Here is a 72,089-nt window from a genome sequence, read left to right on the forward strand (position 1 = left end):
CTAAGCTCCCCCTGCTCTGTAACAAGATACACGCAGTATGGACAGTATTTGTCAACATGTTTTATTTAAAATAAAGTCAATAGGAGTTACACAACTTCATCTCTTTTTGGCTTTCTGATCACCTGCTGTGGGTGCAAACAGGCTCACTTCTACAGGTGAGAACTGCATTTATTAGACTTATCCTGTCCATATGCCAAACATGTCCAGATGGGAATAACCCTTTAACTGATAAAATGTCATTGCCATGAATGTTGCAAGATAATAATTTTTAATTACTGTAAAGAATTTACAAAATACTTCTTATGGATGTGTTGTTGTTAGATCTTCAGGCATCTACAGAGAGGGAAGCGCTTGGTGCACACAAATGGGACATCTGACAAAAGGCATCACCTAACCAGTACACAACTGTGTCCTCCACACCTCTCATGTTCCTGGTTAGTACTATTGTTAATAAGGAAAGCTGGGTAACCTGAGGCTGGCACTGGTATCATGAAAAATATAGATGAAGGACTGGCATGTGAAGCATGCAAGGAAACTAGAGATGCAAAGAGGGCTCTACTTGAACCTCATACTCATCAGTGGGTAATGAAGCATAACCCGAGAATTGTGGGGTATTAACACCCTCTCTAGTGGGCTTTTTTATACTATCGTGGTTCATCATGTGCAGTTTGACCATATCTGTCCCATCCTTTGCATCATGCTTTGCATCAATTGCAGCAAGTTCTCCTTTCGAAAGATGGTAGATGATTCCAGCTCCAAATGAGTCACCAACAACATTGATCGAGGTTCTCATGCGGTCTCTGCAAGGAATAAAAAAACATGAGAATTTCAAGAGATCTAGCATTAGGCATCCGGGGCACATTTCAAAATATGCCCCTTATCCAATATCTGCTGCAAGAGAGATGGTGCACTACATAGTGTAGTAAAACCAATAAAACAAAAAGCAGAGCTCACCTTGTGAATGCTTATTAAAAAAAAGCAAAAAAAAAAAAGGAGCTGCAGATACCCCTTCAATATTGCCTGCATTCCACAGCATAACCAAAAAGGTAGAAAGGCATATTCTCTGTGCTCCAAAGAGATTGAAAGTATTTTATTGGTCTAAAAAGGCTGTATATTAATAACCCATTTTAAGTTTTCCCTTTATTAGACTAGACAGGCATAATGTGAGATGTATACAAACACAAGCAAGATACAGTCACGGTCGTAAATGTTGGCACCCCGGAAATTTTTCAAGAAAATGAAGTATTTCTCACAGAAAAGGATTGCAGTAACACATGTTTTCCTATACACATGTTTATTCCCTTTGTGTGCATTGGAACTAAACAAAAAAAGGGAAGAAAAGAAGCAAATTGGACATAACGTCACACCAAACTCCAGAAAATGGGCTGGACAAAATTATTGGCACCCGTAACTTAATATTTGGTTGCACACCCTTTGGAAAAAATAACTGAAATCAGTCACTTCCTATAACCATCAATAAGCTTCTTACACCTCTCAGCCAGAATGTTGGACCACTCTTCCTTTGCAAACTGCTCCAGGTCTCTCTTATTGGAAGGCACCTTTTCTCAAAAGCAATGTTAAGATCTCTCCACAGGTATTCAATGGGATTTAGATCTGGAATCATTGCTGGCCACTTCAGAACTCTCCAGCGCTTTGTTGCCATCCATTTCTGGGCACTTTTTGACGTATGTTTGGGGTCATTGTCCCGCTGGAAGACCCAAGATCTTGGACCAAACCCAGCTTTCTGACACTGGGCTGTACAGTGCGACTCAAAATCCGTTGGTAATCCTCAGATTTCATGATGCCTTGCACACATTCAAAGCACCCAGTGGCAGACAGGGCCGGCCCAAGGCATTGTGCTTCCTGGGTCCAAGAGTGAAATGTTGCCCCCCCCCCCCCCCAAAGTAAAAAAAAAACATTAGGTAGGCAGCAGTTCCCCACATTAGGTAGGTAGCAGTTTCCCGACATTAAGTAACATAGATTCTCCACATTAGGTAGCATAGATTCCCCACATTAGGTAGCAGTTTTCCCAACATAGGTAGCATAGTTTCCCCACATTAGGTAGCATAGATTCCCCACATTAGGTAGCACATATTACCCACATTAGGTAGCATAGATTCCGCACATTAGGTAGTATAGATTCCCCACATTAGATAGCACAGATTCCCCACATTAGATCGCATAGTTTCCCCACATTAGGTAGCAGTTTCCCCACATTAAGTAGCAGTTTCCCCACATTAGGTAGCAGTCTCCCAACATTAGGTAGCATAGCTTTCCCACATTAGATAGCGGTTTCCCCACATTAGGTAGCATATTTACCCCACATTAGGTAGCATAGTTACCCCACATTAGGTAGCAGTTTCCCCACATTAAGTAGCAGTTTCCCCACATTAAGTAGCAGTTTCCCCACATTAGAAAGCATAGTTACCCCACATTAGGTAGCAGTTTCCCCACATTAGGTAGCAGTTTTCCTACATTAGAGCGCAGTTTCCCCACATTAGGTAGAATAGTCACCCTCACCCTCTCCAGACACACAGACAATCTCAGACCCAGACAGACACACACATAGACACACACAGACAGACACACACACACACACAGAAAGACACACATACACACACAAATAGACATACTTACCTGGCCTGCGCAGCGCTTCTCCTCTCTGGCAGCAGCCTGACGAGTGACGTCCTACTGTGCGACGTCCCTCGTCAGACGGAGGCAGGCTGGCCACTGCTCACTGGGTTTAAGTGGCCTCTGTGCTATGCGCCGCTTTAGAACCACTTTAGAACCGTGAGCAGCGGCAGCGCAGCAGCAGGGCCGGCCCGACCATGGACCCAGGTGGCACAAAAAAAAGGGGGGGGGGGGCAGCAAAGTGCCGCCCCTGAAAAAGTGCTGCCTGGGACCATATTCCCACCGTGTCCTATGGTAGGGCCGGCCCTGGTGCCAGAGGCAGCAAAACAACCCCAAAACTTCATTGAACCTCCACCATATTTCACTGTAGGTACTGTGTTCTTTTCTTTGTAGGCCGCATTTCGTTTCAGTAAACAGTAGAATGATGTGCGTTACCAAAAAGCTCTATCTTGGTCTCATCTGTCCACAAGACATTTTCCCAGAAGGATTTTGGCAGCAGTGGGGTCCTCCTGGGTCTCCTGCCATAGCGTTTCATTTAAATATCGACGGATAGTTCGCGCTGAAACTGATGCTCCCTGAGCCTGCAGGACAGCTTGAATATCTTTGGAACTTGTATGGGGCTGATTACCCACCATCCGGACTATCCTGCGCTTACACCTTTCATCAATTTTTCTCTTCCATCCACGCCCAGGGAGATTAGTTACAGTGCCATGGGTTGCAAACTTCTTGATAATGTTGTGCACTGTGGACAAAGGCAAATCGAGATCTCTGGAGATGGGCTTGTAACCTTGAGATTGTTGATATTTTTCCACCCTTTTTGTTCTCAAGTCCTCAGACAGTTCTCTCCTCATGCTTAGTGTGGCACACACAGACACACAATGCAAAGTGAACTTTTCTCCTTTTTATCTGCTTCCATTTGTGATTTTTGTATTGCCCACACCTGTTACTTGCCCCAGGTGAGTTTAAAGGAGCATCACATGCTTAAAACAATATTGAAAGGGTGCCAATAATTTTGTCCACCCCTTTCTGGGTCTGGTGTGACACTATGTCCAATTTGCTTTTTTTTCCTCCCTTTTTTGGTTTAGTTCCAATACAAACAAAGAGAATAAACATGTGTAGAGCAAAGCATGTGTTACTGCAATCCTTTTCTGTGAGAAATACTTAATTTTCTAAAAAAATTTCAGGGGTGGCAACATTTACAGCCATGACTGTATAAAGAGAAGGGTATAAGATATAGCTGCATGTCACAACTATCTATATTGGGTAACTACCCAAGTGGAGCAGCAGCCAGAGCTAAGTAAATAGCATAGCTGACATAGGGGCATAGGGGGTGCTCAACTTCATAAAAAAGTATACATGTAATACTGTAGAGAAGAACAGAAGAGCACTCACCACTACTAGGTCTTGCTTATCTACATCCCAGTATTTGGAGTCATGGGGAGTCAATCATGGACACTGTGAGTGCACTCAGAGGCAACAGCCATTTTGTGCATGATGACGCACATCCTCCGGTCTCATGTAAGTTGTGAGATGTCCTTACTAGTTTTAATTGGAGATGTTTTGTGCACTTGAGACATGGAGTCAGAGTCTGGTAGATGAATCGATCTAGAGAATCTCAGTGCGTTTCCAGCAGCCTTGGCTACAGAGGATGCTAGTCTACACCTGTGATAACCCAATGATACTTACTGAGGTCTGTTGGGACACATTCCATTACCATATGGGAGAAACACAGAGATAGCCTGCACAACAACCAAACACATGCTGCGGTGGCAGATACAAAAAGACTTTGCAGCAGTATTATAGTTAAAAAAATGTAAGGCATTTAGCGCACTTTTTGATTAAAATGTGTCCTCCATTCACCACATGGAGGTGGCCTCACTTTAGATGGGACCCTAATACGCTTACTCTACTCACCTCTGCTGGGCATATAGCCTCAGACATACAGGATCCACTATCAGTTAACCTCATGTGCAAAGGGAGGGGTGCATGGCTAAGAGAGGTTTCAACTCCCGCTTGCACACAATGGCCCTGATTTACTATTATAAACCCAACATGTTCTGTCAGGTTGTATGCCAGATTCTGGTGCATTGAATGTGAAAAAAAAAAAAAAAAGACATGTGCATTTGTAAAAAAAAAAAAAAAAGCAAAATTTTGGGAAAAGTGCACAATGTAGGGAAACCTTAGTAAATACCATGGGAAAAAAGTATAGGGGATTAAAACCCACAAAGAAAACTACCGTATTTATCGGCATATAAGACGCACTTTTAAAACTTAAATTCAAGGCAAAAAGTCTGCCTGCGTGTTATACGCCGATAAATCTTTTTGTCACTGATTTAAAGTGGCCGCAGCAGCGGCTGCTTGTTAAGAGGATTAGCAGCCTGGCCGCGGCCACTTTAAATCAGTGACCAGCGCGCGGCTCCCGCTTTGCTTTTTATTTGATTTTCCTCCCTTTCCCCCCTGCTTTCTATTGTATTGTTTTTTTTATCTTCCTTACCTAGCCGCAGGCAGGCCAGGTCCGGTGTCGGGTCTTGCGTGCTGCGGACAGTGAAGCAGGATGAGTGACGTCCTCTGCTAGTTCCGCTGTACAGAATCAGGGACGTCACTCATCATTCAATGCTGCTGCTGCTATGACTATTCTAAGGTGGCTGTGGTTGGGCTGCTGAAGTTAAACAAGCAGCCGGTGCTGCGGCCACACTGACAAGCGGCGGCTGCAGGGAATGATGAGTGACATCCCTGATGCTGTGCAGCCGGCAGAGGATGTCACTCATCCTGCTTCACTGACCGCAGCCCGCAAGACCCGACACCGGACCTGGCCTGCCGAGCGCGGCTAGGTAAGGAAGATGGGAAAAAAATATATATAAAAAACAGGGGGGGCGGGAAGGAGATGCTGAGAGGGGGGTATGATGAAAAGGGGGCATGATGAGAAGGGGGCATGATGAAAAGGGGGCATGATGAGAACGGGGTATGATGAGAGGGGGGCATGAAGAGAAGGGGGGCATGATGAGAAGGGGGCATGATGAGAGGGGGGCATGATGAGACAGGGGTGGGGGAATGATAAGACAGTGGGGGAATGATGAGATGGTAAGGGGGGATGGGTGAAAATGTGGCACAGGGGCTGATAAAAGGGGAGGAATGATGTGGCACTGGAAGGGGGGGACCAAACTGAAGTTCAGGTGAAATCAAAGTTAGAGGGATGATATGGCATTTAGTCTGTCATTTATCTTATATGTATATATTTTTTTTTACTTAAATTTCCCAATCAAAATGGGGGTGCGTGTTCTATGCCGATAAATACGGTACATTCCACTCTTAGTAAATCAGGGCCAATGAATGTAGCAAAAACCGAGATAGCTATCAGAGACTATTTGTCCAGCAGACTAGAATGAGCGTGTTAGGATCCCATGCTAAGTGAGGTCATCTCCACGTGGTGGATGGGGGACAAGTTTAAAAACATCTCAATTTTTTTATATCGAGGATTAATGACATGCACACACTTCCATGCCTTGGCATGCTATCAAAGAGGTTATTAATGGTTTTCTGAAGAATGTTCTTTCTCACTGAATGCATTTGAGCACACAAATCATCAAGATCTGCTGCTGGCAGCTCCTTTCCCAATTAACCATCCAGTTCCAGATGTGCTCGATAGCAAATAAGTCCAGAGATACTACAGGCCACGGTTTTAGATTTTTTAGAATTTTTGTAGACCGTGTGTCTTGTTTAAATATGGAGCCTGAGCCCTGCCTGGACTGTGGACTGTTCTATGCTTTACTTCTATACCTTACCTTATGTGTGAGATGAAACCTGTGTGTTTTTTACTTAAAGGGATACTCCTGTGGAAAACTTTTTTTTTTTTTTTTAAATCAACTGGTGCCAGAAAGTTAAACAAATTTGTAAATTACTTCTATTATAATTCTTAATCATTCCAGTACTTATTAGTGGCTGTATACTACAGAGGAAATTCTTTTCTTTTTGGATTTCTTTTCTGTCTAACCACAGTGCTCTCTGCTGACACCTCTGTCCATTTTAGGAACTGTCCAGAGCAGCATATGTTTGCTATGGGGATTTTCTCCTGCTCTGGACAGTTCCTGACATGGACAGATGTGTCAGCAGAGAGCACTGTGGTTGTGACAGAAAAGAAATCCAAAAAGAAAAGAATTTCCTCTGTAGTATACATCAGGGGATAAGTACTGGAAGGATTAAGATTTTTTAATAGAAGTAATTTACAAATCTGTTAAACTTTCTGGCATCAGTTGATTTAAAAAAAAAAGTTTTCCACCAGAGTATGCCTTTAAGTGCTCAGAATTGCTTTTGACTTGAGGTGAGAGTACCAAAAGCTTGTTGTTCCAAAATACTGTTAGTCCTCAATATTCAATGATTTTTCATCTGCATCACTGGATTATTACGGCACCTCCAAACTACTTTAAGATATAACATGTAACATGAATATATAATACAATAAATGGGTACATTTATGGCAATACTAAAAAATTTTTTTTATATTTTACTATTTTGCACATTAAAAACAAAAACAAAATTAAGTCATAACATTTATCATTGCCCTGGTGATGCACTCATTTGTAAACCTATTATTTTTTTTTTTTTTGCAAGATGCAGTTTTATATTGTCACCATTTAGGCATAGATGAGGGCAATTGATTAACTTTCTGTTTGGCTGGGGATGGAAAGAAAACAATCCCACTGTTGTTTTTCACATAATTCTTTTCAGTCTTCACCATGCGGTTGGAATAATGTATGTTGAAGCATTGTTGCTCTCATGGCCTAGTAGGCATAAAGCACTAGTAGGCCTGGTGGTCTTTTTTGAGAGCCCCTTTATAGAACAGAGGCATACAGGTAAGCTTTAAAGGGTACTCCGCCCCTAGACATCTTATCCCCTATCCAAAGGATAGGGGATAAGATGTCAGATCGCCGGGGTTCCGCCGCTGGGGACCCCCGCAATATGACAAGCAGCACCCACCTGTAACTGCTTTTGGAAGCGCTGGAGATTCTCTGGCTAATTCCTCCCAACCACGGGGACGGAAGATCGTGACGTGACGACTCCACCCCCGTGTGATGTCACGCCCCGCCCCCTCAATGCAAGTCTATGGGAGGGGCGTGACGGTCGTCACGCCCCCTCCCATAGACTTGTATTGAGGGGGCAGGGCGTGACATCACACGGGGGTGGAGTCGTCACGTCACAATCTTCCGTCCCCGTGGTTGGGAGGAATTAGCCAGAGAACCTCCAGCGCTTCCGGAAGCAGCTACAGGTGGGTGCTTCTTGCTATATTGCGGGGATCCCCAGCGGCGGGACCCTGGCGATCTGACAACTTATCCCCTATCCTTTGGATAGGGGATAAGATGTCTAGGGGTGGAGTACCCCTTTAAGCAGATGTAGCATTCAAAAGAACTGACCAAAAGCTTAATTTTTATTATTTTGCAGGGAGTTTTAATTTAAATTTCCTTCAGGTAACCAGCAACAGAACTTATTACAATGCTCTATAGTTTACAAGGAAACATTTACTTACAATAACCAGTCCACTGCTATCAGCAAACTGATGTCCTGAGTCGGTAGTCCGACGGCTGTAAGGATGAGGAGCATGGTCACAAGGCCAGCACTGGGGATGCTGGCGGCCCCCACACTGGCTAAAGTTGCTGTGAGACTATAAGAAACACAAAATATTACTCACGTTAACATAAAGCATTGTGTCCTTCCACCACATAGAATCAGATGAGAACAAGTTACCTGACCGTCGCTATTTGTCCAGCATCCAAGGACACGTCATTCATCTGAGCTATAAAGATGGCAGCTACTGCTTCATACAATGCTGTGCCATCCATGTTAATTGTGGCTCCAATGGGCAGAACAAACCGTGTTACCCGCTTATCAATCTTCAGGTTCTCTTCCAAGCAACGGAAAGTGACAGGAAGTGTGCCAGCACTAGAACATCAAAGACTGTATTAAAAAAAAGTATTACAGTAGCACCTACATTGCATAAAGTATGGGATAATTGCTTCATAACATAACAATATATTGTGATAAAAGTCAGTAGCCCTGGCATGTATATGCCTTTAGAGTAACTGATCAGGCTTCCAATTCTTGGCAAGAAAATTTTAAGAAAAAAAACCTAGACAGAAAAGAACTCAACTTCAGCAGCTGATAATTATTGGAAGGATTAAAGGGGTATTCCGGGCAAAAACATCTTATCCCTAATCGAAAGGATAGGGGATAACATGTCTGATCGCGAGAGGCACGCCACTGGGACCCCCCGTTATCTTCCTGCAGCAGCCCGCATTCTATGAGAAACTGCGTCTGCAGTTTCGTAAACCGCCGGGCTTCCGAGATGGGGACGTGATGTCACGCCACGCCCCCTCCATTCATTTCTATGGGAGGGGGTGTAACGGCCCCCCACGATTAGACATCTTGTCCTCCATCCTTTTGATAGGGGATAAGATGTTTTTGCCCGGAATACCCCTTTAAAAAATTTATAGAAGTAATTTACAAATCTGTTTTTTTTTTCCTGGAATACCCCTTTAACTCTTTAGGGTAAATTTACAATAACTGTCTAGAGGGTATTGGGAGATTTATTGCAGTAGCCCAAGCTGTTTGCTAAATCTGGTGCCTCTGAAGACATACATTTAGATCAATCATAAGTTGGCCTAATTTACAACAGAATCATGTGCCAAATATTGTTGCATGAAGGCAATTTAAAGGGGTACTCCACTCTGCTCTCTGCTATACGGGTTCTGCTGTACACGCTATTCAATGTCGGCTCTGCTATACAGTGCTGTGCAGCATCGGCTCTGCTATGCGGCAGGAAGTTGCATCTGAGGGAGAATCGTCTGAGGCATGACAGCGTTTTGGATGAGGGTCTTTCGGATGAGGGAGTTGTGGCTGAAGGATGACAGTGATTGGTGTGAGGGAGGAGGCGGGACGCCATTTCGCCTGACGGAGGACGGAGTTGTGGCTGATGACTGACGATGTCCTAAAATGGACACCGTAAATATGGTAAGTGTGAGGTAAAGGGTCAGGGTAGATGACAATCATTACCATAACAACCGGTGTACACAGGGCGGGTGGAATGGATTGATGGAGATGCTCTGGTTTCCAGTGAGTGGCAGCCTCCACTGAGCACAACAAGTAAAGTGATATCAGTCTAGGTGTCCGCAGGGGTGACCAGGACCTGCCTTCTACTAGCTGCTGGAGGTGTAGGACCTGTGATGATGTCACCATCCAGTGAGCAGTAACATGTTGGGGGCGGAGCTCAGTGGTACTGATTAGGAGAGATCATGGCAAAAGGACCTGTTGTGAAGGAGGTTTGTTGTCTTACCTTCCCCCCCAGCAGTAAGGTCATTACAAGAGGAGGAGGTTTGTTACTATGTGTTATGTCCCCCCAGCAGTAAGGTCATGACATGAGGAGGAGGTTTGTTACTGTGTGTTATGTCCCTCCAGCAGTAAGGTCATTACATGAGGAGGAGGTTTGTTACTATGTGTTATGTCCCCCCCCAGCAGTAAGGTCATGACATGAGGAGGAGGTTTGTAGGTACTTATAGGTATACTTTTATAGGTACTTATACTGTTGTTTTTTTGTCATGATGCCATTTGTAGGGACAGTGGGGGGGGGGGGGGGGGGGTGTGACGGGGACAGTGGTCCCTGCATGTTGTGCTACAGCAGTGTTTCCCAACCAGGGTACCTCCAGCTGTTGCAAAACTAAATATCCCAGCATGCCCGGACATGGGCATGCTGGGAGTTGTAGTTTTGCCACAGCTGGAGGCATCCTGGTTGGGAAACTCTGTGCTACAGAATAGTGATCTACAATCTGTGACTCTGTAGCTGGTGTAGAAGTATAGTTCCCAGCATGTCCTGACAGCCTTCGGCTTTCAGCGCATTCTGGAAGTTATAGTCCTGCACCAGCTGCAAAGCCACATGTTGTAGATACAGTAACTGCTCTTTAGCACAACATGTGGGAGTATAGATCAGTGTTTTCTAAACAGTGTACATCCAGCTGTTATAAAACTACAACTCCCAGCATGCCTTGACAGCCTTTGACTATCTGGGCCTGCTGGAAGTTGTAGTTTTGAAACTGCTGAAGGCACCCTGGTTGGGAAACACTGCATTAGAGCACTGTATCCCAACCTGAGCCTCTCCATGGCTTCTAAATGAGAAGTGGCAGTATATTCCCTGCACATACCACAATGCACTCACCTGATCCTGAGTACAACTGAAGGTGGCATCCAGCAGCATGAGCTTCCAGGGCTCAGTCAGGATATTGGGCAATAGGGTCAGGGTTGGCATTAGGGCATGGCAAACTAGGCAATTGCCCAGGACCCCCATCCTCCAGAGGGCCCCTGTGGCTGCTATAGTGTTTGTAGCTGGGGGAAGCAGTGTAGCCCTGCAGCCAGCAGCATCCAGGATTGAGCCCCGCTGCAGAGTTCATTTACATAGTGCTGGCAGTGAGAGGCTCCTTTAACACCTCCCCTCCTTCCCCCGTATCCTCCTCCACCTGCTTCTGTTAGATGTCACACAGTTTAGCTATCTGTCAGCCGACGATGAGGAAGAGATTCTGTAGGCACAATGAGGCATGAATATCTAGCAGCCCCTGTAGTATTTAATACCCAGCCAGCCTTCAATAAAAGTAAGTAGATGTAAGGTGTACAGGGCCGGTTTTAGACTTAATGTGGCCCTAGGCAAAATTAAAAGTGGGCCCCAAGTGGGCGCTCACTCCCCTACTATGACGCGGGCTATCATCCACCAGAACCCATGTCTAATGCCATACATCACAGATCACGGTGATGCCCAGCACTAACTCCATAGACGTGGCGATTAAAGTTGATGGCCGCGTCTAACGTGAAAGTAAAACCATTCCCGGCTGCTCAGTTGAACTTTTCGGGAACACCGCGGTAAAATCGGCTGGATTAGCAGAGCACCGATAACACTGATCTATGCTATGACATAACATTGAACAGTGTATATAATCAGAAGATTGCATGTAATAGTCTACTATGGGGACTAACAAATTGTGTAAAATAAGTTTAAAAAAAAAAAGTTAACAAATGGAATTTAACCCCTTCCCTAATGAAAGTTTAAATCACCCCCCTTTTTCCATAGAAAAAAAATATATAAACAAAAATAAACATAAACCTATGTGGTATTGCCACATGCGTAAATGTCAGAACTATAAAAATATAATATATGGCGTATGCGTAAAAAAATTCCAAAGTCCAAAATTGCGTATTTTTGGGCATTTTGCATACCCTAAAATATGTATAAAAAGCGTTCAAAAAGTCCCATAAAAACAAAAATAGTACCAATAAAAACTACAGACCACGGCACAAAAAATGTATACATGATGGACATATGTCTTTTTTCGACCGTACTAACTATGTAACTATCCCCGTATACGGAAAAATAAAAAAAATGAGGCCCCTTTCACACAAAATTACTCAGTTTTAAAGATCTGTATGAAGTTCTGTCTGAAAATCAGCTGTAAAACAGCAGTTACAAAATCCTATACGGCCGTTAGAAAATCCCATTATAGTTTATGGGATTTTTGCAATAGCCTTTTAACCCGTTATAGCCCATTATTAATAACGGCCGTTATTTTGTGACGGAAGATAGTAACGGGAGAAATAGTGCATGCACTATTTCTCCTGTTACTATCTTCCATCACAAAATAAAGCATTCCCGAACAGCCTATATACAGCTGGAGGCACCCTGGTTGGGAAACACTGATAATGATATTTTATTGAAGGCTGGCTGGGTGCATTAAATACTTCAGGAGCTGCCAGATATTCATGCCTCCTGGTGCCTACAGACTATCTTCCAAATCGTCGGCCAACAGGCAGCTAAACTGTGCGACATCTAACAGCATCAGGAGGAGGAGACGGGGGAAGCAGGGGAGGTGTAAAGGGGTCTCTCTCTGCCAGCACTATGTAAATGAACTCTGCAGCGAGGCTCAATCCTGGATGCTGCTAGCTGCACGGCTACACTGCTTCCCCAGTAACAAACACAATAGCAGCCGCAGGGGGCCCTCTGGAGGACGGGAGCCCTGGGCAATTGCCTATTTTGCCATGCCCTAATGCCAACTCTGGGACTGATGCCCTCCTCAGGCTAGTTCTTGTCATTAGATATTAGAGGTTTTCCTTTCTTGGACTGGTTTGACCTTTTAGATTTGATTAATTTTGTTACTCACCTAGAGGCTGTCCCCAGAGCAGTGATCCAGGCCTGAAATATACCACCATAGAACTTATAAGGGTTTTTTCGTGTAATGGAAAAAAATATGAGTGGTAGGATCATGCCTCCATGGATTACTAGGCCCACAATTACTGTAACCATGTACATTCCAAGCTGCCGAGCCACAGTTTCTAAGTCTTTGATGGCTGCAATTTTGCCACAGATAAGAGATGCAATTCCAAATGGGGAGTACCTGCACAGCACACAAAAAAATATTATCATAAAATCACTAGCATTTAAGCATTATACAGCCTTTATTCTTTAAACAGTAGCATGTCGTTGATCCTTGCACACTGTATGGGTCTGCCAGAGATAAGCAAGTATTGTGCATGGCTATCTCTGGCAGTCCCATATAGTTTGAACGGAATTCAAGCTTGGTTGACTGCTGATCCATTTAACTGGGGACAGTGGGAGAACCTTCATTCTCATAATCCTTGAGGCACAGGTATAAGACAGTTCTCCAGTGGGCCAACATTCTAACATGACAGGTCTATGAAGCCTTAAGCCTATGAAGTTTTGGTTAAATCCACAATCTTCCTGCTTCACGAAATTATTCAGAAATTATTCAGAAATTATTTAGGTGGAAATCAGCAGAACTAATTGATAGGCTGCTTTGTGTGCAGTGGGAGACTTTAATCCTGTGTTGCCAATGGTCAGATAACAGACCCTACCATCGGATGGGGTTGATTAATATGGGCCTCCAGACAGTTCGAGACTACATCTACAATCACCCCTACACGGTAAACCACTACGGAGGCTGCCTGACATCCCAGCAGAATTGTTCAGATACATGCTAAGAGCTGCACTCAGTATGCACTACCACTACCACCGTGCACTAAGCAGCCTCGGGAGCCAAGTGCTCAAAGGTTGAAGGTTTCTTTTTGTGACACTTTCCTGCAACAGCTAAACTTTGACATCATGGCTGTGTCGCAATCTGAGGTTATTGACCAAGTAGGAGTTCCTCATTAGATTAGTTGTTATGTAGTTTTGTTACCAGCTGGTCAATCATCCTTTTACAGGCACCTCCATAGGTCACAGTGGTGGTCAACCACTACCCACATCTTATTTAAAAAGATAGCAGCATGGAACCCATTATTCCTCTGAGATCACAAATACTTTTCACAGACATTAGTATATACCTCAGCATGTGTACAAGTACAAGTACAAAGGTACTCTACGGATGGATGCATATTAGAAAATACAGTTTCTTGAGATACCAAGTGCTGTGTCTGGGTATCTTTTAAAAGGCCCAGACATCTAATGAAATGTACTAAAAGATTAAAACACTAAGATGTTGGTTTCCCTGGCTGTGAACAGAACTTTTACAAAACATCTGCATGGGAGAGTGATACTTACAATTGTATAATGAGAGACAGACAGCAACAGGCAAATATTTCTCTGGTGACATATTTTACCTCTTTGTTCCAAGGCTAAGGGTGTAGTGACTTTTCCCTAAGGATCTGCTACTTACAAAGCTTTAAACAGTGGAAGGGAGAGGCAGGCTGTATAATAGGGACTCTGCTGTATTTTGTACCTTTAAAGCCCACTTATGCTTTCTCACATGAAAAGTGCCCTGCACCTTAATATATTTACCCTCTTTTTCCCTCCTCCTGGCTGCATGCACTGGTAGCTTGTTGGAGCAACTTCAGTTTTCTTGGAAGAAACAGATACACTACTGATGCAGAGAGGAACCTTCAATGCGTGTGGCCACCAGCCTTCCTGCCTTGACACACTGCCACCAATAACAGCAAATTTCCCGGGAAAAATAGACAGATATGCATAGCAGCTTTCCAATGCCACCTTTTGGAGAAACCTTTCCTTCAAGTCAGTGTCTGATTTCAGTAAGAAGAGCCATGGAACATGACTGAAGATCCAGAAGAAGAGCTTATCACCTGTTGACAGCTGTTTGAGGGTTATTGTCCCTCTTCAGTGCAAAGTAGGGTGCTGGCTGGCTGCAGAGAGGCCTATCATTATGGAACCAAAGGTATAATATTTCTATTTGAGGAGAGCATAATAAAGAAGTATGAAAAATTATCAGCCTGTCTTGCTCCACGGGGAATTCTGAGAAGAAGGAAATGTAAAGCAGCTCTCTTTTGGAGGTAGATTTATCGTCAGTGACTGACTGACTCTGATAAGAAGCCATAGAACATGACTCTGGATTTTAGCTAAACCAAACAACTTTCCAGAATGATAGGGGAGACACAGACAGATAGAGGAGTATACAGAAAACTTGGAAAACACACAGGACAACAAGGGGATGCAAAAAATATTGATTTGAGGTGATCACCTAAACCTCCCCCCTACAAGCTCTTAAGTGTATTGTCTGACAGTGTTAATTTTTATTGTTCAAATCTCAATTTTACATCGAAAAACAACATATTTCTGTGTAACTTCCCTTAACCAAAGCATAAAGTAAAGGTCACATTCCATAAATGACTTAAATCTCTCCATTTTTATTGTTTATAATTTAGTTACTCAAAAAACCACATGGAAAGAAATTCAGGCAACCACATATATGTCTTACCACATAATCATGGAGACCAGCCTCATTATGATCTCGTTGAGTATATTAAAAAAATCAGCCATTAACTTAGCCTGCTCTCCCATCTTCCCCATGGATATTCCAAATGCTATAAAGAAGCCAATGAGGCCTAAGTGGAATGGAACAAAAATCAGAGGTCATTACTAACACAGGATATTATCAATCAGAAAATCTAATTCTTGTGCATTTAATAGCTTTAGAGCTTATTTCAAGAGTTTCCTTGTTATTCAGCAGTAATTTTTTAGATTCAAGTGTTAAATAGATCCAAGATATAACATTCAAACAGAAGAATTGAGTCCCGCAAAAATAAAGTATACGTTCAGGAAACAGACTTACCACATTGTCACTAGTAGACTATGTTTGATCTATTTAAAGGGGTACTCCCATGGAAAACTTCTTTAAATCAACTGGTGCCAGAAAGTTAAACAGATTTGTAAATCACTTCTATTAACATTTTTTAATCCTTCCAGTACTTTTTAGGGGCTGTTTACTAAAGAGAAATCCAAAAAAGAAATGCATGTCCTCTGATGTCATGACCACAATGCTCTCTGCTGACCTCTGCTGTCCATTTTAGGAATTGTCCAGAGCAGGAGAAAATCCCCATAGCAAACATATGCTGCTCTGGACAGTTCCTAAAATGGACAGCAGAGGTCAGCAGAGAGCATTGTGGTCATGACATCAGAGGACATGCATTTCTTTTTTGGATTTCTCTTTAGTAATCAGTCATAAAAAAAGTACTGGAAGGATAAAGATTTTTTAATAGAAGTGATTTACAAATCTGTTTAACTTTCTGGCACCAGTTGATTTAAAAAAAAAAAGTTTTCCACGGGAGCACCCCTTTAAGTCAGTTGCCCTGCAACGATTATTCCACTGTATATGTCACAATATCTTTTTGCCATAATTCTGGCAAATACAAATAACCTTTCTTCGAAAATAAGATGTGCACAGGGCTTTAATAATGTTGTAAAATATAGCTGTATTTAAAACAAGTTCTTACCAAGAACATTCATCCCTCCCTTAAACTCCAGTTTCTTTTGGGTCACCATTGTAGGCACAGAAGTTTCAGATGAAGAATTAGACTGAGATCCATTGATAGAGAGTCCAGTAACATTAAGAGGTCTGATTAAATCCAGTGGTGAAGGAGGTGCTGGAACTTTTTTGGAAACCGTCTGTATCTGGAAAGCAAAAAAACAAAACAAAACTGTGTTTATTTGTAGAAGGAAACAAAGTGCACCACCTGCATTTTAGGACACCCCAATGTGGACATGGTGGCTCATATACAGATGTAGCAGTGGTTATCTTGACTGTTGTGTTAGGATATCCTAACGCACCAGAGGTCAAGATAAGGCCAGTAATTGATGTTAAATTAGGTTTGTGTAATAGGTAGGATAACTTAAAGGGGTACTCCACCCCTAGACATCTTATCCCCTAGCCAAAGGATAGGGGATAAGATGTCTGATCGCGGGGGTCCCGCCGCTGGGGACTCCCGCATTCTACCATGTGGCACCCACCTGTAACGGCTTCCGGAAGCGCTGGAGGCCTTAGGCTAATACCATCCCGACCACGGGGACGTAAGATCGTGACGTCACGACTCCGCCCCCGTGTGATGTCACACCCGCCCCCTCAATGCAAGTTTATGGGAGGGGGCATGAAAGCTGTTACGATCTTATGTCCCCGTGGTCGGGATGGTATTAGCCTGAGGGCCTCCAGCGGTTCCGGAAGCCGTTACAGGTGGGTGCCGCATGGTAGAATGCGGGGGTCCCCAGCGGCAGGACCCCCGGGATCAGACATCTTATCCCCTATCCTTTGGATAGGGGATAAGATGTCTATGGGTGGAGTACCCCTTTAAGAAGTTAGTACAATATCTTAACACACCAGGCATTGAGATGAAGCTGGCTATATATTTACATCATCTGTAAGTACCTTTGTATCAGTGAAAAATACTTTAAGTGTAAAGTTACATTTGGGCTAGAAAAACACCTTGAAAGGCTAGAGTAAGGAACATGGCAACCCTATTCTTGAAATCTGCACATCCCCAAGGGTACCTTTTTGTTCCAGTTAGTGAAAGTGATTTAGTGTGTTGCTGACGTAAAACAATATTATAACATGAAAGAAGAAAGCGTTTACCAGGGTTCACAAAATATTAAACTTTATTGAAGAAAGATAAAATCTACTTAAAAATACAACATAATTCCTGAGAACAGGAATAGAGAGAGATTAAACCAGCATGACACTGGACCATTAGTAAAGGCTCGTACGATAACAAAATAAAAAGATTTTACATAATACAAGTGCAAGTGCACATACTAGTTACACATACAGTGGAAAAACAATGTAATAATACATATAAATACCCTGTGGTTTACAAAGGTAGTGAGGAGTGAGCCCTTACAGCCCGACGTTTCGCCAGGGGGACTGGCCCCGGAAGAAGCCAGTCTCCCTGGCGAAACGTCGGGCTGTAAGGGCTCACTCCTCACTACCTTTGTAAACCACAGGGTATTTATATGTATTATTACATTGTTTTTCCACTGTATGTGTAACTAGTATGTGCACTTGCACTTGTATTATGTAAAATCTTTTTATTTTGTTATCGTATGAGCCTTTACTAATGGTCCAGTGTCATGCTGGTTTAATCTCTCTCTATTCCTGTTCTCAGGAATTATGTTGTATTTTTAAGTAGATTTTATCTTTCTTCAATAAAGTTTAATATTTTGTGAACCCTGGTAAACGCTTTCTTCTTTCATGTTATAGTATTCCCTTTTCAGCGTGGGGTTGTTATTAATGTGAGGGGAATCCCTTGTTTGCTAATCGTAAAAAAATATGATTCAATTAAAAGTTGTTGCATTGTTATCCAAGTGTGTCTGACATGATTCCTATACTATGCCATAAGGCTCCCCACTTGACATCCTGCCTGACACTATATCAGAATATGCCCTGGAGTAACATTACCACCTATTGTGCAGCAACACTGATACACTCAGTGTGGGATCAAACTGCAAAGGCCCTCAAGCCCACTCGACTTAACCCAAGATCAACTGTAGCACCACAAGGGCCTGTCCTCTACCTGGCACTTTCCTTTGTGCACTTATAATAAAAACTATTTAGAAATTGCCTTCATTTTTTACTTTAGCGGCATACAATTTACAACAAAATACATTCCTGGTGAAAAAAAAGGATTATGTAATATTAACAGACATTGTAGAGTCTTTGTTTTCATAGGAAATTAAAATTGTCAGTTTTTGCTGCCAATAGATTTTGGCATAATCATTTGAAAAAATATTGCAAAAATTAATTATATTGAGCAGCACACATATGAGACTTTGTTTAAAAAGACATTCCCTTTAGTATCTCATTGTTTCCACATGAAGTTTCCAAAACTTTAAACAAAATGATAAAGCTTATTTTCTTTCTTTCTCCCAAAAAGATGTTTAGAGACAGCACACTTCCTTCCACTCTCGTGCTAAAGTCCGGCCCTTTTCCTCCTCTTTTCTGAAATGTAATCTAACAATTGTATCTAACCTGCCAGGACATATGGGAGGCCTGGCTTTACTCAATTTTAAAATATACTACTGGCCATCACAATAATCAAATATTTCTGGGGAGAATGGGCTAAGACTTTGACAATTTTTAAGGGAACGCAAAGGGTGTACATTTAGTAATATTTTTTTAATTCTTGAGTCAGGGATGTTGCTGAAGGATATTGATAAGAATTGGTTTCTTTTTAAACAAATAAATGTAATTTGGAGGAATTAAAAAACAAAACGGCTGGGTATAATGGGTAGTTTTCTCCACTTTGGAGAAATTGGAATCTGGAGGAATTGTATAAAATTATAGACTATGATTGTGGGACAAAAAATGGAATTGTGTATGTGACCGTTATTCGAGTTGGGTGGTTTAATGAAGTTTGGAGTACTACATCAATATCATAAGATTAACAATTTACAATTATTTATATTTTTGACAAATTAAACACACAGTTGATAGTACTGAAAATAAACAAATGTTTAAGATTAATAAAATGAGTTTTCTAGATATGTCTGTGATACAAAATAAAAGAGGAGTTGTAAGAACCCAAAGGGTTAATCTGCACTGAGGGCTTTTGTTATTTTGGTTACTGTGGAAACACCCTGTTCTCTGGATGGTCAGCTGACCATGTTGGCTTTTCACCTACTTAGCTTCCTATTTAAACCCTCAGTATTCATCCAGGCCTTGCCTGTGAAAGAGCTCATACTCCTGACTAGCGTTTGTAACTGTATCTTGTATTTCTAGGCATATTTAACCCATTGGCTCAGCTCTCCGACTCCTCTGCTTTTTCTGCAATTTGGCTTTTCTGTTATCTCTTGGTACTGACTCGACTTGTGGACTGTGGCATATTGTGTGTGTATGTTTAGTTATTATTTTTGTTAGTGTGTGTGATTCCATTCAGTGTCCCAAACTCCTTCTGTATTGTAGGTTTATTTTGTTGACGTTTTACTCCCTGCACTTATTCTGGCAGGGACTGTCCCCATGGTTGTGGACCCGTCTCCTAGGGCGGGTACGTAAGTAGGCAGGGCAAGTGGAAGCGGGTGAGTTCAGGGCTTCACTCTTCCCTGTGCATACATGACTGGAGTTTCTTTTTTTTTACAAAAATGTATTGAATGAAATGGCACTCAACACAAACTTTATTAGTAGGAGGAAATGGGAGAAAGAATTGGGCGGCATGGAGGATGCACAATGGGATATAGATATTAAAAGTCCCCATGGGGTTTTGTAAGAGAAAGTTAGCTGCAATTTTTTTAGGTACACTGCAAATAATGAGAAATTGGATTGAACAGGACCTTCTACATTATGAGTTTGAGAAGCAGAAATAGAAAAACTTAGAAGATAGCAGGAAGTCTTTAGATAAGTGGGAAAAACAGAGAGAGCGGCATTTGCATTTGAGGACTAAATTAGTGATTGCAAAGGGGTGGACATAGGGGTAGGCTATGCCAGTGATTCCCAAACAGGGTGCCTCCAGCTGTTGCTAAACTCCCAGCATGCCTGGACAGTCAGTGGCTGCATGGAAATGCTGGGAGTTGTTGTTTTGCAACAGCTGGAGGCTCCGTTTTGGAAACACTGCCATACGATACGTTTTTTATTTTTATTGGTGGGGGGGACAGTGTAAGGGGGTGTATATGTAGGGTTTTACCCTTTATTTTGTGTTAGTGCAGTGTATTGTTTTTAGGGTACATTCACATGGGCGGGGGTTTACAGTGAATTTCCCACTAGGAGTTTGCGCCACGGCAGAAAATTTGCTGCAGCTCAAACTTGAAGCAGGAAGCTCACTGTTAACCCGCCCGTGTGTATGTACCCTGTACATTCACATTGGGGGGGGGGGGGGGGGCAAACCTCCAGCTGTTGCAAAACTACAACTCTTAGCATGCATAGACAGACCGTGCATTCTGGGAGTTGTACTTTTGCAACAGCTGGAGGCACACTGGTTGGAAAACCTTCAGTTAATTTCTGTTACCTGACTCAGTATGTTCCAACCAGTGTACCTCCAGCTGTTGCAAAACTACAACTCCCAGCATGTACTGATCGCCGAAGGGCACACTGTGTGATGTAGTTATACAACAGCTGGAGGTCCGCAACTACAACTCCCAGTATGGTGAGACAGCCTTTTGCTGTTTGTGCATGCTGGGAGTTGTAGCATGCCCAGACAGCAAACTGCATGGTGTATAGTGGTCTCCAAACTGTAGCCCTCCAGATATTGCTAGGCAACTGCTCAATAGCAGGGATAGGAGGGGTGTCACCCCTGCCACCTTACTCCTACCCCTTCAGGGGGACCGGGGGTGTCCATGACACCGCCGATCCCCCTTATTTTCTGGGCCACTGGAGGCCCGTATGACATGGAATCGCCAAAAATCGCCGGTCTGAATTGACCAGCGATTTCCGGCGATTGCCGACATGGGGGGTCTCAGGACCCCCCTCGGTGATGTGCAGGGATGCCTGCTGAATGATTTCAGCAGGCATCAAGGTCTGGTCCGTACCCATACGCCCTATGTCCTTAAGGACTCAGGATGCAGGGCATATGCATACGCCCTGTGTCCTGAAGAGGTTAAGCAGATGCATTCAAAACTTAATCCTAAATACCAAAATGATAAATTTTATTTAATTGAACATGAATGAAATGGTGTATTACACAAACATATATTTTATATTCACACTCTGTATATAATCAGCTGTACATTGTATCACCCATCACACATGTGATTCTAACATTTAATAGAGTTTTAGAGTTGCACATAGTTTATTCTATCGTTCCTCATGGATATTCCACATCTTCACAACAACAAAATGTTCTCAAACACCATATCAGCTTTATTTGGGTTAACTCTTAAGGTCCTAGCTATAATGCCCTTCATAGTCAGACGTTAGCTATCAACAATACTGTGTTGTTGATTGTTACGAGGTCAAATTATCCTCTTATTTTTCCGTATATTCTGTTAAAACAAAATTTAACCACTTGATGTCCATGGACTCAATGTCCATGTTGGTCGGAAGTCTTCATGCCCAGGGGCATAGGTCACATTCATCTTCTCTTACCCATTACTTAAAGTTAGAGGCCTCACATATATCTGGAAATGTAATAATTCTTAATTGATTGTGATCATTTTTACAATATGGATGAAAATTATATCAATTAGTACGTATGGTGAAAGATTCTTTCTAAGCACCTAATAGAAGTAATGGGTATAGAAATAATAAATCAATGTGCATACCACCCCCAGTCAGCAAGGTTTGCATATTACACCCACATCGGTGAAGTTGGACGGAAAATCAACACTCCTCGCACTGCAAGAGGGTTCCTACACCATGTTCCATATATATATATATATATATATATATATATATATATATATATATATATATATATCCTTTTTAAAATAAATAATGGTTTAATAAGTGACAAAATAGATAAATTCATGGGATAAAAGGTAATCAATGTTTTCAGTAATACATTTAGTAAATGTAAAATATTGCCAGATTAATGGAAATTCTGGAGTATGTAAACCTGCTTATGTTATTTTTAAGGAGATGTAATTGGGGGGGGGGGGGGAAATAGCAGCCCATGTACCCCACTGCAACACTGAACTCCTGTTCATAAGGGAACAATTAAAAGAGATACACTCCAGTCTCTTTGGGGGTGTTTAACCCTTGTTTTCTTTTTCTCTCTCTCTTTCTCTCTGTTTTTCTCTGTTAAGAGCACCATTTCCTAGTTTTTTCCTTTATTGTTTCTTCTGTTTGGTTCGTTTTTTTCTCTCCTCGGAATAGCTTATCTCTTTGGCTCACAGATACTGTTAAGTCACTTTTCTGTTTTTGCATAATTTTGCCTTAACTACTTGTCAGGCCCCGTAGAACATACTGTACTGTTTTTGTCAGTTTAGAAGTCCTGCTTTGAAACCATTGTTGTCCCATTGGGTTAAATGTAGATTGCATTCACTGACATATAGTAGCCTGCTCTGAGTGATCCACAGGGGTAAGATCAAGGTTCCATGATATCAGTGCGCAGTGCATCAATAAGTTTTGATACATTGTGCAAATTGGGTCTTGGACACCTCTGGCTTGATCTAAAACACAGGTGACTGCAGGTTTGGCTGATAGACAAAGTGGGTAGTTTCTCATTTTTATTAGCTCTTTCAGCAATTAGCAGCTTTACATGCCAGGAGATGTGCTTCAAGTTCAGAGCCACTAAATCATACATCTCCTGTGCAGCCTGCTTCCACTCAGAACAGTACTTGTCTGGCTTGTATAAGTCTGATGTCTGCAATCACCCCCGCAGTGTTCCCTTCAACTGCAGGCTGGACTAGTTTACCAGTATCTCTCTAGAAGTGCTCTGCCTACTTGACAGTGCCTCCATTGTTTGTACCTCTGAGGAGGTAGTTATCTTTTCTTGGCTCTTAAAGTTTCCTTAAATTCTTTGATTGTTTCCTCTAGGGACACCATACAGGCCTCCTGCAACTCATACTTGTTGCAACATGGTAGTTGTGGCAGTTGTGGGGTGTTTTCCTTTGTCCAATGCAATGCCCTCTATTAAAGGAAAACGATCACCCTGTTCACCCATACTAAACCCAATACAGTGATCCCTCAACATACGATGGTAATTCATTCCAAATGAAGCATCGTTAGTTGAAACAATCGTATGTTGAGGTATCCGTGCAATGATAAGTATAGGAAGTTATAATCACCTGTCCCCGCCGCTCCGGACCGTCACCGCTGCCCTGGATGTCTCCCTCTATTGCTGTCGCCACATCCCCGGGGTGTCCCCACCGCTCCGGACCGTCACTGCTGCCCGGGATCATCGCTCTTCATCGCCATCATCACGTCGCTGCGCACCCCGCTCCTATTGGATGTCAGGACGGCGTGCGCGGTGACGTGATGACGACGAAGGAGAGCGACGGCCATGCAGGGGATCCGGAGTCCCAGGACGGTCCGGAGTGCCGGGGACAGGTGAGTGATCATCACCGCAGCACACGGGCCCCTTAAACGGCTATCTGACGGCAGCTGAAGCAGTCTGCGCTGTCGGCAGATAGCCGTTTATGCGATGGCCCCGACATACAAAAGCATTGTATGTTGATGCTGCCTTCAACATGAGATGGCCTCTGAGAGGCCATCGTATGTTGAAATTATCGTATGTCGGGGCCATCGTAGGTCGGGGGGGTCACTGTATACTGAGTTATAGTGTGGGTGAACAGGAGACCGATGAGGGGACACTGACTCCTATATGTGCCTGCACTCCGGAGATCTGTCCCTCTGGAGATCTGCGAGTCAAGTAAGTGCTCAGTCGATGCAGCGCTCACGTGACCCACGGCAATTATATTGAAATTGAGGCAGCAAGCCCGCCTCCAGTGCACAATTCGTGGATGATGGAAGCTGATCTTCGGAGGGACAGATTTCCGGAGTGCAGGTACATATTGGAGTCAGTGACCCCTCATTGGTTTCCTGTTCACCCACACTATAACCCAGTGTATTGGGTTTAGTGTGAGTGAACCGGATGACTGTTTTCCTTTAACACCAGCTTTTAGACAAGGGTGTTCTCCTTTAGTTCTTCCCCCAGTGTATGCATCATTTTACATCACTTTACTTTAAAGCCTAGAAAGAACTGGTTATGCAATATAATCTCTGGACCACTGATTGTCATGGCACCATTCTTCTGGTTTCCTCATCTAGGATGTTCAGGGCTAGTTACGCCTTCAAATGCAAGACGATGTTAAAGACTCTTGCTGCTCCTTTTCATCTTTTCACCCAGTCATCTAACAGTAGATTTGAGTCAATAAAATTTGGTGCACTGTACCTGATGCTGATGATGAAATAGTTATGGCATCTATCTTGCCAATTACATGAAGTTTTAAAGAGTGAAGGAGGATATGGAACAATAATCAGTCATTGCTTGTTATGTCTATTTTTACTGTTGCTGTGAGCAGGAACAGTGCAGTAGTTCATAAAGCAATATTGGAACTGAAATTAAACAGTTGATGAACACTACTAGTCTCTGGGTAAAGGAAAGTTCAGTAGTTGGGGAGAGCAGAAGGTCACTAATCCTTAGATGAAATTAAATAGGTTATTTAACCCCTTAAGGACCGAGGGTTTTTCCGTTTTTGCATTTTCGTTTTTTGCTCCTTGCCTTTAAAAAATCATAACTCTTTCAATTTTGCACCTAAAAATCCATATGATGGCTTATTTTTTGTGCCACCAATTCTACTTTGTAATGACATCAGTCATTTTGCCCAAAAATCTACGGTGAAACGGAAAAAAAAATCATTGTGCGACAAAATTGAAAAAAAAAAACCCTGTTTTGTAACTTTTGGGGGCTTACGTTTCTACGTAGTAAATTTTTCGGTGAAAATGACACCTTATCTTTATTCTGTAGGTCCATACGATTAAAATGATACCCTACTTATATAGGTTTGATTTTGTCGGACTTCTGGAAAAAATCATAACTACATGCAGGAAAATTAATACATTTAAAATTGTCATCTTCTGACCCCTATAACTTTTTTATTTTTCCGTGTATGGGGCGACATGAGGGCTCATTTTTTTGCGACGTGATCTTAAGTTTTTAGCGGTACCATTTTTGCATTGATAGGACTTATTGATCGCTTTTTATTCATTTTTAAATTATATAAAAAGTGACCAAAAATGCACTATTTTGGACTTTGGAATTTTTTTGCGCGCACGCCATTGACCGAGCAGTTTAATTAATGATATATTTTTATAATTCGGACATTTCCGCACGCGGTGATACCATATATGTTTATTTTTATTTACACTGCGTTTTTTTTTTATTGGAAAAGGGGGGTGATTCAAACTTTTAATAGGGGAAGAGTTAAATGATCTTTATTCACTTTTTTTTCACTTTTTTTTGCAGTGTTGTAGGTCCCATAGGGACCTATAACACTGCACACACTGATCTTCATCATTGATCACTGGTTTCTCATAAGAAACCAGTGATCAACGATTCTGCCGCATGACTGCTCATGGCTGGATCTCAGGCACTGAGCAGTCATTCGGCGATTGGACAGCGAGGAGGCAGGTAGGGGCCCTCCCGCTGTCCTGTCAGCTGTTCGAGATGCCGCGATTAGCCGTGGCTATCTCGAACAGCCTGACTGAGCTAGCCGGCCACTTTCGGTTTCGCTTTTTAGCCGCCACGATCGGCGCTGCACGCTATTAGAGGCGGGTCCCAGCTTCACTATGACGCCGGTCCCGCCGTGATATGACGCGGGGTTACTGTGTAACCCCGCGTTATATCAGGAGAGCAGGACCAAGGGCGTACCTGTACGCCCTTTGTCATTAAGGGGTTAAGGAATGTTTCAGAGGTTCTTCTCTCTCCCTGGACTTGTTTAATTTCCCATGGCTCAGTGTGACCAGTCAGACAAGACTCTCTTGATGGGATCACACATTGAATGAGACATAACTTATGTGGCTCTGCTGTGGTCTCCTTCCTATGGCCAACTTTACTCTGTGCAGGTGTCTCTTGTGAGTAAGGTAGACATGTAGTTACATCTTCTGAAGCTCTCCCTGACTCTGGCTCAGTACTTGCAGCTTATGTTGGCACCGGCTGGAAACCTGTAGACAGTGGTGGTGCTGTTCCAGATCTTGAGATACACTCTGGTGCAGAGGACAACTTATCTGGCTTGGCTTCACCAGAGCTCTGGCTCTCACTCTTGAGCACTGCTCCTCCTTACTGCCCATCAACAATGATTTCCTCTTACTTAGCACAAATTCTAGACCTTGCCTCACAGCGCATGGTTAAAGCTCCTCACCTCGTAATCTCTTGAAGAGGCCAAAACCCCATCTGAATGGGGATGAGCATGGCATCTTTCTTCAAGTGCTGACCAGCTGGCACAACCTTACCCCCATCTCTCCTGCTGAGGCAGCCACCATCTAAATCTATTCCCATCTATGGGAGTAACAGCCAAGCACACTTGCCTGGCAGTAATCTTTACCACAATACCAGTTAGAGTTGCCCAAGCATGTGGAGAGAGCTGTGCACATGCTTGGGCAACCCCTCTACTCATCTTCTGCCCGGATGCAGTGGCCAGCAGCCATCTCAACCGACAAAACAGGAACTCCTGATCTAGAAACAGGTGTCCCACAAATGCACTGCCTCTTAGAGATAGGATTGTTTGTTGCTCTACTATACACAGTGGGGATCAAAAGATTGGGCACCCCAGGTAAACATTTGTATTAATGTGCATAAAGAAGCCAAGGAAAGATGGAAAAATTTCCAAAAGGTATCAAATGACAGATTAGACATTCTTTTAATATGTCAACAAAAGTTTGATTTTATTTCCATCATTTACAGAAAACAAAAAAATGGCATCTGCAAAAGTTTGGGCACCCTGCAGAATTTATAGCATGCACTGCCCCCTTTGCAAAGCTGAGACCTGCCAGTGTCATGGATTGCTCTCAATCATCATCTGGGAAGACCAGGTGATGTCAATCTCAAAGGTTTTAAATGCCCAGACTCATCTGATCTTGCCCCAACAATCAGCACCATGGGTTCTTCTAAGCAGTTGTCTAGAAATCTGAAACTGAAAATAGTTGATGATCACAAAGCTGGAGAAGACTATAAGAAGATAGTACAAAAAAAATCAGCGTTTGAACTTTGCAAATGAACATATAGACAAGCCTGATGCATTTTGGAAACAAGTTCTGTGGACAGATGAGGTTAAAATTGAACTTTTTGGCCGGAATGAGCAAAGGTACGTTTGGAGAAGAAGGGGAACAGAATTTAATTAAAAGAACCTCTGTCCAACTGTTAAGCATGGGGGTGGATCAATCATGCTTTGGGGTTGTATTGCAGCCAGTGGCACAGGGAATATCTCAAGAGTAGAAGGAAAAATGGATTCAATAAAATTTCAGCAAATTTTGGATTCTAACTTGATGCCATCTGTGAAAAAGCTGAAGTTAAAGAGAGGATGGCTTCTACAAATGGATAATGATCCTAAACACATCTCGAAATCCACAGGGGATTACATCAAGAGGCATAAACTGAAGGTTTTGCTATAGCCTCCACAATCTCCTGACCTCAACATAATTGAAAATCTATGGATAGACCTTAAAAGAGCAGTGCGTGACAGACAACCCAGAAATCTCAAAGAACTGGAAGACTTTTGTAAGGAAGAATGGGCAAAGATACCTCAAAAAAGAATTGAAAGACTCTTGGCTGGCTACAAAAAGCGTTTACAAGCTGTGATACTTGCCAAAGGGGGCAGTACAAGTGTCACGATTCGGCTGGCTGGAGGTGGATCCTCTGTGCCAGAGAGGGTTTGGCGTGGACCGTGTCGGTGGACCGGTTATAAGTTGCTACTGGTATTCACCAGAGCCCGCCGCAAAGCGGGATGGTCTTGCAGCGGCGGTAGCAACCAGGTCGTGTCCACCGGCAACGGCTCAACCTCTCTGACTGCTGAGATAAGCGCGGTACAAGGGATTAGACAAGAGCAAGGTCGGACGTAGCAGAAGGTCAGGGCAGGCAGCAAGGATCGTAGTCAGGGGCAACGGCAGGAGGTCTGGAACACAGGCTAGGAACACACAAGGAAACGTTTTCACTGGCACAATGGCAACAAGATCCGGCGAGGGAGTGCAGGTGAAGTGAGGTATATAGCCAGGGAGCAGGTGGAAGCTAATTAGGCTGATTGGGCCAGGCACCAATCATTGGTGCACTGGCCCTTTAAATCTTAGAGAGCTGTCGCGCACATGACAGCCGGGGACCGGGACGGGTAAGTGACTTGGGATGCGATTCGCGAGTGGGCGCGTCCCGCTATGCGAATCGCATCCCCGCCGGCAATGTCAGTGCAGCGCTCCTGGTCAGTGGGTCTGACCGGGGCGCTGCAGAGAGAGAGACGCCGTGAGCGCTCCGGGGAGGAGCAGGGACCCGGAGCGCTTGGCGTAACAACAAGATATTAACTCTGCAGGGTGCCCAAACTTTTGCAGACGCCAATTTTTTGTTTTCTGTTATTTTGAAAGTGTAAATGTTGGAAATAAAATCTAACTTTTGTTGACATATTATAAGAATGTCTAATCTGTAAATTGATGCCTTTTGGAGATTTTTCCATCTTTCCTTGGCTTCTTTATGCACATTAATACAAATTTTTACCTGGGGTGCCCAAACTTTTGATCCCCATGGTAGGAAGTGTTAATAACACAGAGATTTAGAAGTCATACAAGATAACCATGTCTATCAAATGTACAGAAACAGTATGAATAATTAAATTTTGATCCTAGGTCCTACCTGTTGAAAACATGCTTGAACTAAGTTCTCTGGAAATAGGTTTCGGATGAGGTCTAGAAATGCATCAATACTGGACACTTCTTCATTTTTAATTGATACGCTAACTTGCTTCTTCAGTTTGGGGTTGCCAGGGTGAATGGAAAGAACAAGAATGACTCCCAGTAAAGCTGCAAGAACTGTAGTCGACATATAATACACCATTGCGCGTGTGCCCATTCTCCCACTGGACTTTGCATCAAGCCCAGCCAAACCTGGAATGTAAAGATTAAAAAATTAATTATAATCAAAAACATCTTACAACGATCCTTCAAATAAAAAGGCAATAAGATTAATTCCAGAATACAAAAAGCTCAATTTTAGAAATGTAAACCAATTAACCATAGTTATGCCTGAAGGAAATATTGCCTATAATCTTCAAAGAGTAAAGTAAGGGCTAAAGATATTAAAGCGTACCTGTCAGATCCCACAAAAAAAACTAAACTGTTAAATGTTACTCAGTACCTCATCCTGATCATGTAATTTTTATGTATCTATCACCAATATTTCACAAAAAATTGCATAATACAGCTACTCAATGTCTTTTTCATCCTTGCAAAGGGAGGGGGCGTGTCCTTCTCTTGCCTGCACTGTGATGACTCTTCCCACTCCCTCACTCTGTTGACTTGCTGCTCTCAGGAGCAAGCCTGGCAGCCCTGCTCTGTAACCCTTTCCAATGCTGTACATACACACAATGATCATTGGAGATTGCCTGTACTCTACCACCAAAGACAATATGGTGAGTGTATAAATTACATTTTCATAAATTAGTGCAAAGGTTTAGTAATAAAAGTACAATAGTTTTTTTTATGCATACATTTTCTATATGTTCCTAAGTCATTTATGTGTATCATCCTTTGGCAGTCCTGTAATGCTGGGACTTTTTGGAATAGTTGGAGGTACAGTGTTTGAATAACTCTTTTTTGCAGCAGTGTTGCCTTCAGCTGGGTGCCTACAACTTTTGCAAAACTACAACTTCCAGCATGCCCAGACATCCTTTGACTGTCCAAGCATGCTTGGAGTTGTAGTTTTGCTACAGCTAAAGGAACATGTTTGTGTTACTGCAGTGTTGATGCAGGCTAGTGTTAGGATTTTCAAAGGCAGTTTTCTTTAATAAAAAGTCAACATTTTTTAAACAGGTGAATTAGAAAAAAATTATTGCTTTGCCAAGATGTACAACATATATAAAGTTTTCATATCTGACAGTGCCCATTTAAGTTGCCCATATGTTTTTACATTAAGACAAGACATAAAATATAATTGAAGAAGCTTTAGAATTTTAATTGCCTATGTGTTCCTCTCAGTCTTTGGTTTATGCCTTGATGTCAATATACTGTATTTAAAAAATAATGTAAAACACTGTGGCCCAAATTTACAGGAATAGGAAAATGCACCTTGCTTGACAAGGGGGCCTGTTGGGAAAGTGGGTTTGGCCTACAATGTAATGCCATTCAACAGAATAATGTGCCAACATTCTCGCATATTGCCTTTGCCTGAAATAAGCCAACTAATAGTTGCTATAAGCTAAAACTCAACAGTGCAAACTTAACTAGACAGTCTACAGATGCATCTGATTTACCAGCCTTATGCACTGTGAGAAATCTGGCCCATTTGAAGTCTGTCTGTCTAAGTTTGCACTGTCTTTGACTTAGATAGTTTTGGTAAATTCCCCACTGTGTTTCCATATGTGGGCTAGTAATGCCATACTAACCATCCAATACCTTTGTATAAGATTCTGTTCACACTCTATTTGGATCTTTCATATGTAACCTCTCCAGGATCAAGGACTGCACGTCCATTTTAGCGGTGTGTTCCCACTCATAGACGTACAGTTACATCCAAGGATGAAGTCGGCACAGCAGTTGTGCAGTGTTATGCTGTCAGGATTCGGCAGGCTGGAGGTGGATCCTCTGTGTCAGAGAGGGATTGGCGTGGACCGTGCCGGTGGACCGGTTCTAAGTTGCTACTAGTTTTCACCAGAGCCCGCCGCAAAGCGGGATGGTCTTGCAGCGGCGGTAGCAACCAGGTCGTATCCACCGGCAACGGCTCAACCTCTCTGACTGCTGAGATAGGTGCGGTACAAGGGATTAGACAAGAGCAAGGTCGGATGTAGCAGAAGGTCAGGGCAGGCAGCAAGGATCGTTGTCAGGGGCAACGGCAAGAGGTCTGGAACACTGGCTTGGGATACACAAGGAACGCTTTCACTGGCACAATAGCAACAAGATCCGGCAAGGAAGTGAAGGGGAAGTGAGGTAATATAGGGAAGTGCACAGGTGAACACACTAATTAAAACCATGCGCCAATCAGTGGCGCACTGGCCCTTTAAATTGCAAAGAGCCGGCGCGCGCGCCCTAGGGAGCGGGGCCGCGCACGCCGGGACAGCACAGACGGGGAACGAGTCTGGTAAGCGGGTCGGGATGCGCACCGCGAGCGGGCGCGTCCCGCATCGCGAATCGCATCCCGGCTGGGGACATTATCGCAGCGCACCCGGTCAGCGGGTCTGACCGGGGCGCTGCGAACAGGAGAACGCTGTGAGCGCTCCGGGGAGGAGCGGGGACCCGGAGCGCTCGGTGTAACAGTACCCCTTGGGTCTCCCTCTCTTTTTTGAACCTGAAAATTTGTAGATAAGGTCCTTGTCAAGGATGTTATCCTCGGGTTCCCATGACCTCTCCTCCGGACCGCAATTCTCCCAATCTACAAGAATTTTTTTTTTCACCTCTGACCGTCTTGGATGCAAGAATTTCTTTAACCGAGAAGATGTCTGAGGACCCGGAGACCGTTGCTGGGGGCAACCGACGTGGGCCACAACCGGTGGTCGCCAGGATGAAGCCGAGGTCCCGTGAGTTGTTGGTGGGCGGAATCCCACTGTGGGTGGACTTGGATTGTTGCCAGACTGTATCTCGGATTATGCCAGAAATAATTCCATTTGTGAAGTCCTGCCCGAAGCCCGGTAAGACTGTTCAAATTACCTTTGATACATGTTTTGGGACAGTAAGCCATATGATGGAGATATGTGCAGAACTTACAGTTGAAATTGTAATGGGCAGAGACTTTCCGTATTTCTGGCAGCTGTGGGATGCTGAGAGTGCACCTGAGAGTATATTGTGAACCCATGCAGGCTGATAATGTTTTTCTTGAAAGACTTATGTTAATATGTTCTGATGTAAAGAGTACTGTTGCCACCTCTCGCAGGACAAAAGAAAACCTGTGTGAGCTGGAAATAGAAGGTAAAAAGATGATGGTTTTGTTAGATCCAAAATGTGTAATAAGTCTGGTAAAGACCATCAGCAGAAAGCCAGACCCTGCTGTAGTGTCTATACAAGCCGGTATCTGGGGTTATAAAACAGTTAATGTGTGTATTTCTACTCCCTATGGTACCATAAGTCATAAGGTTGCAATTGAGCCTACCTTAGAGTATGAAGTAGTGCTGGGGAAGGATTTTCCATTTTTTCAGCAGTTGTGGGAAGATAGTCAGGTGACTAGAGCAGGAACACCTCATAGGCTCACAACACTTGATTTACACCACATAGCAGGGGACAGTAACTCTGCAGAGGCTGAGGACGGGGAGTGTCAGCAGACCCTAGGTATATCTCAGGTGGGAGTGTGCCAGACCACTAGGGAAGCTGAAGAACAGTCCACGAGTCAAGTTAAAGAGGTGACTGGAAAAGAAGCTACAGAGATGGCTGTGGAAAAACCAAAACTCCGGAAAAGAGTATCGGTGGAGCTGGGGGCTGCGCTTATGGTCACAGACAGAGTCCTAAGTGAAGAAGATGTGGTGTCTGAACGAGAGAGGTCGTAACCAGGAAGGTCAAACTGCTAGACCACATATTGTTGCAGACCCAGGAGCCCTGGTAGTTTTTTCCAGGCCATGGAGAGACTGTGACAAGACAAAAGAAAATTCTGCCAAGGAGCCGAGAGACAGTTCAGAGCAACTGTTTGGGAATCACCCGGATTTGCTGGTGCCCAGAGCCATTGAAGCTGATGCTAGAGGCAACAAACTTGCCGCCAAGGGATTGCCGGTCCGACGGGAGTGTTTAGCAAGAGTCTCCAGAGTTGCCAACGTGGTGGGAGAGGAAGAGTGCCAGGTGTCAGTGGCACCTGTTGTTGATGATGATAATAATGAGGCACAAGTGGCCGCAACCCCGAAAAAGGGGGAGACTTCATCTAGAGATGGAGAAGAGCTGGGTCGAGTGTCTGACAGAGGACCAGAGGATGTCTCAAGGTCTAACAGCGAGAGTGAGGAGACCGCTGTCAGTAAAAGGTCTCGGAAAAGACAAGCTGGCCTTGGGAAAAAAAACTGGAGTAGATCCAGAATCTGGAAGAAACCCTGCAGATGGTTTCTGTGAAGTTGATGGAGAAAGAAAAAGAAGTACATCGCTTGACAGAGGAGAAGGACAAATCACTTGCTGACTTTAAGAAGGAGCAAGAAGCGAGGCTTCAGCTGGGAAAAGTCATGGAGCATCACAAAAGGGAGTTTGTGGCTCTGCAGGATGAACTGTACTGCTCCCAGGGTCTTGTGACCAGCAAGGAGAGTCTGGCCAAGCGGATGTCATTCCAGGATGAAGTGAGTCTTCTACATGGTGCATATCAGGCGCTGCGGAGTGATCACAAGGCTAGGCTGGTAGCCATGGAAAAAATAGAAGAAGAGAAGAATGAAATGAAGATGGAAGTTGAGGCTCTTGCCAGCAATCTGGAGAGTGTCTCTAAAGCTAAGAGACAACTTGAGGAGGAAGTCAAGGCGAAGAATGCCCTTGCACATGCTCTTCAATCTGCTCATTAGGACAATGACTTGCTCCGTGAGCAGTATGAGGAGGCCCTGGAACAAGTTGAGACTCTGAAACATGAAAACAAGAACTTGCAACAGGAGATCTCAGATCTATCTGAACAGATTGGTGAGAGCGGAAAATTTATCAATGAGTCAGAGAAGACCAAGAAATAGTTGCTGGACAGTGAGAAGATGATCTCTGCACAACTCAAGAGTTAGCAGCTGAAATATATAAAGCTGTAAGATGACATGAAGATCTTAAAAGAGAGCCTGGAAGCGCGGAACGAAACGCGCAGAAGGTTCCACGTAGCTGCCTTGGTTTTGCTGGGAGCGCAACTCTATGAGCAGGTGGCTGTGCTGGCGGACAATGAACAGTTGAGGAAACAATTGCTGTCTTCGGAAGATACTGTCAGGGACTTGACAGAGTTACTTGACAGTGAGAGGATGAAGTCCGCTAAGCTCCAGTGTAAGCAGCGAAAATGTGAGAAAAAGGAAGAGGACCAGGAAGTTCTAAAAGAGGGCAGAGACCAAGCTATGGTGGAATTGGCTCAAGAAAGGCTTCTGGGGCAGAAGTTACAGGATATAGAGATGCTTCTCTGAAGCCCGGTAAAAAGTCCTTCTGAAGCTAGGACTGAGCTGAAACCTGGTGTTAAATCCTCTGAAGTGTAGACTGAGGAGGAGTCAGGCGGGAAATCCTCTGAACCTGAGCAGACCAAAAATTCTGAAGGTAAAGCTGAGGCAGAGAAATCCTCTGAAGGAGAAGCTAAACCAGAGTCAACCTCAAAAGCTGTGAGTAAAGAGAATGGCACAACTGAAGCTACAGGTGAAGAGAAGAGTAAGCCTGAAGAAGCTGCAGAGAAGAGCGAAACAGTAGTAGAAGCTGATTCTACACAAAAATCTGAAGGAGCCAAAGACTCTGAAGCCAAACCTGAGGAAGCTGGTGCCCCTGAAGAGAAAGCTGGAAGGGATGAGGTGAAACCATGTGAGAAATCCACTGAAGCCAAAACTGTGGTGAAAGTCCTCTAAAGTTGAAACTGAGATGGACCCGTGTCGGAGGTCCTCTGAAGCTACAGAGAACAAGACAGTGGTTGGTGAAGCCACTGAGGCCGAAAGATTCTCTGAAGCAGAGGCAGAGGTCCGGCAAGCCAGAAGAAGACAAAGGTTAGAAGCATCGGTCCTCTCTCTCCTTAACTTCAAGAACCCTGCCCACATCAGGGTGAAGAACCTGGTACTGGAGAGGTGTGACCGAGAGACTTTTAATTGGTGGCTGGTAAAAGTCCGGAAGAAAAAAGTCAAGGACTTCAGAGACTGTGGAACAAAAGTTGTCCAAGGAAAAGGAAAGGCAGTTGGACTCTGCCTTTTGAATAAATGCTCCTTCCTGGTGGTCTGAGCAGGGGGGGGGGGATATGTGTGGCAAGGAAAGGGTGTATTTCCCTTGCTAACTCTGGAGAATCCACCTGTGGCCTGATTAATGAGGTATCAGGAAGGGGAAGTGTGTTTAAAGGGAAAGGAAACAGAATAGTTGGGGCTCTCCCTTGGAAACAGTATGCTGGCTGTTAGAGGGGGAGACACACGGGCCCTGTTTAGGTAACACGCAGAAGGCGCTGCGAGTGGTCCAAGAAGTGGTGTGAACTGTGAGTAACAGGTTGCAGGAGACACATGTTTAACTGGCTGAGGGTAGCTCACCAGTTCGTAGTCAGGGCATGCTGATACGTGTAGTCAGTAACCAGACGGTCTAGGACTTTATTTTGTTCCTGTTTATGTTTTGTTTTACCTGCAACCTGTGGAAATAAAGCTGGAGAGGAGCCAGACTTGTATGCGGAACTCTGGTCTGTGGTGTTATTGTGAGGAACGTGTCCCGTGGCAAGAGACCAGGACGATCCCAGAGCTAATCCCCAAGACGGTTCGTCACAATACATATATATATATATATATATATATATATATATATATATATATATATCCAGAAGCAAATTTACAGCACTACTTATAAGTTCCCAATGCACATGGTGCCAGCTCTCTCAGTCCCGGTCAAAGTCCATCAATAGCATAGAAACCAGTAAATGGCGTAGCACTCTCAAAAAAAGGTGATTTGTTTTCTCATGTGAAGCAATACAACGTTTCAGCTCCTCCTGGAGCCATTTTCAAACAGAAGCTGAAACGCTGTATTGCTTTGCATGAGAAAACAAATCACCTTTTTTTGAGCTGCACCATTCATTGGTTTGCTGCACCATTCATTGGTTCATATGTGTGTGTGTGTGTGTGTATGTATGTATATATATATATATATATATATATATATATTTCATATTTGGTATCGCCACATCTGTAACAACCTGAGTGATAAAACTGGCAATGCCTCATCATGTTTTTATCCACATTTCCATACATTCATACATCAGGATTGGAGCACCACTTTCTGGGACCTTGGACCAGCAGCTGTTTCTGCACTTCTGATACCCCAATATAGTGGGGTGATATGCCTGCATGTCACTTGCTCTAAGTGTGTGGTCATTTATTATACTAGAGGTGTGTGGTCATTTATTATATTAGAACCTGTTTATTTGACCCTTATATTTAGGAATCTCGAGTTACTGGGGTAATACTCAAGGCACCACCAGCTCTTTGAAAATGTGTTTTTTAACAAAACTTTTTTTTATGGAATAAATGTAACAAACTATAAAAAAAAGTATATAAGCTAGGTATCACCAAAATCCTACTAATCTGCAGAATAAAGATAACATGTCATGAATACTACATGGAGAACAATGTAAAAAAAAACTAAATAAGAACAACAACAGTATTGATTTTTGTTATTTGGACCACCTAAAAAGAAAAATGTTATATGTACCCCAAAATGGTAATAATGGAAACATCAAGTTGTTGTGCAAAACAATTTTGGCAACCCAAGGCCTCTACATCTTGATACGATGCCTAGAAAATATCATAAACGTGTCAATTGGAAAAACCCAAATTTTTCCAATTGACATAGAATTGTGGATTTTTATTTTTTTTTTACAAACAAAAGCAGATTATCACAACATGAAGTGGACAGGTTAGATTTGAATAATGAGCCTTGGTCCATACAGCCAAGATTGGCTTACTTTACCATATACTTCCAATAAAATATTACAACTTATGCCACTGTGTGGTGGCTTATATTGCTCTTGAGGCCCCAAGACAAATATAGTGCAATAAGTTAACAAAATGAGAACAGAGCCTCAAAGCATCAGATTAAATGAAGCGAAACTGTAACAAAACCTAAACAGGCACAGTCATTTTAACAAACTTCTCTTGTCAGAAAAAAATTACTTTTTCTCTTCTTATCAGGCTCCTTCCCTGCTTAGCCCCTTATTCACTACACTCATTGAGGGATCAGTTACATGCTGCCCATAAAAGTCTATATAAGGGAGGGGGGGGAGGAGTGGGTGTGGCTGGGAAGAGCAATAAGTAAACAAAAAGACTGCAGAGTACAGCAGTGCTAGTCCCTAGTCCAACATCCTCTCCTAAAGGGCTGGACCAAAAAACTGTTTAGTCTGAGTCTGGCTAAGGCCAGAGAAACATCTCTTCCAGCTCTGCTCCTACTAGGCATAAATACACCTAGTATAGTGTGCACCTCCTAGGTTTAGTCGGTTCAATTCAGTCCCATCCTTCTCTGCAACCTGTTAAATTCAAAGCCTGCTTCAAGCAAGTCACATATCCTATTCCAGTTGAAAGTTACAGAGACAGATCTGGGTTCTGTGTGCAGTAATCATGGCACTGTACAGAGTATGGAGCATTTCATCTAAAAGGTTGTCTCTGGTCCATGCTGTGAGGCCATGGTGCTTCATGTGCCAGCTCCAGGAAGGAGTATCTACTAGCGTACATTAATTTCTTCAGTGGCCTACAGTTAGAGTTAGGCTGTGTGGCTCAACACATCACATACAACTTTAGTCTATGCCCTGCACAAAGGGTATCTGCACCACTACAAAACCACCTATGTTAGCCCCTCACAGTGAGAGCTCACATAGAAAGCATCTAATTGGATTGCTCCAGTATCTTATCTGCAACTGCATTTTTACTAGTAACATTGCCTACAAGTGCGAAAAGCACACCAGAGATTTTCCAGTCAGTTTATCTGCTATTAAAGCAACTTTCAAAGAAACTGTGACTAATTCTTTACTTATCTGTATAGATGAGCAAGCTTTTGAAAAATTTGATTCGTCCGATTCGCCAAATTTTTCAAAAAAATGTAGTTCGATCCTATATTAAAAATGGCTATTTCTGGACTACAGAGAGCCTCAATAGGAGTTTAGAACACTTTGCTCTGTTCTAACACGCATATGGAGTGTGCTGGGGTAGTGAAATAATACTGTTATTCAGAATAACATGCAGATTACCGGCATCGCTTTTAGAATCACTGCCGCAGAGTGGAACAATGACAGAGCCTGGAGGTGGCATCAGTATGAGGAGACCATATAGTGGCTGAATGACACAGCGTAGAGGTGTTAGCAGCATGAGGAGACCATATAGTGGCTGAATGACACAGCGTGGAGAAATTGGCAGAATGAGGAGACCATATAGTGGCTGAATAACACAGCTTGGATGTGGCTAAAGCATGAGGAGACCATATAGTGGCTGAATGACACAGTGCGGAGGTGTTGGCAGCATGAGGAGACCATATAGTGGCTGAATGACAGAGCTTGGATGTGGCTGAAGCATGAGACCATATAGTGTCTGAATGGCACAGCCAGGAGTTAGCAGCAGCATGAGTAGACACTAGGGCTTCACAATCCCTAAGATTAAAAGACGAATTTTGAAATGTAAATTTAAGATATAAGGTAGCTAGTGCTACAATATATTTTTTAGGCCCAAACCCAGGCCCAGCAGCATCAGTAAACCATATATTAACTGATTGACACAGCCTGGAGTTGGCTGAAGCATGAGGAGACCATATAGTGTCTGAATGGCACAGCCTGGAGTTGGCAGCAGCTTCACAATCCCTAAGATTAAAAGATGATTTTTTAAATTTAAATTGAAGATATAAGGTAGCTAGTGCTACCATATTTTTTTTAGGCCCAAACCCAGGCCCAGCAGCATCAGTAAACCATGTGTTGGCTGAATGACACAGCCTGGAGTTGGCAGAAGCATGAGAAAATTAAAATTTAAGATTTTGAAATTTAAATTTAAGATTTTGAAATTTAAATTTAAGATTTTGAAATTTAAATTAAGGATTTTGAAATTGAAATTTCTCTACTCTGCCTGACATACTTATTGCGTATATGAGGGGAGTACAATACGCTTCCCTACGCTTAAAACAGTGTTTGTCTAGAACAGCAGTAGGTTTGTACTATTGAATGTCCTTTCACAGTATATAGACCCTTGATAGATTAACAGGTACAAAATAGTACACTACTTAGATGTAGGTATGTGGTATGCGCTTATGAGGGCAGAAAAATGTGCTGAAGTACGCTTAAAAATACTTATTTTTACCTGTGTGCCAGATTCCAAAATTTCTTTATAATCAGAAAATGTCAGAATACCACCTGACATTCAAAATACGAAAATGATACATATGTTCTCTGAAGAAAAGGCTCCTTCATTAGTTGACAATATGAGTATTGTGCGTTCCAGTAACATTAGCTCATCAGAGGAACAGGAAAACATGATACAACTTAATTATGCAACTGAAGAACCACAACAAAGAATGAACATCTTAAAGGGGTACTCTGGTGGAATTATTATTATTATTATTATTATTTTTAAAACAACTGTTGCCAGAAAGTTAAACAGATTTGTAAATTACTTCTATTAAAAAGTCTTAATCCTTCCAGTACTTATTAGCTGCTGAATACTACAGAGGAAATTATTTTCTTTTTGGAACACCGTGCTCTCTGATGACATCACGAGCACAGTGCTCTCTGCTGACATCTCTGTCCATTTTAGGAACTGTCCAGGGAAGCATTTGTTTGCTATGGGGATTTTCTCCTACTCTGGACAGTTCTTAAAATGGACAGAGGTGTCAGCAGAGAGCACTGTGCTCATGATTTTAACAGAGAGCACTGTGTTCCAAAAAAGAAAATAATTTCCTCTGTAGTATTCAGCAGCTAATAAGTACTGGAAGGAATAAGATTTTTTAATAGAAGTAATTTACAAATCTGTTTAACTTTCTGGCAACAGTTGATTAAAAAAGAAAAAAAGTTTTCCACCGGAGTACCCCTATAAAGCCTACTGGAACTGAGGAACTTCCAATTGGTAAATCTACCACCTAGGATACAAGGTCAATTCCAACAGCCGGTGGTCAGTATCCACAGTTCCCTGTTTCTGCTAGTCCTTGGCAATATTACTTTTATTAATGGTATCAACATGACAATAATGCTGGGAGAGTAACTCAAGGATGCCCACATGTTTCCTACAATACACAGTCAATATATGGAGACCATATAGTGGCTGAATGACACAGCCTGGAAGTGGCTGAAGCATGAGGAGACCATATAGTGTCTGAATGGCACAGCCTGGAGGTGGCAGAAGCATGAGGAGACCATTGAAATGTAAGATTTTTAAATAGAAATTTAAGATTTTGAAATTGAAATTGAGGATTTTGAAATCTACATTTTAATTACCAAGTTTCAGTGTCCCGGGCCCCGGCGTGTGGGTACAAAGGACCAAATCTAACAAGGAGTCACATGTCACACGGCAGCACAATGACAGAGCCTGGAGGTGGCATCAGTATGAGGAGACCGTATAGTGGCTGAATGGCACAGCCTGGAGTTGGCCGAAGCATGAGAAGAGACCATATAGTGGCTGAATGAGACAACCTGGAGGTGGCATCAGTATGAGGAGACCATATAGTGTCTGAATGGCAAAGCCTGGAGGTGGCTGAAGCATGAGGAGACCATATAGTAGCTGAGTGGCACTGCATGGAGTTTGTGGCAGCATGAAGAGACAATAAAGTGTCTGAATGGCACAGCCTGGAGTTCGCGGCAGATGAGGAGACAATAGGGCCTCACAATCTCTAAGAGTAAAAGATGAATTTTGAAATTTCCATTGAAGATGTATGGTACCTAGTGCTACCATAGGTAATGTCCTAGGCCCAGCAGTATCACCAAACCATGTAGTTGCTGAATGACACAGACTGGAGGTGGCTGAAGCATGAGGAGACCATATAGTGGCTGAATGACACAGCCTGGAGTTGGCTGAAGCATGAGAAGAGACCATATAGTGGCTGAATGAGACAGCCTGGAGGGGGCAGCAACAGCATCAGGAGTCCTGAAAGTGACCTGGTGACAGAGTGGTGCAGTGGGTGGCAATACCAATACCCGGTGACAAACATGGGTGAAAAAAGGTCTGATGCGGAGGAAAGTTTGTAACTGGGGAGCAGTGCCTTAAATCTGTTTGGCACTATCTATATTTGTGAAGTGTTGGTGTGGCACCGTGGTCAATCTACTCTCATGCATCAGGCATTGGTGGTTGGAAATCCTGGCTGATCTATGCCTGATTCATCTTCACAAGTCTCTCCACATTTTTTGTGGACAGACGAGTTCTCCTTGGGGTAACTATGGCCCCCGCTGCACTAAACACCCGCTCTGATGGCACACTACTGGTCGGGCAGGACAGCTTTTTCAGGGCAAACTCTGCTAGTTGCAGCCACAAATCAAGTTTGGCTGCCCAGAAGATCTTCAAGGTGTGTTGGCATGGGCATGTCAAGGTATGCCACCATCTGCTGGTTCAGGTCCCGCTCCAGGTGTACCTGCTGCTGATGAGTTGTTTCACTATGCTGGTGAAGAAAGCTACTCATCAGCTGCTGATGGAGCTGGTTCTGCTTCTGCCACCCCACCCCTCCCCAGCAGCCATGGAAGTGGAAGGAAAGCACAGGGGACACCCCAATTCAGACCTGCAAGAGGATCGACAATGGCGCCGATATGCATCGGCCAACTGACTACATAGGATGCCTCTGTAGTAGGTCACTTTGTCCTCCCTCTCAGTGGGTGTAAAGAAGGCCCCCAATTTGTGGCGGTAGCGAGGGTCCAATAAGGTGGGGATCCAGAAGTCATCCCGCTGCCGAGTGGTGATAATTCGGCTGTCACTACGCAAACAAGTGAGCATGCATCGTGCCATTTGTGCAAGTGACTCGGAGGGACTCCCTTCCTTCATCTCCACTGCATACTGCCACGGTGTGTCTGGGTCCTCTGTCTCGCCTTCCTCATAACCCTCCAGCTCCTCTGACTGCTCCTGCTCTCCTGTCAGATTACAAAAAAAAATGCCCATTTGGCAAAACCTAAACTGTGCTCCACTGTGCCCCTCTCCCTCCTCCTCCTCCTCCAGTTCAGCCTCCACAGGGCTCATGTTTCAGTGAGATGTAGGTGCCCGTAATCCTGGAGACTTACTAATAATGGGGCTTCCTCAAAGGGCCTGAGCAAACTGCTGGTGTCACGTATGAGCTGCCACTGGTTCACATTGAAGTTACACAGGGGAGGACCCCATCCGCTTGGATCATCAAGAAATTGGTGATGGCTTTTCTCTGTTCGTACAGTCGGTCCAACATATGGAGGGTGGAATTCCAACATGTGGCAACATCACAATTCTGACTATGTTGGGGGATACCGTTCTAATGCTGCAGCTCAAGGAGGGTGTGCTTTGCGGTGTACGAGTGGCTGAAGTGCATGCAAAGTTTCCTTCCCATTGTTAGGATGTCTTGCAAATGGGGGGAACACTTCAGGAACTGCTTCACAACCAGATTGAACATGTGTGCTGTTACGCCGAGCGCTCCGGGTCCCCGCTCCTCCCCGGAGCGCTCGCTTCACTCTCCCCGCGGCAGCGCTCCGGTCACGTCCTCTGACCCGGGGCGCTGCGATTCCGCTGCCAGCCGGGATGCGATTCGCGATGCGGGTAGCGCCCGCTCGCGATGCGCACCCCGGCTCCCCTACCTGACTCGCTCTCCGTCTGTTCTGTCCCGGCGCGCGCGGCCCCGCTCCCTAGGGCGCGCGCGCGCCGGGTCTCTGCGATTTAAAGGGCCACTGCGCCGCTGATTGGCGCAGTGGTTCCAATTAGTGTTCACACCTGTGCACTTCCCTATATCACCTCACTTCCCCTTCACTCCCTCGCCGGATCTTGTTGCCTTAGTGCCAGTGAAAGCGTTCCTTGTGTGTTCCTTGCCTGTGTTTCCAGACCTTCTGCCGTTGCCCCTGACTACGATCCTTGCTGCCTGCCCCGACCTTCTGCTACGTCCGACCTTGCTTTTGCCTACTCCCTTGTACCGCGCCTATCTTCAGCAGCCAGAGAGGTGAGCCGTTGCTAGTGGATACGACCTGGTCACTACCGCCGCAGCAAGACCATCCCGCTTTGCGGCGGGCTCTGGTGAAAACCAGTAGTGGCTTAGAACCGGTCCACTAGCACGGTCCACGCCAATCCCTCTCTGGCACAGAGGATCCACTACCTGCCAGCCGGCATCGTGACAGTAGATCCGGCCATGGATCCCGCTGAAGTTCCTCTGCCAGTTGTCGCTGACCTCACCACGGTGGTCGCCCAGCAGTCACAACAGATAGCGCAACAAGGCCAACAGCTGTCTCAACTGACCGTTATGCTACAACAGTTACTACCACAGCTTCAGCAATCATCTCCTCCGCCAGCTCCTGCACCTCCTCCGCAGCGAGTGGCCGCTCCTGGGATACGCTTATCCTTGCCGGATAAATTTGATGGGGACTCTAAGTTTTGCCGTGGCTTTCTTTCCCAATGTTCCCTGCATCTGGAGATGATGTCGGACCTGTTTCCCACTGAAAGGTCTAAGGTGGCTTTCGTAGTCAGCCTTCTGTCCGGAAAAGCCCTGTCATGGGCCACACCGCTCTGGGACCGCAATGACCCCGTCACTGCCTCTGTACACTCCTTCTTCTCGGAAATCCGAAGTGTCTTTGAGGAACCTGCCCGAGCCTCTTCTGCTGAGACTGCCCTGTTGAACCTGGTCCAGGGTAATTCTTCCGTTGGCGAGTATGCCGTACAATTCCGTACTCTTGCTTCAGAATTGTCCTGGAATAATGAGGCCCTCTGCGCGACCTTCAAAAAAGGCCTATCCAGCAACATTAAAGATGTTCTGGCCGCACGAGAAATTCCTGCTAATCTACATGAACTTATTCACCTAGCCACTCGCATTGACATGCGTTTTTCCGAAAGGCGTCAGGAACTCCGCCAAGATATGGACTCTGTTCGCACGAGGCGTTTCTCCTCCTCGGCTCCTCTCTCCTCTGGTCCCCTGCAATCTGTTCCTGTGCCTCCCGCCGTGGAGGCTATGCAGGTCGACCGGTCTCGCCTGACACCTCAAGAGAGGACACGACGCCGTATGGAGAACCTCTGCCTGTACTGTGCTAGTACCGAACACTTCCTGAGAGATTGTCCTATCCGTCCTCCCCGCCTGGAAAGACGTACGCTGACTCCGCACAAAGGTGAGACAGTCCTTGATGTCTACTCTGCTTCTCCACGTCTTACTGTGCCTGTGCGGATGTCTGCCTCTGCCTTCTCCTTCTCTACAGTGGCCTTCTTGGACTCTGGATCTGCAGGAAATTTTATTTTGGCCTCTCTCGTCAAAAGGTTCAACATCCCGGTGACCAGTCTCGCCAGACCCCTCTACATCAATTGTGTAAATAATGAAAGATTGGACTGTACCATACGTTTCCGCACGGAGCCCCTTCTTATGAGCATCGGATCTCATCATGAGAGGATTGAACTTTTGGTCCTCCCCAATTGCACCTCGGAAATTCTCCTTGGACTTCCCTGGCTTCAACTTCATTCCCCTACCCTGGATTGGTCCACTGGGGAGATCAAGAGTTGGGGGTCCTCTTGTTCCAAGAACTGTCTAAAACCGGTTCCCAGTAACCCTTGCCGTAACTCTGTGGTTCCTCCAGTAACCGGTCTCCCTAAGGCCTATATGGACTTCGCGGATGTTTTCTGCAAAAAACAAGCTGAGACTCTACCTCCTCACAGGCCTTATGATTGCCCTATCGACCTCCTCCCGGGCACTACTCCACCCCGGGGCAGAATTTATCCTCTCTCTGCCCCAGAGACTCTTGCCATGTCCGAATACGTCCAGGAGAATCTAAAAAAGGGCTTTATCCGTAAATCCTCCTCTCCTGCCGGAGCCGGATTTTTCTTTGTGTCCAAAAAGGATGGCTCCCTACGTCCTTGCATTGACTACCGCGGTCTTAATAAAATCACGGTTAAGAACCGCTACCCCTTACCCCTCATCTCTGAACTCTTTGATCGCCTCCAAGGTGCCCACATCTTCACTAAATTGGACTTAAGAGGCGCCTATAACCTCATCCGCATCAGAGAGGGGGACGAGTGGAAAACGGCATTTAACACCAGAGATGGACACTTTGAGTATCTGGTCATGCCCTTTGGACTGTGCAACGCCCCTGCCGTCTTCCAAGACTTTGTCAATGAAATTTTTCGTGATCTGTTATACTCCTGTGTTGTTGTATATCTGGACGATATCCTAATTTTTTCTGCCAATCTAGAAGAACACCGCCAGCATGTCCGTATGGTTCTTCAGAGACTTCGTGACAACCAACTCTATGCCAAAATTGAGAAATGTCTGTTTGAATGCCAATCTCTTCCTTTTCTAGGATATTTGGTCTCTGGCCAGGGACTACAGATGGATCCAGACAAACTCTCTGCCGTCTTAGATTGGCCACGCCCCTCCGGACTCCGTGCTATCCAACGCTTTTTGGGGTTCGCCAATTATTACAGGCAATTTATTCCACATTTTTCTACCATTGTGGCTCCTATCGTGGCTTTAACCAAAAAAAATGCTGATCCCAAGTCCTGGCCTCCTCAAGCAGAAGACGCCTTTAAACGACTCAAGTCTGCCTTTTCTTCGGCTCCCGTCCTCTCCAGACCTGACCCTTCCAAACCCTTCCTATTGGAGGTTGATGCCTCCTCAGTGGGAGCTGGAGCTGTTCTTCTACAAAAAAATTCTTCCGGGCATGCTGTCACTTGTGGTTTTTTCTCTAGGACCTTCTCTCCAGCGGAGAGGAACTACTCCATCGGGGATCGAGAGCTTCTAGCCATTAAATTAGCACTTGAGGAATGGAGGCATCTGCTGGAGGGATCAAGTTCTCCTGTTATTATCTACACCGACCACAAGAACCTCTCCTACCTCCAGTCTGCCCAACGGCTGAATCCTCGCCAGGCCCGGTGGTCTCTGTTCTTTGCCCGATTTAATTTTGAGATTCACTTTCGTCCTGCCGATAAGAACATTAGGGCCGATGCTCTCTCTCGTTCCTCGGATGCCTCAGAAGTTGAACTCTCTCCGCAACACATCATTCCACCTGACTGCCTGATCTCCACTTCTCCTGCCTCCATCAGGCAGACTCCTCCAGGAAAGACCTTTGTTTCTCCTCGCCAACGCCTCGGAATCCTCAAATGGGGTCACTCCTCCCATCTCGCAGGTCATGCGGGTATCAAGAAATCTGTGCAACTCATCTCCCGCTTCTATTGGTGGCCGACTCTGGAGACGGATGTTGTGGACTTTGTGCGAGCCTGCACTATCTGTGCCCGGGATAAGACTCCTCGCCAGAAGCCCGCTGGTTTTCTTCATCCTCTGCCTGTCCCCGAACAGCCTTGGTCTCTGATTGGTATGGATTTTATTACTGATTTACCCCCTTCCCGTGGCAACACTGTTATTTGGGTGGTCGTTGATCGATTCTCCAAAATGGCACATTTCATCCCTCTTCCTGGTCTTCCTTCTGCGCCTCAGTTGGCTAAACAATTTTTTGTACACATTTTTCGTCTTCACGGATTGCCTACGCAGATTGTCTCGGATAGAGGCGTCCAATTCGTGTCTAAATTCTGGAGGGCTCTCTGTAAACAACTCAAGATTAAATTAAATTTTTCTTCTGCATATCATCCCCAGTCCAATGGACAAGTAGAAAGGATTAACCAGATCTTGGGTGATTATTTGCGACATTTTGTTTCCTCCCGCCAGGATGACTGGGCAGATCTCCTCCCATGGGCCGAATTCTCGTATAACTTCAGGGTCTCTGAGTCTTCCTCCAAATCCCCATTTTTCGTGGTGTACGGCCGTCACCCTCTTCCCCCCCTCCCTACTCCCTTGCCCTCTGGTCTGCCCGCTGTGGATGAAATTTCTCGTGACCTTTCCATCATATGGAGAGAGACCCAAAATTCTCTCTTACAGGCTTCATCACGCATGAAGAAGTTCGCGGATAAGAAAAGAAGAGCTCCCCCCGTTTTTTCCCCTGGAGACAAGGTATGGCTCTCCGCTAAATATGTCCGCTTCCGTGTCCCTAGCTACAAGTTGGGACCACGCTATCTTGGTCCTTTCAAAATTTTGTGTCAAATTAATCCTGTCTCTTATAAACTTCTTCTTCCTCCCTCTCTTCGTATCCCTAATGCCTTTCACGTCTCTCTTCTCAAACCACTCATCCTCAACCGTTTTTCTCCCAAGTCTGTTCCTCCCACTCCTGTTTCCGGCTCCTCGGACATCTTCTCGGTCAAAGAAATTTTAGCTGCCAAAAAGGTCAGAGGGAGAAATTTTTTTTTAGTGGACTGGGAGGGTTGTGGTCCTGAAGAGAGATCCTGGGAACCTGAGGACAACATCCTAGACAAAAGTCTGCTCCTCAGGTTCTCAGGCTCTAAGAAGAGGGGGAGACCCAAGGGGGGGGGTACTGTTACGCCGAGCGCTCCGGGTCCCCGCTCCTCCCCGGAGCGCTCGCTTCACTCTCCCCGCGGCAGCGCTCCGGTCACGTCCTCTGACCCGGGGCGCTGCGATTCCGCTGCCAGCCGGGATGCGATTCGCGATGCGGGTAGCGCCCGCTCGCGATGCGCACCCCGGCTCCCCTACCTGACTCGCTCTCCGTCTGTTCTGTCCCGGCGCGCGCGGCCCCGCTCCCTAGGGCGCGCGCGCGCCGGGTCTCTGCGATTTAAAGGGCCACTGCGCCGCTGATTGGCGCAGTGGTTCCAATTAGTGTTCACACCTGTGCACTTCCCTATATCACCTCACTTCCCCTTCACTCCCTCGCCGGATCTTGTTGCCTTAGTGCCAGTGAAAGCGTTCCTTGTGTGTTCCTTGCCTATGTTTCCAGACCTTCTGCCGTTGCCCCTGACTACGATCCTTGCTGCCTGCCCCGACCTTCTGCTACGTCCGACCTTGCTTTTGCCTACTCCCTTGTACCGCGCCTATCTTCAGCAGCCAGAGAGGTGAGCCGTTGCTAGTGGATACGACCTGGTCACTACCGCCGCAGCAAGACCATCCCGCTTTGCGGCGGGCTCTGGTGAAAACCAGTAGTGGCTTAGAACCGGTCCACTAGCACGGTCCACGCCAATCCCTCTCTGGCACAGAGGATCCACTACCTGCCAGCCGGCATCGTGACATGTGCCATGCAGGGCGCATGGCTCAGCCTTCCCAGTCGCAGCGCATGCAAGATGTTCTTCCCGTTGTCAGTCACCATGGTTCCCATTTCCAGTTTTCGTGGAGTTAGCCATGCTCCGATTTCTTTACGAATGACTTTTAGCAGTTCCTCCCCTGTGTCACTCTTTTCGCCAAGGCAAACCATGTGAAGAACAGCGTGACACCGCCGTGCCCTGCACACATGATATGCTGAACGGCCACTGAGACTTATCTGGGCAGTGGAGGCCATGAGGACATGGTGGAGAATGAGCAGGCGGAGTTACACAATGTCACAGGACCAATGGCCTGAAAGCGTGGAGGAGGAAGCAGTGTGACCTGTCCAAGTTGGTGTTGTGGCTGTTCAGGAACCACATTCACCCAGTGAGCCGTAAAGGACATGTATTGTCCCTGACCATAGTTAAAGCTCCAGACGTCGGCGCTGCCGTGCACACCGACAGGCTCAAGGACTGGACCACCTTCTCTTCCATAAAATTGTGCAGGGCTGGTACTGCCTTCTTCGCAAATAAATTACAGCTTGGCATTCTACATCTCGTCTCGGCACAAGCCATCAGTTTAAAAAGGGAGGGACTGCAGCACTAGCAACTTGGACAGGAGTACATTCAGCTTCTGCGCCATTGGATGAGTGGGCGCATACTGTTGTTTCTTGGACATGGCTTCACCGATGGATTGTTGGCGGAATGGCTGACTAAAAGTAGGATGAGCAGGAGCATCTGAAGCGACAGAAGGAGGGTATGACACACAGCTCCTTTCGGCTGAGGTGGTGGAGCCTTGGCTGGCTGAAAGAGGGAGTGGCGTGCCACTGGGTGATGCAGCAGGCTGGACCACTACATCGGAGCCAGGCCGCTTTATGGTGATGAAGTATATGTTGACACAGGGCCGTGGTGCCAACATTGGGACCCTGGCCACACTTCACCTTCTGCCGACATATCTTGCTCGTGGCTATGTGAACCTCCTCCGGATGCATGATGAAAAACTGCCACACCTCTGAGTAGCTGATTTTCCCACCAACAGTCCGCACTAATTGTCTGCTACTGTTGCTGTCTCCAGGAACCCCTGTTCCACTACCTCTCGGAAAGGTAGGCTACCACGAAGCAGGTGGTCTCCCCTGGGCACTTTTGGCTCCAGAATTTCCACTTCTGCACCATGCTGACTGCCAAACATGCTACCACCTTGCTGAGTCAGCGGCTGCCTCACAGGCAATCTGCAACTTTCTTCTCCTGATGATGATGAATCCCCTTCTGCACCCGGCTCCCAATTGCAATCGGCTTCATCATCATCAACAAGTGTCTGCACGTCACTGATGTCCTCCTCAGGTTCCTCAACAGTGCCTGCTTCCCTGACCCTAAACCCTAGCAACACCGCCTCCCACGTCACTCTCCTCATCACTACTTGCCCGCCTAGTGGAGGAAGTGACGGATGTCTCCTCCACTTGTTGGCTGGGCAGTAGCTGCTGACTGTCCTCTATTAGATCGTCCTCAGTGAATAGTGGAGCTGAACCCACAGCATAAGATCTTTCTGTAGGGGAGGGAACAGCATAGGACAGAGGCAATAGGAGGACAGGGACTGCTCCTGGGCCATGCCAACTGTGGGTTGTACCAGGAGCTCAGGCCTCTCGCTGCGACTCCTGCTGCCACTCTCCCCTATTCTCCTGCGACCTCTGCCTGATGAATTTAGGCCTTTGCCACTCCTGGCACTTCTCTGCGTGACATACTTGATTATTTTTGGCTGTACTTTCACAGTATGTAGGCCTTTGACAGATTAAAAGGTACAAAATAGTACATTAAATAGATGTAGGTATGAGGTATGCATTTATGAGGGCAGAAAAATGCGGTACAGTACGCTTAAAAAAAAAAACGTATTTTAGTAAAACACCAGCCGGTGATTACTTTTGCCTGGACTTTCACAGTATGTATGCCCTTGACAGATTACAGGTACAAAATAGTACACTACTTAGATGTACGTATGTGGTATGCACTTATGTGGGCAGAAAAATGCGCTACTGTATGCTTCAAAAATTATTTGAGCAAAACACCAGCTGGTGATTACCTTTGGCTGTACTTTCACAGTATGTAGGCCCTTGACAGACACAAAATAGTACACCACTTAGATGTAGGTATGTGGTATGCACTTACGAGGGCAGAATAATGTGGTACAGTACACTTAAAAAAACGTATTTTAGTAAAACACAAGCCGGTGATTACTTTTGCATGTAGGCCCTTGACAGATTAACAGGTACAAAATAGTACACTACTTAGATGTACGCATGTGGTATGCACTTATGAGGGCAGAAAAATGCGGTACAGTATGCTTAAAAAAACGTATTTTTGCACAACACCAGCAGAACACAACAGTGCTGCAGCACAAAAAAGCTGTGTACTAAACACAAAATTTCACTCTGTCATTGACTGTTAGGAATGGACTGCTGGGTATTATACCGTCTACAGACTGGTATAACCAGCAGATGATTTGTTGTGGAACAAAGACACAGAATTGCGCTGAAAAATGATTCCTGCCTCCTCTGCCAAGGTTTATAAAGGCAGCTTGTTGAAATGTATGAGGCAACACACAGCTATCTGCCCCTCTCTGTATAACAATGATGAAGAAAGTGACTGGGAGGTTAATGGCTGCAGTAAAAATCCTTTTCAGTGAAAAAAACACTGTTCTCTGTCCACCAGAACGCTGATGTGACTAGGATGTGAAACACTGCTGGAATGAGCTTTTCTGTGTAACACACACACAGCGATGTCCGTCCTATCTGTATGCAGTGTAATGAATAATATGACGATCCGCAAAATGGCTGCCGAATATATAGGGCTGTGACATGACAGGGGTGACTGGTTGCTGATAGGCTGCATCCTGCATGTGATTCAGGGTCATCCCGCCCACTTCCCTTCCTGCCTTGCCTTCCCAGCGTTCCTTGCCCCATGTACTGTCATGTGGATCCGCCATTTTCCACCTGGACCGCAGTAAATGGAGTTTAATGAAGCGATTCACGCTATAGAATACTCTACTTATCTGCCTAAAATGTGCAACATTTGTGTTGTAATTGGAATTGAACAGAATGTTTAGTGAAGTTTCGATTTGCTTCTAAATTACGCAAGTTCTGGATTTGTCATAACTCCTCACCACAGGTACAACCAGTCTACCAGTCCAAAACACTGGTATTGGGCAGGGGTTGAGCAGTGCCTTGTTTCTTCCAGACATGACACTTAGATTTTAAGGACAAGTATCATGGAAAAAACATATCCCTTATCTAAAGAAATCGTGGGGGTCCAAGCACTGGAGCCCCCCCCCCCCCCCCTGCAATCTCCTGTTTAGAGCTATGTGAAGGCTGTGTGGGGGCCCACACTTTGGGCGGGGGTCGTGACGCGCCACTGTGAAGATGCTCGGACCTCTCCCACGGTCTAAAACTTATCCCCTATCCTTTGGATAGGTGATAAGTTTTTTTCCTTGATAATTGTCATTTAAGGCTAGAATGTTCAGTTTTGTACCAGAAAATCTTGTTTTCATAAGTCTTTTACTAAGTGGTTTCTTTCTGCCCACTCTGCTATAAAGCCCAAATTGGTGGAGGCTGCAGCGATAGCTGACCTTTTAAGAGTTTTTCCCATTTGCACACAGGATCTTTGGAGCTCAGCCAGAGTGACCATTGAGTTCTTTGGATTCCTGGTACACAAAATGAGTCTCTGCTACTGTACTGTACAAAAAGCTGGGGAAGCATAGCTAGTTTACTCTCGGAGGCCAAAGACAGAAGTCCCTGCTCCTGTAATTTCCTACTTAATTACTAGTATGAGTGTGCCTTTTGACAAAGGTAGCGTGGCACTGATAAAGGTGACAGCTGTAGTAAAACATAACAAAAACTATATAAATTTGATATTGCTGTCATTGTACTGACTCACGGAATATAGTAAACATTTCATTTTTACCACGTAATAACCACCACAAAAACTTGGGGGTACTCTAGAGGAATTTTTTTTTTCAAATTAACTGGTGCCAGAAAGTTATACAGATTTGTAAATTACGCCTATTTAAAAATCTTAGGCCTCCCAGTACTTATCAGCTGCTGTATGATCCAGAGGAAATTGTGTAGTTCTTTCTATTCTGACCAAAGTGCTCTCTGCCACCACCTCTGTCATGTCAGGGACTGTCTGGAACAGGAGCCAATCCCCATAGTGAACCTATCCTGCTACAGACAGTTCCTGATAGAGACAAAGGTGACAGCAGAAAGCACTGTGGTCAGACTGGAAAGAACTACACAATTTCCTCTGGAGCCTACAACAGCTGATAAGTACTGGAAGGATTAAGATTTTTAAATAGTAACATTTACAAATCTGTTTAACTTTCTGGCACCAGTTACCCCTTAAATGGTTTTGTCCAGGGACATACATTATATTATGTATGGCTGTTTTTTTTTTTTTTTTAAGTAAATAAAGTCATGCTTTCCTACCCTGTTCCCCTGCAGCTTCCTGTCAGACATGATCCAGCCCCCCCCCCCCACACTTGTCACCACTACTTCCTGCTTCTGAGCTGCCCACTTAGCCAACTACTGAGTAAGACGGAATACCAGTATGGCCAGTGATTGGCTGAGAAGGTTGTATCTGCTGAGATGGTGATGAGTTTAAGGGTACGTTCACATTACAGAATTCCCGCGGAATACCACGGGCAGAATCACGCGAGCGGAATTCAGTGGTGAGAACTTAACATTAGTGTGAATGGGTCTCTGCGAGACCCGTTTACACTGTGGAATTTCGCCGGCGGACAATTCTGCTGCTGAAATTGTTCCGGGCAAAGAAAGAACATGTTCATTCTTTGCGCGAATTCCGCGAGCACTTCATAGCCGTCATGGTGACGGCTCAGTGCCCCGTAGCCCTAGCGCCAAAGTATTTTCGCCTGCGGCAACCAGACGGAATCTCCGCTGACTGAATTCAGTGAACGCACCCTAAGACCGGAGCTGTGAAGGGCCAAGGTAGGTATGTATGATATTTATTTATTTCTACAATAATCCCAAACATATACAAAAAATGTAATCTCCCCCCAGACAACCCCTTTAAATTGTGACAATAAAAATATACCTTGCACTTTAAAAAAAGAACCCTCATTTGGCAACAGAAAAAGAAAAGGTTATATTTCTTAGAAAAAAGGACACAAAGAGAAAAACTAAGGGCATGGGGCAGGGATTAACTCATCCATACTCACAGGATGCAAGATAATCTACCTAGTTTGTCTCATATTCGACTACTCTTAATTCAAAGATAAAGCATTCTTCCTGAGTGACCCAAATAAAATTATTTTTCTTAGGGGAAAACAAAGGGAATTTCCATGAGCATTTTAGCCCTTGGCAGAGGTGGAAACATACATCTTCTATCTGCAATCCCAATGATAATAGCCTTGGGAAAAGTTTTACATTTACTAATCAAACAGTTAAATGACAAATTCTCTCTGTCTGTAGCTGCCACTAGAGGGAGCTCACAACCATCATTTGTACAGCACTAATAAATCAGTATACAGTATGAGAGTCCCCTAAAGGCAACAAAAACAATTTTCTTTCTGCTGGATTTCCATGTATCAGGACTAAGTTTGCCCATGCATGTTAAACAGTCAACAGGCTTTCCTAGAAAGAAAAATTCCGCTTTTATAGATCTCTTACCGGAAATTAAGCTGGAGATAATAAGTGGTAAAATTAACATTTTTAACATCCGCATGAGAATATCCCCTGGAAAGGAGATAAGAATGAGAATATTTCCATCTAGAGGAGGAAGCAATCGAAGAAGACAGCCAAAGAGAGAACCAAAGATTACACCTAAGAATGAAGAAAAGAAAGTTTGCATTAATATTACAATTATAAAAAATCCATTAATAACAACATTTCTATAACTCTCATCTTGCACCATGCATGTTCATTAACAGCAAAGTAACATTGAGAGCTAAGGCTACATTCATAGACAGCTGATGGCTACAGGCAGCTCTGAACAGCACAGAGACACCGGCTTTTTCATTATCTGGGCACAGAGCTTTTTTTTTTTTAACACATTACATTCATTTATGTGGAGCAGCTTCTCTACTTACCCATTTAGGCAACGGCTCCACAGCAACTTTTTAGAGCACTACCTTCCGATTTCAACATTATTTCAAATGTCATCTGTAGTCCATAAAAGTGCATGTAGCTCAATGTATTCTCATTGTAGCTTGATAAAACTGAAATGTCCAACTACAAAACATTACTGTGAAACCCTGAAAACAACCATCCCTGTCAGAAGCAATTGAGGAAAGGTATTTTTGAAGGAAGAACTGAGGGGACTGTCTGGTGATGGGGCTAGGCTACTAGTGTCCATCCCAGGTATTAGGGCTAGCCTACTAGAGTCTATTTCAGGTATTAGGGCTAGGCTACTAGTGTCCATCTCAGGTATTGGGACTGGGACTAGGCGACTGTGTCCATCTCAGATATTAGGGCTAGCCTACTGATGTCCATCTCAGGTATTGGGGCTAGGCTACTAGTGTCCATCTCAGGTATTGGGGCAAGGCTAATAGTGTCAATCTCAGGTATTGGGGCTAGACTACTTGTGTCCATCTCAGGTATTGGGGCTAGGCTACTGGTGTCCATCGCAGATATTAAGGCTAGCCTTCTAGTGTCCATCTCAGGTATTTCGGGCTAGGCTAATAGTGTCCATCTCAGGTATTGGGGCTAGGCTACTAGTGTCCATCCCAGGTATTGGATCTAGGCTACTGGTGTCCATTTTGGGTATTAGGGCTATGCTACTGGTGTCCATCTCGGATATTAGAGCTAGGCTACTACTTTCCATATCAGGTATTGGGGCTAGGCTATCTTTGTCTATCTCGGGGATAAGGGCTAAGCTGCTAGGGCATATCTCAGATATTGAAGCTAGGCTACTACACTATCTCAGATATTAGAACTAGGCTTCTTATGTCCACATCAGCTATTGCATCTAGGCTACTGATGTCCATCTTAGGTATTAAGACTATGCTACCTTTTTTCATCTCAACTTTTGCAGCTAGTCATTCCCATCTCATGTGTTTAGTTTAAGCTACTACTCTTCCCCTGAATACAAACAATTGCGCTAAAACATATGTTGGGGTGGCATCACTCCCATACCCCACAATACAAACTGGTATTGTACCTGAAATGACACTGGATAAGTGAATCTGCTGAACCCGTGTGGATGATGGTGTGCCGTACCAGGGAGGGGAGTCTAAGGTGCCGCTGGTTTTCACCAGAGCCTGTCGCAAAGCAGGATGGACTTGCTGTGGCAGGTGGCAACCTGGTGGCCACCCCTTATACGACTCGTCCACACAGGCTGCTGAGGCATTACGTGGCACAGATAAGATGAGGCAAACTCGTGGTCTGGACAGACAAGAGGTCAGGGCAGGTGGCACAGGAGCGTGGTCAGGAACAAAGCTCAGAAGTAAGAGGGCAGGCGGCACAGGAGCAAGGTCAGGTCACAGAGCAAGAGGTCAGGAACACTGTTAGACAACACACAACTGGAACAATTTCTCTAGGGCTAGTGAGCACAAAGATCCGGAAAGGACAGTAAGGAAGTGTGGGGTTAAATAAACACAGGACCAGACAAACACCAATCAATGGTGCACTGGCCCTTTAAATCTGAGAAAGCCGGTACGCTCACGCCCTAGGAGGCGGGGGCGCACATGCCGGCGGCAGAAGCAGCACGGCAGGACGGGGCTGGTGTGACAGTACCACACTACTCTCTCCTTTACATTATGCTTGTGTGATGCTATAGAGCAGTGTTTCCCTACCAGTGTGCCTCCAACTGTTGCAAAACCACAACTTTCAGCATACCTTGCAAAATGCTGGAGGCACACTGATAAGGAAACATTTCTATAGAGGCACAAATTTGTAACATTGATTAGGATGTGATTTCTCTATATACATTGTGTGAGTGTGTGTGGGGGAGGGGGTGTTGCTCTTTTCTCCCCTAAGGAGGTTTGTTTCTTTTTTATTTTAATTTTATTGAATTTTTCAGAATGTACAATATAAATCACATATAAAAAAAATATAGGGAAGGGACACAAAAACAGAAAAGAGGGGAAAGGGAAGAGGAACAAAAACACAGAGGCCCAACAACCCAACAAAACAACAAAAGGGTCAGCCATAAAGAACCACAAGGCTGAGGCATTTACCACAATAAAAACACAACAGGATGCAGAGGTAAATTATAATCCAAAATCTCCTTGCAAAAATAAAAGAAAAACAAAAAGAAAACAAAGAATACAGCACACCCAGGTAACATCTCAGGTGGAAGGTGAGGAATGGGTGTCAGGATTCGGCAGGCTGGAGGTGGATCCTCTGTGTCAGAGAGGGATTGGCGTAGACCGTGTCGGTGGACCGGTTCTAAGTAAACCAGAGCCCGCCGCAAAGCGGGACGGTCTTGCAGCGGCGGTAGCAACCAGGTCGTATCCACCGGCAACAGCTCAACCTCTCTGACTGCTGAGATAGGCGTGGTACAAGGGATTAGACAAGAGCAATGTCGGATGTAGCAGAAGGTCAGGGCAGGCAGCAAGGATCGTAGTCAGGGGCAACGGCAAGAGGTCTGGAACACTGGCTTGGGATACACAAGGAACGCTTTCACTGGCACAATGGCAACAAGATCCGGCAAGGAAGTGAAGGGGAAGTGAGGTAATATAGGGAAGTGCACAGGTGAATACACTAATTAAAACCATGCGCCAATAAGTGGCACACTGGCCCTTTAAATCGCAAAGAGCTGGCGCGCATGCGCCCTAGGGAGCGGGGCCGCGCGCACCGGGACAGCACAGATGGGGAACGAGTCTGGTAAGCGGGTCGGGATGCGCACCGTGAGCGGGCGCGTCCCGCATCGCGAATCGCATCCCGGCTGGGGACATTATCGCAGCGCACCCGGTCAGCGGGTCTGACCGGGGCGCTGCGAATAGTGTTGAGCGGCATAGGCCATATTCGAATTCGCGAATATTCGCGAATATATGGACGAATATTCGTCATATATTCGCGAATATTCGCATATTCGTTATATTCTCGTTTTATTTTCGCATATGCGAATATTCGCGTATGCGAAAATTAACATATGTGAATATTAGCATATACAAAATTAGTATATGCGAACATTCGCATATGCGAAAATTTACATATGCGAATTTTCGCATATGCGAATTTTCGCACGCCAGTCTCACACAGTAGTATTACAGCCTTCTTTACACCACACAAGCTGGAAGCAGAGAGGGATGATCACTGTGATGTGTACTGTGAAAAAAAAACAAAGAAAAAAAAAACGAATATTCGTAATTACGAATATATAGCGCTATATTCGCGAAATTCGCGAATTCGCGAATATGCGATATTCGCGAATAATATTCGAATTGCGAATATTCGCGAGCAACACTAGCTGCGAACAGGAGAACGCTGTGAGCGCTCCGGGGAGGAGCGGGGACCCGGAGCGCTCGGAATAACAATGGGGACATTTACAAAGAGTGGTGTGACTTTTTTTTTTATTGTTTTAGAGCACAAAAGTGTGGCGATATGGCACACAGACTTTGATCAATTTTGCTAATACGGCTTTTAAAAGAGTTGCAGATTTTGTGCGAACGTGCGACTTTTGTCGCATGGACCCATTGTGCGACATTTTGTGCGACATACATAGAGAAAAAAAGCCATTTAAAAAGCTTTCTAAATGTCTTGATAAATCCCCCCCCCCCCCCCCCAATGTCCTATAAGAGTCCGGCCATGGTTGCCATAGCAGCTCATGTTTTAAAGAGCATCCATGAGAATCTGCAAGCAATACTTCCATACGATGCTGGTGTATAACCTCCTAAACCCATTCCCTGAGAGATGGAGGACATGTTTGTTTCCATAACTAAGGTATGAACTGCCTAGCTGCTAACAGAAAATGATACAATGATTTAGAAACAGATTTAGTAGAAGCAGGAAGCATGGAAAGAAGTAAAGAAGCTGGATCATTCTCAATATGAACCCCCTTAATTTCAAATATGAGGTCTAATACTCCTAACCAAAAGGGCTAAAGTAAGGGACATCCCACCATACATGTGAAAGAGTTCCCTCTGCAACCTCACAAAACCAGCAAGAGCTGGAAACTAAAGGGTACATTTTATGAAGGACCAAGGGAACTCGGTACCAGCGTGTTAGAAGCTTGTAATTTGTCTCTTATAGCTTACCAGGCAGTGAGAGTTTGAGACATAAAAATATAGATTTAGCCCAGTCCGCAGGCAGGAAGGTGCATCCCAATTCCCTTTCCCAAACAGTAGTATATGGGAGAGGGCCCTCAGCATGCTGAGAAACTAAAAAAGCATAAATCTGTGAGGTGGCCTTCAAGATAGGATTTACATAATAACTCAAAGGGTGTGAGATCTCTAGACATATAGAGGAAACCCTTGATAGTATGTAGAAATGCTTTAACTAAACATATGCTAAAACATGCAGGGAGATAGGTTGGGACAGCATAGGGATAGAATCCAGAGGCTGGAGCGAAGAGCCATCTAAGACATTTCTAAAGACAAAGGTGGAGCTACGTGGCCTAGAAAGGAAATGCGGTGAACTTATACCTGGCAAGAACAAAGTTTTACCCGTTATAAAAGAAAAATTGCGCCTCAACAAATCTACCGTAGTCTGGGGTAGAGTAACATTCATAGCGACGTTCTTATCTAAACTGACCTTAAAATTGCCAAAATGGGAACAGGTTCGGATAGTGGAGAAAACTGCTGGCAGAGAAATATGTGGAGACATAAGTCAACCTTTGATATCGGTATGGCAGTTAACAGGTGCTCCATACATAGGACATAGAGCAGTGGAGACAGAAGGCCACCCTGTCTCGTGCCATTCCTTATCGAGACCAGGTCAGACAAAAAGCCATTAATTCTGACACGTGCCCAAGGAGTAGTATACAGGGCTGCAATCCTAAAGTAGCCGCCATGAATCCCCAGTCCACCCGATAAAAAGCCTTTTCTGCATCAATCGAAAGGAGCATCAAAAGAATGTTGCATCGATGAGCATAATCAACACAAGTAAAGGCTCTAAGCATGTTGGGAGAGATTTATCAAAACCTGTCCAGAGGAAAAGTTGCTGAGTTGCCCATAGCAACCAATCAGATCGCTTCTTTAATTTTGCAGAGGCCTTTTCAAAAATGAAAGAAGCGATCTGATTGGTTGCTATGGGCAACACAGCAACTTTTCCTTTGGACAGATTTTGATAAATCTCCCCCATTATTCTTAGCTTCTCTTTGGGGCACAAAGCCCATTTGATCCGGGTGGACTTAGGATTCAAGATAGGTCGAACAATTTGCAATCAATTTCGCATGTAATTTAGCATCCACATTAATGAGAGAAATTGGGCGACAACTAGAACAGAGGAGGGGGTGTCCTTTTTTATTATAATGTATTTTTACTGTTATTAATTAACTTTTAACTCCAGTTGTTTGGTTTTAGTTTATTGTTCCAGGAGTTCACCTTAAGACATAATTTTTTGGGTGCTGATAAGGGTTATTATACACAATATTGATATTTGTTATTTCACTCTATTTGTTCTGCCTTCTGCTTACTTACTCTTCACCTCCAGTATAGCAGCTATGCTATGAATACCCAACTCCTGTACGCTACTATTGTCCATCACAGGTACTGAGTACACTATTACTCTTTATCCCAGGTATTAAGGCTAGGCTACTACTCTTCATCTTAACTACTGTGGATAGGCTACAATTGTTTAAGAGGTTCTTCCAGGAATAAAAAAAAAAAACAATTTCTCCCAAAAAAAAAACAGCACCACACATGTCCTCCGGTTGTGTGTGTGTGCTACTACAACTTGGCTCCCATTTCACTTTACTGGAACTGAACTGTAATACTAGATACAGCCTGAGGACAGGGGCGGTGATGTTTTTTCAAGTAATCAGTTCTGTTTTTCTAATCCTGGATAACCCCTTTAATGCATCTAGGCTACTGATATAATGCTGGTTACCACTCTTTATCTCAGAAATTGAGGTCAGAATACTACTGCCCATCTCAGATGTTGGGACTCTTCACCTGTCCACCAGTTATTGCAGCCAGGTTTTTGATGATATCTTAGATATTGTAGCTTGTCTACTGATAATGCCAATAATCCTAAATAAATACACTTAAAGGGGTTATCCAGTAAAAAAAACCTTTTTTACATATATCAACTGGCTCCAGAAAGTTAAACAGATTTGTGAATTACTTCTATTAAAAAAATCTTAATCCTTTCAGTACTTATGAGCTTCTGAAGTTAAGGTTGTTCTTTTCTGTCTAAGTGCTCTCTGGTGACAAGTGTCTCGGGAACTGCCCAGTTAAGAAGAGGTTTGCTATGGGGATCTGTTTACCTTTCTGGAGCCAGTTGACATTAAAAAAAAAGCTTTTTCCTGGATAACCCCTTTAATAATATGTATTTAGCCCTTTCCTATACAATGAAAAGATATCAGAATATCAAAAATATCAGAAATTGTACAACAAAATTGACTGAACTGAGAATTAAAAGAAATCTATCATGCAGAAAAATGTATCCCCCTATCCAAAGGATAGGGCATAAGTTTAAGATCTTTATCTAAGAGCCGAGGAACATGCTTTCTATCACCCAAGGGCAAGAACAAGGGCAAAAGTGTTACACTCAAAAAATGAGCATGAGGATCCAGTCCATCACAAAGCACTTCTCCGAAAGGAGAGAGGTCCCCCCAACGAAACCACCCTTCCCCTCTGGGCCAAAAGGCACCTCCAGGTTCAATGTCTCTTTTCGCCGAAGCTACTAGGGGACTACAAGTGCTCTCGGCATCAAGCTAGGTGTTACATGGGGGATCTGGCTGCTGGGACACCCCATGATCTTCTGCACGGAACCCACAGGGTCCTAGCAGTCAGACCCCTTTTTGATAGGGGATAAGTTTTTTTCTATATGATACTTCTCCTTTAATGGAGCAAATGAACTGTGCTCCTGTTATTGGCAAGAACATGATAATGGCTTCCAGAAGTGAAAGAAGTGATAACAAAAACTTTTTATTTGCATTTTATTTGTAGCTGAGAAAATTACACAATAGCATATATTAGATGAGGAAGAAACATTAATTTAACATGTGGACAATGTGTGACCAGTAGTAAAAAGAAGCGAGTGACGGAGAGAAGGGATTAGACTGGCTTCAATTTGGTTCCCACAACGTGTTATGTAAGAATGACAATAAGACTCTAATGCGTTTCGATGCCAAGACTTGTCTGTCATCCTCTTTGTACAAGCCAGAAAGCCCTGGAAGAACATCTGTGCAATACACAGCCTTATTGCTAGCATAACAGAGAAAGGATACAGAGAAAGTTACATCACATTTGTGGTTAAGGAGGGACAGGACCGGATTAAGAGCATCATGGGCCTGGTGCTGAAGATTGTGATGGGCCTTTTATATATATATATATATATATATATATATATATATATATATATGTTCCCCTCACATATAATGCCCCATGTCCTGCCCCCTCAGGGGGCATTATATGTGAGGGGCACAGGACATGGGGCATTATATGTGAGGGGCACAGGACAGGGGGGCATCATAAGTAAGGGGCAAATGTCAGGGGGGCATTATAGGTGCATTAGATGGGCACATGACAGGGGGGGCCTTGTCATATGCCCCTCACATATTATGCCCCCTGACATGTGCCCCTCACATTGAATGCCCCCTGACATGTGCCCCTCACAAATAATGCCCCCTGTCCTGTGCCCATCACATATAATACCCCATGTCTTGTGCCCATCACATATAATGCCCCCCCTGTCATGTACCCCTCATACATAATACCCTCTGTCCTGTGCCCCTCCCATATAATGCCCCCCTGTCCTGTGCCCCTCACATATAATGCCCCCTGTTGTGCCCCTCACTTATAATTTGCCCTTTTCTGTGCATGCACACCGCCCACCTCCCCCCAAGTTTTAATAATTCCCCTGTACAATATGGCGCCCGAGCACCTCTCTACAGCTGTCACATTTGTCACATGCTGCTCCGTTCTTGCAGTGTGAGAGCTGTGGGGAGGTGATCTCCGGACACCAGCGCGATGATGTGATGTCTTTGCGCCGGCCTGCCGTGGATGGCGTCCCCGTGGCTCACACTGCAGGAATGCAGCAGCGTGTGAGAAATGTGTGGGAATGGGGGAGCGGGACAGCTGACAGCTCCTGCTCCAGTATGCTATAGTACAGGAGGGGCAACAATCTCAGGGGGAAATTGCCCAATTGCCCCCCCCCCTCTGGATCTGCCACTGGCAGCACGGAGGTGATAGAGCAGGGGTCTCAAACTCAAATGATCTGGGGGGGGGGGCACTGGAGGTAGCAGCTGGGTGAGGCTGGGTCGCATGCGCCCCTTACATGTAATGCCCCCATCATGCGCCCTTTACATATAATGCCCCCATCATGCACCGCTTACATATAATGCCCCACATCAAAAGTGAAAGTAAATCACTGCCGGTTAGCTCAGGGGGCTGTTCGGGATCGCCGCGGCATCCCGAACAGCTGTAGGACACGAGGAGGGTCTCCTAACTTGCCTCCTGGTGTCCGATCACCGAATGACTGCTTAGTGCCTGAGATCCAGGCATGAGCAGTCAAGCGGCAGAATCATTGATCACTGGTTTCCTATGAGAAACCAGGGATCAGGGTAAAAGATCAGTGTGTGCAGTGTTATAGGTCCCTATGGGAGCTATAACATTGGAAAAAAAAAAGTGAATAAAGATAATTTAACACCTCCCCTAATAAAAGTTTGAATCACCTCTCTTTTCCCATTTAAAAAAAAAAAAAAAACTGTGTAAATAAAAATAAACCTATGTGGTATCGCCGCGTGCGGAAATGTCCGAATTATAAAAATACATTGTTAATTAAACCGCACTGTCAATGGCGTACGCGCCCAAAAAGTCCAAAATAGTGTGTTTTTGGTCACTTTTTTCATGAAAAAATGAATAAAAAGCAATTGAAAAGTCCGATCAATACAAAAATGTTACCGCTAAAAATTTCAGATCACAGCGCAATGAGCCCTCATATTGCCCCATATACGGAAAAATAAAAAAGTTATAGGGGTCAGAAGATGACAATTTTAAACGTGTACATTTTCCTGCATGTAGGTATGATTTTTTTCAGAAGTACGACAAAATCAAACCTATATAAGTAGGGTATCATTTTAACTGTATGGACCTACAGAATAAAGATAAAGTGTAATTTTTACCGAAAAATGTACTACGTAGAAACGGAAGCCCCCAAAAGTTAGAAAATTTGAATTATTTTTTTTTAATTTTGTGTCACAATGATTTTTTTTTCCGTTTCACCGTAGATTTTTAGGTAAAATGACTGATGTAATTACAAAGTAGAATTGGTGGCGCAAGAAATAAGCCATCATATGGATTATTAGGTGCCAAATTGAAAGAGTTATGATTTTGTAAAGTAAAGCCTCCATTAAACCATAACTTGGTTGTGGACTCTCCTTTCGCTGCCTAGCCATTGGAATAGCGGAGATACCGTTCGTCTGGTTCCAATACCCAAAAACCACTCTGGTGTCATGAGCACCTTGCCCCTGGGGTTAATACAATCTTGCCCCATCCACCTACACCGCTACACCCCGGGTCACCACAGATGGCACTGCATTTCCTAGCAGATTCCTTTAGCCAGAATTTTAATTTGAAATGTGCATAGTTCAACAGAATCCCATTAAAATGAATAGGAGGCTGCTGCACCAGAAATTTTTTGAGGAATTACTCTGCTTGAAAATCCTCTAGTGTAGCCTAAAACTATTTTCACACCGCAGAATTACGCAATCATGCACAAATTCCATTCAGCAAAGTTTGCTGAACAGAATTGCAGAATTCTGCTAGAATTGATGTGGAATTCTGTGTTCACAAAACACAGGATTCTGCTGAAATTCAAAGCCCCATTGACTTAAAGGGGTACTCCAGCTTTTTTTTTTTTTATTCAACTGATGCCAAAAAGTTAAACAGTTTGTAAACTACTTCAGTATTTGTAAATTACTTCTATTAAAAAATCTTAATCCTTCCAGCTGTATACTACAGAGGAAATTCTTTTATTTTTGGATTTATTTTCTGTCTGACCACAGTGCTCTCTGCTGACAACTCTGTCCATGTGAGGAACTGTCCAGAGCAGGAGAAAATCCCCATAGCAAATATATGCTGCTCTGGACAGTTCCTAAAATGGACAGAGTTGTCAGCAGAGAGCACTGTGGTCGTGACAGAAAAGAAATCCAAAAAGAAAAAATTTTTCCTCTGTAGCATACTGGAAGGATTAAGAATTTTTTTTTATAGAAGTAATTCACAAATCTGTTTAACTTTCTGGCACCAGTTGATTTACAAAAAAAAAAGTTTTCCACCGGAGTACCCCTTTAATGGGATTCTGCCATGGCATTACGTAAAATTAAAGACCAGTCGGAATACGGAATGCAGAATTTCCTTGGCAGCCATGTGAATGGGACAGTGGAATCCCAATAGGCAGTAAATTCGGAAAGGAAAGTCCATCGTGTGCACATAGCCTCATAGGATCAAGATGCTGAGCATCAAGGTGCAGTTCAAGCAAAACCATTCTCTGTGCAGGTTGACTGAATTGGAGCTGAATATTTGTGAATCTTTCACTTGATAGCATTGCAGTTTGGGTTATTATTATTATTTCAATCCCCTCAAATGAATTACCTGTCTTCCATGACATATTCTGCAAGTGCAAAAAATTCTGATTACGAGGCCTACAACTTACATCTACATCTACAAGCACAGCTACAGCCATAACAACAGAGGCAACCATAGGTGCTGAGGAGAATCATTGTGGTGATAAGAAAGATGGAGAATGTGCCTCACCAGCTCAGCAACAGTTGGATATGAAGATTTTTTTTTTTATATAGATAAATGGAAATCATCATTAACCCCTTAAGGACCCATGACGTATGCATACGTCCCCGCACCCTGGACTTTAAAGACCCATGACGTATGAGTACGTCATGCAGTGGCGGATCCAGGGGGGGGGCAACGGGGCAATTGCCCCCCCCCCCCTGAGATTTCTCCCTTACACTGTTTGTTTACCTTTTTGCCGGCTCGGCGCGGCTGAGGGGACCAAGTGCTGACAGGCCGGCGCGATGACATCACATTATCGCGCCGGAAGATCCCGTCCCCGCAGCTCGTCGCTCGGCTCGTCTGCAGTGCACACTGAGCTGCCTGTGTGACGCTGCAAGTAAGAAGAAGATTTTCGGCGGGGGAACAAAATCTAAGTGCACATTTTTTTTTTCTGTTTAAAAGAGTCAACTATATGACACTGCGGTCAGGTGGCAATTATGTGGCGCAGGAAAGGAGAAATTAATGTGAGCGGCCTATGACAGGGGGCATTATATGTTAAGAGCACTGACCCCTGTCATGTGTCTCTCACATATAATGCCCCCTGTGCTGTGCCCCTCACATATATTGTGCCCCTTACGTATAATGCCCCCCTATGGGGCTGGACTGGGGACATTATATGTAATGGGCACAGCACAGAAGGCATTATTTCATATAATGCCCCCTGTGCTGTGCTCCACACATATAATGCCACCTGTGCTGTGCCCCACACATATAATGCCCCGTGCTTTGACCCACACATATAATGTCCCCTGTGCTGTGCCCCTCACATATAATGCCCCCTGTGCCCATCACATATAATGCCCCCATCATGCACCCCTCATATATAATGCCCCCATCATGCGCCCTTCACATATAATGCCCACGTCATGCGCCCCTCACATATAATGCCCCCTGTGCTGTGCCTCTCACAAATAATGCTCCTGTCATGTGCCCCAAACATAAAATGCCCCCTGTGCTGTGCCCCTCACATATAATGCCCCCTGAGGGGACAGGATGGGGGCATTATATGTGAGGGGCACAGCACAGGGGGCATTATATGTGAGGGGCACAGCACAGGGGGCATTATATGTGAGGGGCGCATGATGGGGGGATTATATGTGAAGGGCAAAAAACGGGGGCATTATATGTGAAGGGCACAGCACGGGGCATTATATGTGAGGGGCGCATGATGGGGGCATTATATGTGAGGGGCAAAAAACAGGGGCATTATCTGTGAAGGGCACAGCACGGGGCATTATATATGAGGGGCACATGATGGGGGCATTATATATGAGGGGCGCATGATGGGGCATTATATGTGAGGGGCAAAGAACGGGGGCATTATATGTGAAGGGCACATGATGGGGGCATTATATATGAGGGGCGCATGATGGGGGCATTATATGTGAGGGGCAAAGAACGGTGGCATTATATGTGAGGGGCACATGATGGGGGCATTATATATGAGGGGCGCATGATGGGGGCATTATATGTGAGGGGCAAAGAACGGGGGCATTATATGTGAAGGGCACACACAGGGGGCAATATATGTTAGGGGCACAGGGCATTATTAGTATGTGGGTGGAACAGGACGGGTCATAATTATTATATGTAGGGGCACACGATGGGGCATTATTACTATATGTGAAGGCACAGAGTGTTTTGTATTTCAGAAGTATAGTGTAGATTATGAGGAATTTCTTGGGTTGTACGTTTTTTATGGGCCACAAAACATTTGGGTATTTTATTCAGAGAGTGTACTGCACAGCAAGTTATATTCAGAGAGTGCAGTGTGTGGTAGTATTAAATTTAGAGAGCACAGTGTGTGGTAGTATTCTATTCAGAGGGTGCAGTGTGTGATAGTATTATATACAGAGGGTACGGTGTGTGGTAGTATTATATTCAGAGAGTGCAGTGTGTGATAGTATTATATTCAGAGAGTGCAGTGTGTGATAGTATTATATTCAGAGAGTGCAGTGTGTGGTAGTATATTCAGAGAGCGCAGTGTGTTATAGCATTATATTTAGAGGGCACAGTGTGTGGTAGTATTATATTCAGAGGGTATGGTGTATGGCGGTATTATATTCAGAGGGTACAGTGTGTTGTATATTCAGGAGGTACCGTGTGTCAGAATTATATTCAGAGGGTGTGTGGCGGTATTGTATTAGAACAATACAGTGTTTGGCAGTATTATAATAATTATTGTTTTCATATAGAGGATCAGAATGCGCTGACATAGTGAGGAGACGTCTGGGCGTCAAGTTCTGCTGAGAGAAAATTTAGCTTGAACAAGTCCTGGCGGTATGTACCATCTGAATTAGATAAGGAAAGACTATAGAGAAGAAGTCACCTGTAGTCACTGACATCATTCTGTATTCTCCTCACTATAGAGAAGACGTCACCTGTAGTCACTGATATAATTCTGTATTCTCCTTACTGTGTCCCATCAGAGCTGGAGTCACTTGTAAGTTCTGCAGTAATGATGGGTGAAACAACAACTCCCAGCATCCCCTTACCAATACTTTGGTCATACTGGGAGCTGTAGTTTTAAAATGGTAAAAACCTCTTTAGCACTTTCCCATTCTGTGGCAATTGGTATATTTGATTATTATTCTGACATATGAGCACGGCCTAAGAGTCTTAAACAAGGTTAGGACTGTATGATACATTTAATAATATTGTAAGTTCCGTGAGCAACATCTTGTTTTCTGTCCGCCAACAAAAAATACTCTAATAGTGCCCCTCCTGAGACTAGACTCTGGATCCGCCCCTGGTTTGAAGTTCACATATACCCATAAAAGTGCCCTGGACAAATATTTCAAGATATGGGACAAATAGCAAAAGCACAAAAAACACAAGACATTCCAAAATGTAGTACTCTGTGTTCTCCAAACTGGACAATATATCTGACAGTTTAACCTTTGTCAAATGGTCAAATGTTACAACCCACTGTGCAAACTACAAATTTGCCGTAGAAACAATCCTAATAATAGGAATCTCTAGATGTATCAGAGTTAAAATAGTTTTGGTAATAACCAAACTAGTTAGATAATGGGCCCCAGAGGACTTCATTCTATTTAGAATAAGAGTAAGTTTCGGTCCCCAGGTAGGTCTAATATTAGGTATTTTTCTTGCTGTAGGATTTCATATAACCTTTCTTAAAGGGAACCTCTCATCAAATAAACTTTTGATATATTTTAGATTAATGAATGTTGAATAACTTTCCAATAGCATTTTAATGAAAAATATGCTTCTTTCTATTGTATTTTTCCCGATCAGTCCTGTCAGCAAGCATTTCTGACTCATGCTGGAGTCCTAAACACTCAGAGCTGCCAGCCTGCTTTGTTCACAGCCAAACAGGCTGTGAACAAAGCAGGCTGGCAGCTCTGAGTGTTCTCCTTTGTGAACAAAGCAGACTGGCAGCTCGTAGTGTTTAGGACTCCAGCATGAGTCTGAAATGCTTGCTGCCAGGACTGGTAGGGAGACCCCTAGTGGTCATTTCTTCAAAGTGGAAAATTAAATAGAAAGAAGCATATTTTTTAATAACATGCAATTGTAAAGTTATTCTGCATACATTAATCTATAATATATCAAAAGTTTTTTTGATGAGAGGTACCCTTTAACGAGTTAATTTCTGGTTGTCCATTATCTCTCTATAGATATGTCTCTAATACTACATGCATCTCTGATATCATCATTAACCTCTTCAGGACGCGGGGCATATGCATATCCTTAAAGACGTAGGGCGTATGCATATGCCCGTGGGAATTCCAGTCCCTGCCGCTCGCCGGGCGGGGACCGGACCGGGATGCCTGCTGATATCGTTCAGCAGGCATCCCGGCATATCGCCCATAGGGATTCTGAGACACACACCCCCCCCATGTCGGCAATTGGGGCAAATCGCAGATCAATTCAGATCTGCGTTTTTTCGCTATTCCGGGTTGATTGGGTCTCTGGTGACCCAATTGCCCGGAAAATAGGGATGATCGGAACTGTCGATGACAGCCCCGATCATCCTAAGGGATAGGAGCGAGGTTGCTGCTGTGCCACCCCCTCCTATCACCTGCCATTAGTCAGCAATGAGTACTGACCAATCGCAGTTGAAGACGGGGGTTACCCTGGAAACCCCCCCGCTCTGCCCACCCCTGGATGTCGGGCAGAACGGGGGGAGAAGATGGCAGCCGGTACCTGTGGAGAAGATGCGGTGGGGACCGGCGATCATTGGTGGCATCAGCGGAAATCAGCGGCGCAGGTAGGGAGGCGATGGCGATGACAATTTGGAGACCACTATTACAGTGGTGCCCAAACGGTAGCTCTTCAGATGTTGCAAAACTACAACTCTCAGCATGCCTAGACTGCCCAGGCATGCTGGGAGTTCTAGTTCTGTAACATCTGTCCCTTCAGATTATGCAATTTTCATGAAAATTTTGAAAATTGCTGCTATACTTTGAAGCCCTCTAATGTTTTCAAAAAGTAAAAATATGTCCATTTTATGATGCCAACATAAAGTAGACATATTGTATTTGTGAATCAATATAAAATGTATTTGGAATATCAATTTTCCTCACAAGCAGAGAGATTCAAAGTTAGAAAAATGCAACATTTTCAAAATTTTTAAGAAATTTTGGGATTTGTCGCCAAGAAAGGATGCAAGTAACAATGAAAATTTACCACTAACATAAAGTAGAATATGAAAAAACAATCTCAGAATAATCTGTAAAAGCAAAATTGCAAAAATGGCTCTGTCCTTAAGGTGAAAATGAGCTGCATCCTTAACCCCTACAGGACCCATGACGTAACGGTACGTCCCGACACCCTGGGTCTTAAGGACCAGGGGCGTACATTTACGTCATGGGCAGTTTTAGTCCCCGCCGTGCGCCGGGCGGGGATCGGAGCGGGATGCCTGCTGAAATCATTCAGCAGGCATCCCGTGCAAATGCCCAGGGGGGTCATCAGACCCCCCCATGTCGGCGATCGCGGCAAATCGCAAGTGAATTCACACTTGCGATTTGCGCGATTCCGGGTCATTACGGGTCTATAGTGACCCGGTGACCCGGAATGTAAGGGGGATCGCGGGTGTCTAAGACACCCACGATCCCCCTGAAGCGATAGGAGTGAGGTGGCACGGGTGCCACCCCTCCTATCCCTGCTATTGGTGGTCTAGACGCGACCACCAATAGCAGATCGGGGGCGGGGGGGTTTACTTTCGTTTTCCCCGTCCTGCCCTCCCACAATAGGCGGGGCAGGACGGGGAAAACGACGGGGACCGGCTCCGAAGATCCACTTACCCATCCGGGCGGGCGTCGGAGGCTGCAGGCGACGGCGATGACGTGCGGCTGGATCCGACGGAAGTCGGTGAGTTGCCTAGCAACATCTGGAGGGTACAGTTTGAGACCATTATACAGTGGTCTCTAACTGTAGCCCTCCAGATGTTGCAAAACTACAACTCCCAGCATGCCCAGACAGCTGTTTGGGCATGCTGGAATATGTAGTTTTGCAACAGCTGGAGGGCTACAGTTTGAGACCACTATATAGTGGTCCCTAAACTGTAGCCCTCCAGATCTTGCAAAACTACAACTCCTACCATGCCCAAACAGCTGTTTGCTGTCAGGGCATGCTGGGAATTGTAGTTTTGCAACAGCTGGAGGACCACAGTTTGGAGATCACTTTGCAGTGGTCTCTAAAACTGTAGCCCTCCAGATGCAAAACTGCAAATCCCAGCATGTCCAAACAGCAATCAGCTGTCTCGGCATGCTGGGAGTTGTAGTTGCGTACCTCCAGCTATTGCATAACTACATCTCCCAGCATGCCCTTCGGCGATCAGTACATGCTGGGAGTTGTAGTTTTGCAACAGCTGGAGGCACACTGGTTAGAAAATACTGAGTTAGGTAACAGAACCTAACTGAAGGTTTTCCAACCAGTGTGCCTCCAGCTGTTGCAAAAGTACAACTTCCAGCATGCACGGTCTGTCAGTACATGCTGGGAGTTGTAGTTTTGAAACAGCTGGAGGTTTGCCCCCCCCCCCCCCCCCATGTGAACGTACAGGGTACATTCACACGGGCAGGCTTACAGTAAGTTTCCTGCTTCAAGTTTGGGCTGCGGCAAATTTTTCGCCGCAGCTCAAACTTCTAGCGAGAAACTCACCGTAACCCGCCAGTGAGAATGTACCCTGAAAACACTACACTACACTAACACATAATAAAGGGTAAAACACTACATATAAACCCCCTTACACTGTCCCCCCAATAAAAATGAAAAACGTATTGTATGGCAGTGTTTCCAAAACGGAGCCTCCAGCTGTTGCAAAACAACAACTCCCAGCATTTCCGGACAGCCACTGACTGTCCAGGCATGCTGGGAATTTAGCAACAGCTGGAGGCACCCTGTTTGGGAATCACTGGCATAGAATACCCCTATGTCCACCCCTGTGCAATCCCTAATTTAGTCCTCAAATGCGCATGGCGCTCTCTCACTTCAGAGCCCTGTCGTATTTCAAGGAAACAGTTTAGGGCCACATATGGGGTATCTCCGTACTCGGGAGAAATTGCACTACTAATTTTAGGGGGCTTTTTCTCCTTTTACCCCTTATGAAAAGGAAAAGTTGGGGCTACACCAGCTTGTTAGTGTAAAAAAAAAAAAAAACATTTACACTAACATGCCGGTGTTGCCCTTTACTTTTTATTTTCACAAGCGTTAAAAGGAAAAAAAGACCCCCAAAATTTGTAACGCAATTTCTCCTGAGTACAGAAATACCCCATATGTGGGGGTAAAATGCTCTGCGGGCGCATAACAAGGCTCAGGAGTGAGAGGGCACTATGTACATTTGAGGTCTAAATTGGTGATTTGCACAGGGGTGGCTGATTTTACAGCGGTTCTGACATAAACCCC

The 72,089-nt window shown here is 44.6% G+C and overlaps 1 protein-coding gene across 3 annotated transcripts; it reads right to left on the bottom strand.

Moving 5' to 3' along the window:
* Positions 1-251: 251 nt before the first annotated feature.
* Positions 252-59,303, bottom strand: LOC130294502 (excitatory amino acid transporter 2-like). 3 transcript variants are annotated; one of them, XM_056544398.1, is made up of 9 exons: positions 59,023-59,303; positions 53,998-54,150; positions 29,155-29,405; positions 16,399-16,576; positions 15,384-15,510; positions 12,819-13,052; positions 8,371-8,565; positions 8,153-8,287; positions 252-800 (listed from the first exon to the last, which is right to left on the bottom strand). In XM_056544398.1, exons 2-9 carry the CDS (start codon positions 54,050-54,052, stop codon positions 536-538), a joined length of 1,440 nt encoding a protein of 479 aa, XP_056400373.1. In that variant the 5' UTR covers positions 54,053-54,150; positions 59,023-59,303; the 3' UTR covers positions 252-535. The 3 variants fall into 3 exon arrangements, with proteins under 3 accessions (XP_056400373.1, XP_056400372.1, XP_056400371.1); XM_056544397.1 differs by lacking the exon at positions 59,023-59,303 and adding an exon at positions 54,417-54,583; XM_056544396.1 differs by lacking the exon at positions 59,023-59,303 and having other exon boundaries at positions 53,998-54,308.
* Between the last annotated feature and the right edge of the window lie 12,786 nt (positions 59,304-72,089).

Source organism: Hyla sarda, chromosome 10 (genome assembly GCF_029499605.1).
Source record: "Hyla sarda isolate aHylSar1 chromosome 10, aHylSar1.hap1, whole genome shotgun sequence".
In the NCBI taxonomy this organism is placed as follows: domain Eukaryota; kingdom Metazoa; phylum Chordata; class Amphibia; order Anura; family Hylidae; genus Hyla; species Hyla sarda.

Coding starts and splice junctions, on each gene's coding strand:
- LOC130294502 (XM_056544396.1), bottom strand. CDS start 54,241: ATGGTGCAAGATGAGAGTTATAGAAATGTTGTTATTAATGGATTTTTT. Junction 29,406..53,997: donor TATCTCCAGCTTAATTTCCG/GTAAGAGATCTA, acceptor TTTACATTCCAG/GTTTGGCTGGGCTTGATGCA. Junction 16,577..29,154: donor TTCAAGCATGTTTTCAACAG/GTAGGACCTAGG, acceptor TTTGCTTTCCAG/ATACAGACGGTTTCCAAAAA.